Below are 70,704 nucleotides of genomic sequence, written 5' to 3'. Positions count from 1 at the left end.
ACTTCAAGGTGCAGAGAATCCTCCAGCAAGTGACCCGTGCCCCATGCTGCAGAGGAAGGCGAAAACCCCCCAGGGCCCCTTCCAATTTCCCCTGGAGGAAAATTCCTTCCCGACCCCAGATATATATATGGTGATCAGCTGAACCCTGAGCATGTGGGCAAGATTCACCAGCCAGATACCCAGGAAAGAATTCTCTGTAGTAACTCAGATCCCACCCCATCTAACATCCCATCACAGGCCATTGGGCCTATTTACCATGAATAGTTAAAGATCAATTAATTGCCAAAATCATGTTATCCCATCATACCATCTCCTCCATAAACTTATCAAGTTTAATCTTGAAGCCAGATATGTCTTTTGCCCCCACTGCTTCCCTTGGAAAGCTGTTCCAGAACTTCACTCCTCTGATGGTTAGAAACCTTCGCCTAATTTCAAGTCTAAACTTCCCGATGGCCAGTTTATATCCATTTGTTCTTGTGTCCACATTGGTACTGAGCCTTAAATAATTCCTCTCCCTCTCCGGTATTTATCCCTCTGATATATTTATAGAGAGCAATCATATCTTCCCTCAGCCTTCTTTTGGTTAGGCTAAGATCCCGCTTTCCTGAGTGCTAAAACGCTGTCCTTTTTGCTTCCTCGGTCCAGGATAAAGGGGGGGCTTTTTGCCTTTCCCTTATGTACTCCCAAATTCATTGCTTGACCAGGGTCAGGATGATTCCTGGGATTCATTCTTTGATGTGTTGACCCCATATTGATTTCCCAGCTTCATGTTGACTTCAGGGCATCCATTGTGTTGGCTTGCAATGCGTAATTTACATGTGAACCGAAGTGGACAGGTGAATACACAGCCTCTATTTGGCAGACATTTTTTTGGTCAGCCCTGCCTTGATTCAGACTTTAAAACACCTTTCCCAGCATATCTACACATGTCTTCTTGCAGTGTGTCAGTACGTATGTTTCAGAATGCTATTAATTACTATTGTGATCCTGGCTTTTGTTCCAGATCTCATATAGCATTCTTTATGGATAAATGCTATGAAGGGGGGTGCTAGGTGTAGTGAGTTTGTCAGGCCTGACAGAAGTTGCTGTTCTTGAACAATGACCCCTTTGCCAGTTGACATTGTGGGGTTCTTAGGGTCACAACCAGCCTTTGTGAACCTTTGTTAAGCCAAAGGAAACCTGGCTACCAGCTGGGACCTCTTGGCCACTAGACTAAACACCCTGGCCTGGATTCTCCAGTGTGTTAAGGCTAGTCTGGTGACACAAAGAAATCTTAAACCAATCAGTAGAGGAGTCCCCCAAAATAGTGGGGTATGGCCAGTCAAAAGGGGGCAAACCTGGACTCCTGTTGCCTGAACAGCCCTTGGGTTAAATTAGAACAGCCTTGGGGACTGGGCCTGCCCCTAATTTAAAGCCTCTGAAACCCACCCCACCCCAAGCCACCACATTGGCCTCTGGTTCTGGAACAGCTCAGCACATCCTGTCTCCTGCTCCTACCTGTGTTTGGGATGTGGGAGCTAGGTCTCCTGGGGAATGTGGGTGGCAGCTGCCACATGACGCTCAGGTCTGTGACCCCTGTATACACAGTGGAGACGAGGCGGGAAATGTGACTAGTGATCTTGATCACCAATCAGTTCTGCACCTGTGAGAACAATGATGCAAGGGCTGGGGGGATTTTGCAAAGGGGACGTTAACAGGGAAGAGATAGCAGAAGCTTACATTGAAAAACTTACGACACAGAAGAAGCCTGGAAGTGAGTGGGGGTGGGGACTGCTTCAGGTGGGGATTGAGGGGCATTGGCAGAGCAGGGATTTGGGTCCAGGGATAGAAGGTGATGCCGCTAGGTTGGGAGTGAGATGAACTGGCAGGGAGGTGTGGGAGGGGGGCAGTGGGGAAGGAGGAGAGCAGGACTGGAATACCAAGGGACACTGCAGCTTGGCAATTTCAACCTTCTCCTTGACCAGACCCAGGGAACAGGTAGAGTCTAAAAATGGCAGTGTCTGATCCCAGAGCAGAAGGAAATGGAAAACACAAGGAAAATAGCATCTCACATTATCAGAGAGCGATACTGAAGTTTTGCCATTAGGAGTGCAGAAACAAAAAAGCAATGAAATCTAATCAGGCAGAAATCCCTGAAATGTACCAAAGAGGAAGGATCCAGTGAGCTCTGATGGAGGGTTACCATCTGGTCCCATTGGCTGCAGTGGGGTCAAAACCTTCCCTGGCACAATGACAGGGCATTGATTGCTGCCCAGGAGGGAGGTGGCACATAAATCCCTTCCCAGTGAGCCCTCGTGCACTGTTTCTACCTTTGCCCCCTCTTTATTGAACAGTTTTGAACATGAGCGTAACCCCATCTGGGTCTCCCTGAGGAAGGGCTCTGACTATTCCAGGCACTAACCTGGACAGCACTTACTCCTTATTTAAAGAGACAAGGCAGCGGTGGCAAAGAGAGGAAGCAGAATAAAGACCGAGGGAGGGACTCTGCCGTCAGCAAGGACCAGTGGAATCCTCCGTCAGAGCTTTCTGGACACCACCTCTCCTTGCACCTTTAATCAATATAACCTGATAACATGCAGCAGTTTTAAGTGACTCCAGCACTTAAAGCTCCGACAGACACGAGGCTTAAGAGGTGATGGCTGGCAAAGCCGCTCTCCCAGACAAGTCATGCTTTCTGCTGCTTTTCCTTTCTTTCTCAGTCTGTGGGACACTGGGGAGGAGAAATCGGATGCCCCGCCAAGCTAGGAAACGCACGATGAGAAAGGACCAGCAGTCGCAGGGTTCGTTCATGGAGGGAAGGAGAGAGCAAGAGGGAGAGAGTGGGATGAGGGAGACGGCAGAGAGGGAATGTGTGGGAGGGATGGAGGCCTGAGGAAGGGGGATACTGTTGGAGGGAAAGGGGTTGGGTGAGAATGGAAGAGGTCTACACTAAAAAAATGGCTGACTACCATTCCTCCTCCCCCTTTGCCTCCATCCCTCCTTCGCCTTTCCCCTTCCCCTCCATCGCCTCTCCCCTTCCTTCCATCCCTCCCTCCATTCCTCATTCCCATCACTGACAAGGGTTGTTAGCAACGAGCCCCCTCGCACCCCTGCACCTGGTGTTGACAGCACTTTGGCTGCTAGTGTAGAAAGGACATAAACATTTGCAATCCCACCCCACACGCCCTGCAGAAAGCGTGTGATCAATAGCCAGCCAGATCCTCAGCTGGGCCGAGCTTTTGCCACCTTTCCGCTTCCCTGACCCTGGGGCTACTGGGAGCCAAAATGGCCCTTGGTGTAACTTAAAGTAACTTAAAGTTTTTAATTATGCTGGCTGCAACAGTCCCGCAAGGAGGGCTGCGCTGACCAGCAGTCAACTGGAGTGCTGTATGATCTGGGCCCATCCCATTCTTGTCCTTGATACCCTCTGTACACCCATTGAGAATCACCCCTTCTTGGGGTCTCCTCAGCAGACTCTGGCCCATAGACACTCAGGCTTTTCCTCCCCAGGGATACTTCCGCCCACCTTGAATAACACCAGAGCACAGGCAGAGCAGGGCAGGGTGTTGAAAATGGCAGAGACACCTGGCAGCCTGTTAATAGGGTTCCCACCGTGGCTAGTGGTGGGAGGAGCTGAACTGGATCTGGCAATAGTTGGAATTGTAGGGGGCAGTGATGGGGAAACCTATTGTAGACACAGACCCTGTCGAAGAGCAGTGAAGGGACAAGTCCCACTGATGCCACAAGCTCAGAGGTTGGCAGTGTCGGGGCTGGGTGGATAGAGGGGCTCTGGGAGAGGGAGCATTTCTGGGGTAGGAGGCAGAGAGTGGAAGAAGCGAGGGACAGAGAAATAAGTGAGGTAGCCAGTGACAGAGGGAGAGGTGGGATCAGTGGTGTTCTGAGTGGGGAGCGTTTGGCTCTCTAATGCTTTGGTTTTCCTGATGGTCTTCCGATTAATTCGCTCTGCACTTGTCTCCTCAGAGCTGCCTGAGTCGGCGACATCCCCGTTAGCCTGATGCTAGGTAACCAGTCTGTGGCAGAAACCAGACAAGCAGAAGCCCCCAACCACCCCTCACAGAGCCCTGTCATAACCAGTTGGCTTCCAGCCCCTGCCAGCTGCCCCCAGCGCCGGCTGTCTGTGTGAGTTAAGCGTCTCATCCTGAGCGGCAGAGAACTGCCAAAGCCGGCCTGTATCATTCACAGCATCTGTGAGTGCAGCGCTGCCATCCAAACATCATCCGCCCTGCAGCTCCACGGGCACTCAGCTGGTACAGGAGGGAGGCCAAACGCACACTGTCACCCATACATCTGCCAACATATAAACACACACGTACCAGCCCCGATATACATACACCCCCCACTACGTGCTCACATAGGTGCGCACATCCCCTTCCAAATAGGCACATGCCCATCTCACATGAGCACACCTGTAGCCCAGAACATACATACTCTCTAAAACATGCACACACAGATGTGTATACCCCCCAACGCATGGGTGAATACACCCCCAACACCCAGCCACACAGATGTGTCCACCCCCCCAACACATGGGTATATACACCCCCAACACATGGGCACACAGATGTGTGAACCCTCGCTCTGCATGGACACAGATAGTGTATACACCCCATAATGCATGGACACAGATGTGTGCACTCCCCCACCCCCACATGGACACAGCTATGTACACACCTCCTTGTGCATGGACACAGATGTGTCTGATTTACAGGATCTGTGCTATGCCCTGGCCTTTAAGCAGTCCCCTGGGAGGACCCCTGCAGTGTGCTGATCCCTGAGGCGGTCTCGCTTTTCTGTAAGGGTAAGCTACGCAGCTTCAATGCCTCATCGACTGAGCCTCCAGGGTACAACGCTCCTGGTTCACACTGTGAGCATCACCCAGTGAGTCCCACCGAAGTAGTATCTGCAGCAATTCCAGGCAGCCTTTTCCAAACAGAGTAGGGTTTATTAGTTAGCTGGAACCCAGCAGTGGGAAATCCTTAGGTTAGCACAGCGCTGCAAAGGTTAAGACACAGTCCATAATGGCTGATGCCAGGGCTCCAATGAGGAACCACCTTGGTTGCCTTTATCTGGGCTTGTCTACGCTCCGGGTGTGACAGTGGCCTAGCTACGGTGCTGTAGCTTTGTTGCCGTAGCGCCATAGTGCAGAAGTGTCCTACAGTGATCGAAGGGGCTTTTCTGTTGCTGTAGGTAAGTCACCTCCCCAACAGAAGTCTTCCACTGACCTAGCCGGGTCTGCCCCAGAGGTGAGGTCGGCATAGCTCTGGCACTCATGGAGTGTGAATTTTTCACACCCCTTAGCGACATAATTATGTTGAGCTAAATGTTAAATATAGAGCAGGCCTCTCTATCCCTTTGTCTGATGCGATGGCTACACTAGAGAGTTTACAGACATGAAGATAAGCCGGGCGGGTGGAGTGGGTCAGGGTGCGGGGGCGCCCATTTTTCTGGGGCTCCCCACTTGGCTGGAGTCCCTGGGCACAGGCCCTGTTGGCCCAGTGGCTAATCCGTCATGGCCGACATAGCTACCACCACTCACTGGAGGTGGTTTTACTATGCTGACGGGAACTCCCTCCCGGCCTAGAATGTCTTCACCAGGCACACTGCAGTGGCTCAGCTTCACCGCTGTAGCACGTCTAGTGTAGACTATCCCATAGCCTTAGTCCCAGGTAGTCACTAGGTAGTCACTGTGTCTCCATGAGCCCAGTTCTTATCACCGCCTCCTGTCACCCCCGCCCCATGTTCTGCTGGAAAGCCATGCCCAGTTCACGTGTTCATCCTGCTGGGAGCCTCCTGCTGATAAGTGCCAATTGGTCAGTCACTGGGCTTTCCATTGTCTCCATAAGGGCCCAGCCAGTCCTTAGTGACCCTGGTCCATTCATATCACCCCGGACAGCTTACATGACAAAAAAAACCCTCAGGTGGTCTCCTGCTTTCCCTAATGGGCAGCTTTTCAACCCTTCAGCACGTTCTGGGTAGCAATACCAAGGTGATAGGTACAGGGTCCTACAGCTAGGTCCTAAAACTATTACAGACACTTCCCACTTCCGTCACGTCTGTACACGTCAATGCACGGGCACAGCAGTGTGTGTATACGCGTCAACACGTGTGCACACACTCCAGCGCATGGGCACGTGGATGTCTGTACTCACCCCAATGCGTGGGCACACAGACATGCACACACCTCAATGCATGGACACACACACAGAGATGTGTGTACACACAACCCAGTGTATGGATGCACAGATGGGCACATGCCCGGGTAACAGTGCGAACTGTCACATGGGAGGAGGAAAAAAATTACCTGCGGAGCAGCTGATTCCAATGAACCAGTCCTCTCAGGGGCTGCTGGGAGTGGGCGTGGTCTGGAGTGTACATAAACCAGGGAACATGTGTGAGAGAGAGGTGGTGAGGCAGCACCCAAAACGACTGGGAGGCCGAAGGGAAAACCAGGCAATCACCTTGTGGGAAAAGGTGCTGAGTTTGGAGAGAGCTGGGCATAGGCTGGGGCCTGCCTCCTTAAGAAAATTTGGACTTGTCTGAGAAGTGAGAGGTTTTATGGGGGAAGTGGAACTAGTGTATTGGGTGTAGGTGATACTGAATTAAATACTGATCTACCCCTTTTCTAAGTACACCTACATGCTCTCTGACTTCTCTCCTTCTCCCCCACCCCCCGGGGCCAGAATCTGCCACCCCCACACCCCCCGTGGTCAGCTTATCATAGAATCATAGAAGATTAGGGTTGGAAGAGATCTCAGGAGGTCATCTAGTCCAACCCCCTGCTCAAAGCAGGACCAACGCCAACTAAATCATCCCAGCCAGGGCCTTATCAAGCCGGGGCTTAAAAACCTCTAGGGATGGAGATTCCATCACCTCCCTAGGTAACCCATTCCAGTGCTTCACCACCCTCCTAGTGAAATAGTGTTTCTTAATATCCAACCTAGACCTCCCCGACTGCAACTTGAGACCATTACTCCTCTTTCTGTCATCTGCCACCACTAAGAACAGCCAAGCTCCATCCTCTTTGGAACCCCACTTGAGGTAGTTGAAGGCTGCTATCAAATCCCCCCTCACTCTTCTCTTCTGCAGAATAAATAACCCCAGTTCCCTCAGCCTCTCCTCATAAGTCTTATTCTGGCCCTCGCTGTGGAATTTGAAGTTTAGCTGGATGGCCAAGTCACCTTTGTGATTGTCTGCCAAATTCCCTGGGGCTGGTGAGAATCCAGCAGTTCACAACTCCACACTGAGGCGCACAGATGTCCACACTCTTCCTTTACCTTCTGCCATGGATCCAATGATCTGTGCTATGCCCTGGCTTTTTAACAATCCCTTGGGAGGGTCTCTCAGAGTGCCAGACCCCCAAGGGGGTCACACTTTTTCTTACAGGCAGGTCATGTAGCCTCAGCACCTCCGAGACTGAGCCTCTTGGATCCAGCACTCCAGTTACACCCCCTGAGCTCTGCCCAGCAAGTCTGACTGAGAAGATAGACTCTTGGTCAGAAACTTTCCCCCTCTTCAGGGATCAGTGCACCTCAGCATCACAGCAGACAGCCTTTCAGAACAGAGTAGGGTTTATTGGTCAACCAGAATGAGTACTGAATTGTTCTTAGGTTAGCACAGAGAAGCAAAGGTTAAGACAAAGTTCCCATTGGCCAAAGCCAGGGCTCCCTTGTGCCAGGCTCCTAGAAACCATCTTAGTTTCCTTTCTCCGTGTCTGTGCCCTTGTCTTAGTCCTAGGAGAGATCTCTCTCTCTGGGTGAGCCCAGTTCTTACCAACGCCTCCTGTCATCATCTCCTCCCATTGTCCTGCTAGGATCACCTAGCCAAGTCAATTGTTCAGTCATTGGGGTTTCCATTGTCTCATGGTCTTCCACTGAGATGGAGGTCTCCTGCTGTTTACACTCAGTCCATAGCAGTACAGACCACAGAGGGAAACTGAGACACACATTGCTACCATACAAATGTGACCAAAATTCCCACATGTTTTGTACCTTCCTCCAGCCACCCAAGAAGCAGGTGTGCCCAGTGACACACACACGCACGGACCAGAGACCCAGCACATACTGGGAAAGCCGTTGCCTCCAAGCTGGGTAAAGAGCAGCTCCTGCATATGTTTGAAAGAGTCAAATTCCTTGCTGGCTTCCCCAGGGGCCCTGCCACCACTCCGCTTTGAAGGGCTTATTAACATCACCAAAAGGGCTGTCAGGTCACGCTAGCCCAGTGCAAAACAAAAGCTGCCAGAATTAGGAGTTTAGCAGGAACCTCAAAGATAGGCAGCACCCTGCAGACTAGGAGCTCAGGAGAGTGGCTGTATGAGCAGCAGCTCTCTGCCTTCCCCTCCTTTCCCCTGCTTTTCGTTCCCTCCATCCCTCCTTTCCCAGCCTACCTCCCTATTTCTTCTCACTCCTGCAGGTGCCACCAGGACTTGCCCTGGCCCAGCCTGCCATGGGCCCCATCTCTGCACATTGAGGAAGGCCCATACATCTCTCCTGATGAGCTTGCTGTCATTTGGAATGGGTGGCTCCTTCCCCACCTTGCTCTGGTAAATGGAGTCACAGTGAGAACAATTATCCATAATGACCCATTGCGGTAATAAATAGCCGGAAAAAACGGAGATGGTCACTTCTCAGTGTAAATGGCAAATCAATACCCCGCTGAGCCAGGTCCCCAGCTGCAGGGAGTCCCTCCGGAGAAGAGGAGATGGGGAGCTAACAGAAGGGGGGAGGGCACTGCTCCATGGGAAGAAGGATCTTCTGCATTCACCCCCAGCTTGCACCCACATGCTCTGCTGAGGCAGCGGGGAAAGCCTATCCCCATGTTAATTTACTCCTTGTGATCTCTCCCAGGATAACCTAGAGAGGAGAGGCAGAGAAACAGTGCCTTCCTTGAGCGAGGCTAAGGGGATGGGTAAGAATCCCTTGCCTAGCACAGGATAGTGAGATCTTGATTTATGAACGCAGCCTCCCAAAGGAAAGTGGTGTCTGGTGCAGCAGTTCTCAACCAGGGTTCTGGGGCTCCCTAGGGGATTCTGAGCATGACAGATAGGAGAGACAGCCCTTCCCCCAACTCCACTGTGGGCCACAGGGGGACTCCAGAGGTTGAGGGGTGGAGAGAGAGCCCTCTGTTAGTGTGGGGCAGACAGAACTTTGGGAGTCAGAGGCATGGAGAGGCTCATGCTTGTGCATGGGGTAGGGAGCAGTCCGTGAGGGAGAGGAATCGACAGTGCCCCCTCTTGCCATGGGGCAGAGGTGTAGCTTGACAGGGGGATTAAATGAAGCACAGAGCCACCCTGCAGCACGTGGGGGCTTCTGCCACAGGCCTTCATCATGGCCCAAACCCCTCAAAGTGTGGCCAAGTGTAAATGGGGCAGCCTCAGGGCTCCCCTGCGGTGCCTGGTGGAGGCTTGGGGCCATTCTTCCCCTCTTACCACCCTGTTGATGGGAGATGGGCAATTTCATTTCTAGCAGCCAAACCACAACTCCCCCTGTCCCTGGCATTTGAGGAGCAAAGCAGAATTTGAGGGGCAGGTCAGACTCTGCACCGGCAACAGAGACAAGGCTCATCTGGAATCATTTGTCTGAACCTCCCTAGACCAGCTAAAATATGGGCCCTGGATCCTAAGCGTGTGTGGCTGGGCCTGGCTCTTCCAGGCCTCCTGTTCACATGACAACAGGATTAAGTATGGGAGGTCTTAGACTCTCCTTTTCCTGTCCCTTCCCATTGTCTGCCCTGTTGTGACTCTCATACATCAAATTCCAACAAAGCTGTGGCCACCAAGGACTTCCCAGGTGTCACTATGCCGCAAACTGTGACGACCCACAGCTTCATGGTGGCAGCAGGGACAGATCTCTGATTCTCCTGCTCCAAAAGCACAGGCCCCTGCCACTTGATCTGAAGGAAAAGCACCATTAGCTGCTAGCAATGGAAGGCCTATGGCACATAGGTGAGCTGTTCTGAGCCCCTCCACTACGCAGCAGTAACACACATGTACTAGTCATTACACTGCCCACCATTGAGCCAGCAACCTTATGGGTCCCTTTCACATGCCTACTCTCAGATGTCCCCCCTGCCTCCACTGCTCCCCAGTCCCCTTTTAGCATCTTACAGCTCCAGATAGGGTTGCCCATTTTGGTTGGATGTATTCCTGGAGATTTCATCACATGACATAATCTTTAATTAAAGATTCATCTTTAATTCCTGGAGACTGCAGGCCGATCCTGGAGGGTTGGCAACCCTAGCTCCAGAGGATGCCTGTTTGCTGTCCTGATTTACTCATTGCTCTGCAGACCACCTGTGATGCCCCCTCCTCACCCACCGTGCTTCCTTAGCAACACGTGGTCCACAGGCGTGTAGGAAAGACATCTTTACTGAGGATGTATCGTCCTTGTATGTATCTCTATATATGGTGGAAATAGGTTTGGTATATTTGTTGCTCTGGCAACAGAGGCCTTTCTTTAGGGTTAACTTGCACTCCCCCCGATAGTGCACTGTGAACGCCCATTCCTCAGAATGTACCCACGCATCCTCTTTCCAACCCCTTTCGCTCACTCTCCTCCCTCTCCCGCACGCCTTCTCTCTGCAGGGCTTTGCTTTCCAGAGCAATCCAAATTTGTGTTCTCAGCTCCCCTGCCCTGACAGCTGTTAATTACCTGCCAAATATCCCAGGTTACAGAGCTCCGGCCTGCTTCCTCCTTATGAAATATTGACTCCAACCTTCGCCTCTTCCCCCACACCATATGTTGCCCGAACCCCCCCCACCCGCGCCTCGCCTCGCCCCAGCTGTATTATCAATTACCTCCTTATCCACCCTTCCTTTTAAAAATTCTTTTTCATCTCTCAGAAGGTTTTTCTTTTTATGGTTTCTTTCCTTCACGGGGAGGGGGAGGAGAGAGACAGCATGGGGGGAGAGCCCCCCCCCCCCCCGGCCCATCTAGAAATACAAAGACTGTTTATCTGTTGCACAGTTTTTAATTGGCTGCATTCTGGCACATCAGCCCTTTTCTCAGTGATGAAATGGAGCTTTGCCTCTCCTTTATATAAGGAAACATGGCAAAAGCAGAGCCTCATGTTCTAAGGGGGGAGGAGGGCGAGTCGAGATGATTCAGCCAGGAAGATATAGAGACAGTGACCCCAGCTGGCAGCTCCTGCCACATGGTTGCCAGCTCTTTGTCACTTCCTGGGCTCCCTGAGTTGAGTCCTCTCGTCAGGTGTCGACTCAGAAACAGCCACACAATTTGTTAATTGGCCTGCCGGGATCTGATGCTGCTCCCCGTGGGGTGTGAACCCTCAATCTTCTGTGCCAAAAGCAGGAGCCTTTACTTCTTGAGCTAAACAATGGAGCCCTAGAGGCCATGACAGTATTGGAACCATAACTCTCTTTTGTGGACCAGCCACTTAGAGGGTGACAAAGCCCTGCCCTCTCCCAGAAGAGTGGGGATTTCCTAGGCCCCCATGGGAATTCTGGGCCTGGCGGTGCTCTGCTCGATTCCTGGCTCAGAGATGGAGGGGAGGCGCCCCTCGCTGCTCACCTGCCACAGGCGTATGTCTGCGTGAGGCTGAGGCTCAGCTGCTGAAATGCGGAGGATCTAGGAGCCAACCCCCTGGGTGCAGGCCCACTGATGGGGTAAAGTGCCCCAGAAGGGAGTCTGGCTGCCCATTGCCCACCGATGGCCCCGCTTAGGGGGAGTGCCCCAGTGACAGAGACTGGACACTAACCCCTGCCTGACTACCACACCGGCTACAGCAATGCAAAGAAGGGAGGCACGGGAGGCCTGAGGCAATACCATCACAGCCAGCCTCGCAGCTGGAGGGAGCTTGGCGTCTCCTCTCTCACGTGGACCCATTGGCACAAAAAATGCCATCTCTTGTCAGCAGCAGAAAGTGTAAACCCCCTAGAAGGACTTATGAACATCGGGCCTGCACCTGGTCCCACTGCTGCTCAGGGAGAATCCCTCCAGAGGGACAGGGTCAGGGCCTCTCTTCATGTTGGGATTTGTCTGCTGTGAGAAGCAAATGGTCAGAAGGGTGGGGGACATGGGGTTGTGTGGTCGTATTCCACAGTGCGACAGCTGGGACAGAGGACAGGGCAGGAGAAGGAGCCTGTCTTTGAGTGGATGGGGTGCGTGTCTGTACCTGCTGGAGTGAGTTTCCATTTGGTCGGAGGTGGGCACCAGGATGTGACAGAGGGCCCAGGCCCTAACTGGTCTCTAGCAAGCAAAGGGTTAACCTGCAAGTCCGTGGCAAGCAAGGAAGCAGGGCTGAGGCCTGAAGATGCAGCCAGGATCTGAGAGGGGATGCTGAAAGAAGTTATTGGGAGCCAGAAGGAGAGAGTGCCGGCGGGGGGGGGCGTGGCGGGGGGGGGGGCGTGTGTGTGTTGGACTTCACACCTGGTGGGAACAGGGCTTGGGTGTTTGTATCAGACCATCTTGTCTGGTTTTTATTCTGGTGGCGGATTCGCTCCGAAAACAAACAGAACGTGGAGGAAGGAACTGGGGGAGTGAATGACTGTTTTTTTCATTGCTAAAGCCATCTGTTCTGCTCCACCAGCTCACTGAGGGCTACGGGGGAGTGGGGGAGTATATGTGTCTGCGTGGGCAGCTGTAGCTGGGTGGAGTGAGGGTGGATGTGGGGATGTAAGTCTGTTTGTGTTGGTGTTTGGGTGCCTAACATTGGCGGGGGGGTCTGTGTAAATGTGTGCATGTCTTTCTGTGGATGGACTGGGTGTACAAGCAAGTATATTTATGAGGGTGCATGTGTGTGAGATGCATGTGTAGGTGGGGCTGTGTGTCTGCAGGTGATGGAAGTGTGTGGGTATATGTGGAGGGGGGTGTGTATGTAGGTGATGGTGATGGAAGTGCATGGGTGTGCGTGGAGGGCTTTGCATATGTGGGTAATGTAGGGGTGCAGGGTTGTGTGTCTGCAGGTGATGGAAGTGTGCAGGGATGTGTGTGTAGGTGAGTGATGTAACTGCGTGGCTCTGGATGTGTGGGTGTGTGCAGATGGGTGTGTGTCTGTGCATGGAGCTGGTGCATGTGTTTCAGGGAGCGTATGTGTGTTTGTGTGGGGTGTGCATTGGGGGGATGTAGGTGAGTGTGCATTGGGGTGTGGGCCATGGGCACTATGGCACATTGGCACGTCGGTGGGTGAGAGCCTTGTGTCCCCTCCCAACGCATGTTGCTCCCAACAGCATTGCCTCACCCCTGCCTCTGACATTCAGCCACACGTCCCCTGTAGCCGGCTGGTGTGCTAAGGATGGAGGATGGTGACAGGGAACGACCTCTGCATATCAATTCCCCCAAAGCAGGCTGTGTCCCCCCCGCCCCCCACTGCCACCCCTACTCTCATTCTCTCTCATTCTCACCAGCCAAGGCTGGTTGCCATAGCAGCTGCCGACTCGCTGGGCCGAACCTCTGGGGAGAACAGCAGCAGCTGAGCAATGCTCCCTGGCAGGCCCAGAAGGAAGAGGCCTGCAGCAGGGACGTTCCTCCTGGAACACCCACCCAGCACCTCCGTCTGGACTCAGCCCTCCCCAGAGGAGAGGCCAAACACCTCCTGAGTCGTCCTGGGTGAGCTCTCGCTCCTGGGCTGGTGACGCAGGAGGCTGAGTCCTTCCCTCAAAGTCAGTATTGAACCAGTGCTGCAGCATGATGCTTGGGGGACACGGTGCTGCCATCTCTCAGAGGAAGCTTAAAACCAACGTCCTGACTATGTGTGATCACTAAAGAGCCCACTTCCTCACTGCTTAACCCTCCTGTCCTGGCCAGCGTGGGCGATTGCATCCTGCTGACCCATCTTGCCCCTGCAGTTGTGACAGGAGGAGACATTTTTCACTTTGTCGCCTGTGTCACACCGTTGTGGTGCAAATTGGCTGCCAAGTTCCACCCCAGAAGCAGCTTCATTTCAGGCTGGGATGAATGGTTTCTCTGTCTGTACGTATGTATTCTATAAAGCACAACGCATGAAGTGCGTCAATGGCAAGTACTCGTATCCTGCTGGCATGATAGCCAGGGTACCATGACACCGTGTTACATTGTTTTGCATCTTTTAGTTGCGATGATGCCTCACTGCAGGACACTATTGTGTGTCCTGGGGCACAGTCATTATGTGACACCAACACAGTGCACGACATTAACGTGTGGCTCTTTAATGGCCCATGCTCATGGGACATAGGACATTTACAACAATAGAATCATAGGACTGGAAGGGACCCCAGGAGGTCTTCTAGCCCAGTCCCCTGCACTCATGGCAGGACTAAGTATTAACTAGACCATCCCTGTCAGGTGTTTGTCCAACCTCTATGAAAAATCTCCAATGATGGAGATTCCACCACCTTCCTAGGCAATTTATTCCAGTGCTTAACCACCCTGACAGTTAGGAAGTTTTTCCTAATGTCCAACCTAAACTTCCCTTGCTGCAGTTTAAGCCCATTGCTTCTCGTCCTATCCTCAGAGGTTAAGAAGAACAATTTTTCTTCCTCCTCCTTGTAACAACCTTTTATATACTTGAAAACTGTTATCATGTCCCCTCTCAGTCTTCTCTTCTCCAGACTAAACAAACCCATTTTTTTCAATCTTCCCTCATAGGTCATGTTTTCTAGACCTTGAATCATTTTTGTTGCTCTTCTCTGGACTTTCTCCAATTTGTCCACATCTCTCCTGAAATGTGGCCCCCAGAACTGGACACAATACTCCAGCTGAGGCCTGATCAGCCTAATACTGTCCTGAGACCTCCAGGTGAGGCGGCAATCCAACTGTATGGAATCAGGAGACATGCGTTCAATTCCCAGCTCTGCCAGTGACTCCCTGGGTGACTTTGAACAAGTCACTTAGTCTGTCTGTGCCTCTGTTCTCCATCTGTAGGTACGTCTACATTGGAGCTGGAGGTGTCATGCCCAGCGGGAGGATACATACTGGTGCTAGCTCGGATCAAGCTAGAGTGCTAAAAATAGAAGCGTAGCGGCATGAGCACCAGGAGGGGCTAGTCACCTGAGTGCTTATCAAGGGTCTCAGGTGGGACCACACTCAGGATGGCTAGCCCCTTGCACCACTGTTTTTATTTTTAGCACACTATCTTGATCAGTGCTAGCACGGGTATGTCTACACAAGCTGGAAATTACACCTCCCTGCTCCAGTGTAAACATACCCCAAATCATGGGGATACTTCCTTTCTTCCACCCTCTGTAAGCTCTTTCTACCCTATACGTACAGTGAGACCCTGACTTCAGGTGAGGCTTCTAGGCCCTACTGGAATTGTTATTAATAATAATTAATATACCACCAAGAAATAAGGGAACCATTGGCTGGAAACCAAGCGGGCAGCACTACAGTAGGAACCTATCACTTGGAAGTTAACACGGCTTCCAAGCTTTCAGTTTTCTCACATCAGGACATCCAAGGGGACCTTGACAGAACAGCACAAAAACCACAGTCTGGTGGGCAGTGCTCCTGGGAACCCAGTCAGAATAATGGACAAGGGCAGCAATCAATGGAGTTAATGGGAACCTTATTGACTTGCTTATCTGAGACAGGGAGACACAATTTGATTCCAAAGAAGCCAATGGAAAAGAAGAAAGTGGGTTCTGTTAAGATGAGGTGGGGTGGGGGGTAGGGGAACCTGAGAGAGGAAGGAAGAGTTGAAGGAGAGACGGCATATGTGTGTGTGTGTGTGTGTGTGTGTGTGTGTGTGTGTGTGTGTAGGAATAATGAAAAACAGAGATGAAAAATGCAGGGCGGCCAGGAACAAGCATCTCATTGGCACCTTGTTTAACTGGAAGCTGTTGTATCCTCCCCATTTTTAGGTGGCTTTTAAGAGAATCTGATTGGGATTTATTAGAAAATAAAAACCCTCTAATTGAAAGCGAGTGGAGGCAATTTGTATTAATAAAAGCAGAAATCGTCAAATAATGGAATTGTTTAAAATCTATTACTTTGCTCCATGCAGCAAGAGGAAGGGGATGATTATCTCACCATACAGCACGTTAGAAGGAGAGCCCAGCCCGCTAGTCCCCTGTGCAGATTAAAGATGTAATTTATTGAAGCAATTTATTTTCTGGTGCGAAATGGGGGCGGGGGAGGAATGGAAAAATATGATAAGAGCTACAATCAAGTCTCAGATTCTTAATTTGAAGACCTGCCTCTTATCAGCGTTGTTTCAATCATAAAAGATTGTATTCATTCCTCAAATGGGGTGAAAGCTGCAGGAAGAGACAGAGGCTGGGTAAAGAAGAGATCCCATGAGGAGGCCCATTACTCACCTCTCGGGGTTGTGTTATCGAGCCAGTCACTGCAAATCCAGGGGCCAAAATGAGCATATTGCTAAGCTTGATGTGAATTCAGGGCTGTTTAGTGTCTGTCTATCTATCTCGTTTTATAACTCCTACCTCCTTACTTTTAATAGCTAAGCACTCACTTGCCCTGTGACTTGGCCTTGTAGGAGAAGGAACCAACCTGCCATCGTCACCGTGGGTGGTAACTCCAGCTGGTCTCATTCTATGTGCATGTAGAATCACAGGGTTAGAAGGGACCGCAAGGGTCATCTAGTCTAACCCCCTGCCAAGATGCAGGATTTGTTGTGTCTAAACCATCCAAGACAGATGGGTATGCAGCCTCCTTTTGAAAACCTCCAGTGAAGGAGCTTCCACAGCCTCCCTAGGTGTCTGTTCCAGTTAGGAAGTTTTTACAGTTAGGAAGTTTTCCCTGAGATTTATGTAAATCTGCTATGCTGTAGTGTGAACCCATGGCCTCTTGTCCTGCCCTCTGTGACAAGAGAGAACAACTTTTCTCCATCTTTTCTATGGCAGCCTTTCAAGTATTTGAAGACCACTATCATGTCTCCCCTTAATCTCCTCTTTTCCAATCTGAACATACCCAGTTCCTCCAGCCTTTGCTCATATGGCTTGAATTCCATCCCTTTGATCATCTTTGTTGCTTGCCTCTGGGTCCTTTCCAGTTTCTCTCCATCCTTTCTATACATTGGTGACCAAAATTGGACACAGTACTCCAGCTGAGGCCTAATCAGTGCCAAGCAGAGAAGTACTATCATCTCCCATGCTATGCCTCTGTTAATGCAACCTAAAATTGCATTAGCTTTTTCTGCAACAGCATCATATTGCTGACTCATGTTGAGGTTGACATAATGTTAATGAAATGGCTAGAACTAAATGCCCTCAGCTCCCTTATTGCCCGCCCAAAGTCGCCACTCCTGCACTCATGTCACCACCATAACCTGACACCCCTCACTCCCATATCTCCCACAGTGGGAGTTGATATTCTACTTACACCATCAGGAGCCAATGTCCCCCCAGCGCTCACACTGCCTCCAGACGCTGTCTCCCTGCATTCTGGGATGTCCCGCAGCTCCCATAACACCTTGAGCCGGCCAGCACCCTGTCCTCATAATAACATCATGGTACAAAGTCCTGCCCATTGCCACCAGAGGTCATCACCCTACAAACCTGGCACAATCGTACCCTGGTGTCCTTAAGTCATCACTCAGAGTGTGCCATGCCTTTTGAGCCCACTGAGTGGGTGGAGAGATCATTCAAAGGGAAAGGGGGTGGATGGGTAAATTGGGCTCACTTAAAAATATCCTCGCTACCAGCATGAGACACAAAGGGCCAGCTGGAGCAGTGGCATGAATGCTTACAGGTATCGGGTGAGGACTGGGGTTGCTCAAACCAGTCCCCTCCATCTCTCTCCACAGTGTTCAGCCCATCAATGGATGTAACCTACGCAAGTGCTCTCTGGCATGTCATAGAGTCACTGATTCATTGTGGCCTTTCCTGGGGGAGCGGAGTCTCTCCTAGGCCAGGATGGCAGGATGCTAGAGTGGGAATGGCTGCAGCAAACCCCGATGCAGTCACTTTTGGGGAGCGGCGGAAGCACTGCTGCTTGGTGCCCGGATACCATGGTGATGGGAGACACTCAGATGGGTGGCAGATCACATTATAGACTCCTGTAGGTTAGATCACCTAGATAGACACAATGGACAGACACACAGTAGATCAGCCACATTAAGAGGTCACTGAGGCATGGATTTATGGCTCCATGGCTTTTTGTGAGCAAGGGAGAAATCTCGCTGAACCATCCACGTCTCCTTCGTCTGTCCCCAAAATCTGCTGGCGCGCCTCCATTGTCACAGCTGTCTCCCACATCTTAGGACAGCTGAACAGGCCTGTGTCATGACTCAGCAGCACGGTGGGGAGACACACACCTGGCACAATGGGTCCGGCTTGCAGCACCAGTCCACAACGGCAACAGCCTGACTGGTGCTCTGGGCTCTCTATGTTTCCAGGAGTCCATTTGCATCTCGCAAGAGGCGGGCTGAGAAAAGCAAGAGAGGAAGGGGCTGTTCGCAGCTAAAAGGGCCCCTCTGGGGGACAAATGAACAGGGAATTAATCTCATCCCATGCTGAGCCCGAGAAGCAGAGCCCAGCAACCGCTGTCCCTCAAGGACAGAGTCACTTATCCACCTCTTCTCTGCCTTTGACAGGTGCTTAAATCAAACGCTGTTTTGTGTGTGTGTTTGCAGGTATTGGCCTTCCCCCACTTTCTTAGGAAACCCCCGGTGGTAAATGAGCATGTTTGTCTATATGTGTGGGGGAGAGATCAGGGACCTTTTCCCCTGCCCACGGTAGTGTGTTGAAATAAAGGCAGGGTTGATCACGCAGGTAATTTCCTTCTCCCTCAACGCGCTGCCTTTGCTTCAAAAGGTTTTGTCCTTGATTTTGCCTCCCTCTTGGTTATTGTTACATTTGGAATGAATTCCGAGGATATTTGAAAAACCAGAGACCGAGAGTGAGGATGGGGGGCTGTTATTGTTATTCTTACTATTCTAGTGGTATTAACTGGGGTGTGGTACAGCCTACAGGCCTCAGGAGGGAATCAGGGCCAGTTTGCTGGCTGAGACTGGAAACTCTCCAAGGCAGGGACTGTGTATTCTTTTATCACTGTACCGCACCACACCCACCTATACCGCTAGGTGAACAAAAAAACTACCGTCAAGCTAGAGCTTGGCAAAGAGTTTCAGAAGCTTCCATCAACACCCCCACCCCTTGCTCATGCCCCTCAGTCCTGCTCTGCAGCATCCCCTGCTGTTCCAGACCAGAGACACAGCCCAACCCCTGTCTCTCAGTGCCCCTTACCTCTGCCCTGCAGCTCCCTGCCATTTCATATCCAGGCCATCCCACAGTTCTGCTAATGCACCTCCATGCCAGCCTTCAGCTCCCCCTGCAATTCTCATCCTTGGCTCCCAGTACAACCCTGCCAGTGACCCTTAATCTTGACCTGCAGCATCCCCTGCTATTGGCTCTGCCATGGTACTTCAGCCTTGATCCGGATGCATGGGCTATGAGAATCAGCTGGCGGGAAGAAAATGACATTTCCCCCCCAGACTGAAATTTAGATTAGTTTGAGGGTGGCCCCCAGAGTGGGGGTGTAATTTCCTTCCTTATAGACAATCTGGAGCTGTTGACTTCTCCATAGCAGTGAAGCTGACTCTCTGACAAGCTATTAAGTTCCTCTCAGAAGGGCACTGACTCAAGAACATGCACAATTCTACATCTAGCGCCAGCAATGGGGTGACTGACAGCTTCCCTGATTGAAACTGCGTCAAAGGCTCCTCAGCAGCTGAGAACAGGGAGCTGGTGGTTTGGGGGTAGGGGAGCAACCCGCCTGGGGCTGAGGCTGAGGCTTCACAAGAGACTTTAAACCGGTTATCAGATCCCAGGCAGCCAAGCCCTTGAAAGGGTTTTCCCAAGAGAGGTATGAAGAATGCTGTGCAGATGGGTTGCAGCCTGTGATTCTCTCTGCCTGTCTCCCAGACACACGGGGCCCTTATCTCCCAGTGATCATCTCATCAGGTCTGGGAGCGATAACAAGGTGAAAATAACTCATTGGTGCTTTGGAGACAGGGCCAATATGGGAAATTATATACTTTAAGGGCCTTACCCTGGGGTTCAATCAGCGCCTGACACGATCATGCATCTGGTCTCATGAGCCAAATTGTGAGCCCATGCTAGTGTCTCTCCCCCATCCACATAGGCACATGTTCCTGTATCAAACACATGCACACACATGCACTGGGCTTCTGGATCACACAACCACACGTTGGTATACCCATGCATGCACCTCTGTTGCAAACACACCTGCCTGTGCCTTTATAGCCCAGCACACTGAATACACAGATGCACTCCTGTGCCATTTTTTGACTCTGATATCACACACAGATCCATGCATGCACTTCTGTAATACACACATTGGCATGCACGTATTATATCACACACAGGCATGCCCGTGCATGCTCTCCTAATAACGCCTCGCAAACTGACATGCACATGCGTGTTCTGCTACATCACATGCATATAGTAACATGCAGCGGCATATACCCTCAAATTACAAATGCACAGCACTGACAAATACAGGCACCACTGCGTCTCACACACAATGACACCGACATGCACGTATGTTCCTCTATATGACAGACAAGCACATGCATATTTTCCGGCACCCTCAGTCACTTATTTCTATATTTCACAGAGAGAAAGGCTTCTGCACATGGGTGCAACACACAGGTATTTAGACGCACACTAACACAAACACACACGTTGTCCTTTATCTTCCCCAATGATACACACACACACACACACATTCTCCTACGTCATGCACACTGCCATAGGCATTCTCCTGGGGCACGCACACCGGTGCACACGCACAAACTCTAACACACATGGGCTCCTGTGCTGCACACACATACAGGAGGGCTTGTATTCAGACGTCCTGGCTTCCTGCTACTCCATCTGAAGTCAATGGGAACCGTGGGTGCCCACCACTGTTGAAAATTAGGCTTGTATTCCTGTGTCATATCGACACTGACAATCCAGTGCTCCCACCCTTATACTGCACTTGTGTGCTGACAGCTGCATGTTCTCCTAAATCTCTTTCTGCCACACCCACACCCTCTCCCGTTTCATAGGCCTGCATTGCCACAGGCCCACATGCAGTCCCATATCACATACACTCTGACACATTCATGCTGGATCGTATTCGGTAACTGACCTATGCAGGTCCTCCTCCATGTCTGCCCCACTGCCACTCAAATACACAGCGGCCTGCCCACAGTCCTACATATCACACACACACACACAAACACACGCACACACACACGTCCTTGTGTCTCACATACTGACACAGACCAATCTCTCCCGTGCCTGCATGCTCTTGTGTGTCACATGCACAAACATACCGGTCCCACCGCCAAGGAAGGCAGCAGAGGTCAGAGAGAAGCCGAGTGTGGAAAGGGCCCCCCCCCTTAGCTGGGTAAGTGCTGCAAAGGAAAAGAAACACTGAGCAAGGAGGCAGCTGCTGCTGGGCTCCCAGGTGTTGTGGGAGGACAGTGCCAAGAAAAAATGACACCAGGCAGGCCATTAAAATTACCAGTGCCCAGATGGCATTATGTCTGTGACAGGGCACAGGTAACGCCAGCCCGGCAGTATGATCTCTGCCACCAGCTGGGGGGTGAGGGGGGGAGTAGGGAAGCAGCAGTGCTAATACCAGGCAGCTAAAGATTCTCGGAGCAAACTGGTGGGCTGGGAATGTGGTGGACGGTGTCAGTGTGTCAGGGGCTGTCAGGGAGCCAAGAACTGAAGGAGAAAGACAGTACTTTCTCCCCCACCCCCAGCAGCTGCTGCCAAGCGAAGTGCTCAGATACTCTGATGATGGGATTGGGTCCGTCAGGCCCGCACACACCTGGGATTTTATGCCTACTTAGGGTGGTTACAGCCGGACCCCTGGGCTCTAGTCCCAGCTCTGCCACAGATTCCCTGTGTAATCCTGGGCAAGTCATGCCAGTACTCTGTGCCTCAGTTTCCCCAGAATGGGACTATTCCCTACCTTACAGGGGTGTCTCACTACAGCCGAGTGCTAGTGACAGAAGGTTATTGCCTCATTTGCACCGGCTCTAGCATCTGCAGGTCCCCCAGTGCCTTCATAAAACCCTCCACTTGGGAGGGACTCATCGATGAGCCTAGGAAGAAGAAGGGAATGACATCTGGGGAAGCGTATCTGACTCAGACTCCTCCTTGGCCTTGCATGAGCATGTGTGTTGATGCTTGGAGTCAACCAGACAGCTGAAAATCCAGCTGGAGAGTTCTCCTTCTAGTCCCCTTGTTTGAACAAATGGAGCCTCTCAAACTCCTTCCCTTTCCTTGCTACCTTTAATCACTTGTCCTAGCACCTTGCTTCATGCTTCTGGCCCTTTGCACCTAGTGGTACCTCCCTGAATGCATCTGGGACTCTCTCCTGTCACCAAGAGAGCACTTGGCCTTTTGAGAGTGACTGACAGCTTTCACCAGAGAGCCCAAATTCAACCTCATGTTACACCCCTGTGAGACCAACCCTGTTTTACAGAGGGGGAAACTGAGGTGTAGAGCTGTTAAGTGATGTGCCCAAGGCCAGGCAGTAGGTCAGTGGCAGAACGAAAGGATGACTGAGCTGTGATTAGTGCACTGGACTGGCTCTTAGGAGAGCTAGGTTCAATTCCCAGTTTTGCCACTGACTCTGTGTGCCACCTGGGGTAAGTCACGTCCTCCTTTGTTCCCCATTTGTAGAAGAAGACACTAATCTTGAGGCTTTCTTTAGTTTGTGAGCTCTTCAGGGCCGGGACCGTCTCTGATTATATGTGTGTCCAGCACTGAGGTGGGGGAAGGGGGTGTCTCTGTTGTGGGCACTCCTGCAATGCAAATAATGAATAAGGACTGAACGGAGGAATGCTGAGTCTCTAGGGCGCAACCTCTCTGCTCATCCTCTAGCTTCCGAACACGCTCAGGAGCGGCAGCGTGTGATCTCGGGTGACCTTATCGGTCCCTTCCATCCCTTTGAACCCTCTGTTCCCCTGCTCCCAGGGCGCCTTGCAGCCCAGCTCCTTTCACGCTCCCTCAGCCCTGTGCCTCCTTAGCTCTGCGGCCATCTTTGAAAGCCAATAACAGCCGCCCCGGGGGGATGGAGCACCACACACAGTGCCACCCACCTGCTACCCTCTCCTGCTCACGTTCAGGCTGTGAGGAGGCGGGCACCAGCCTTTCTCCAAGAGACGAAACAAGACTGGGGGGGCTGGGGACAGGTGTCAAAAATAACCAAGGCCTCTTAAGCCATCAGTAGGGGATGCTGCAGCCCTGTTGGGTTGGAGGGGAGGGGAGTGGGGAAAGAGGCATCCGTATCTCTCGGCTAATGCTCTCCGGCAGCGTGGCGGCACTAATGGATATTAAAAGTGTCGGCATCAAGATTTAGCAAAATGGTACCTCTCCGGATCCATCTCATCCTGGCACGTGGAGCCCGAAGGGGGAGAGAGAAGGGCCAGTAGCTTGTGCATGCAAGTTGCAGAGGCCACTTCCCACCCCATCAAGGAGCTCACTCGCATGAGTCCCCCCCTTGCCATGGCAAATCCAGTGTGTGTGTGTGTGTTTGTGTGTGTGGTCGGGGGAGATGGCTGGGTGGGGTGGGGAGTAAGGGGAAAGGAAGAGGCAGCAGCCAATTGGGTGCATCAGTTGGTTTGTTGAATGAGGGTGCTGCTCTCCTTGCTGGAGGTCTGTGGTCTCTGCTCCCATCCCAACCCCCTGGGCCTAGGCAGTGGGTTGGGCTGGTAGACGCAGGGCGAGCAGGTCTCCCTCTAAAGCTGGGGAAGAAGGAGGTAGGTTCTGATTCTCAATGGCAGCCTGTAGCCCGCCCTGTCTTCCCTGCGCCCCATCAAGGTGTTAGGCAGTGAAGTGTTGGGGGAGTGGCTGGCCTACGCCTCCTGGGCATGTTGGCCGCCAGGGAGCCCGGCGAAGCCTTCTTCCTTACCTGGGTGTGCTCCAGCCCTGGAGGATGGAGGTATTACCCGCCCTGCTCCCCAGCACAGCACTAGGTGACAATGTGCTGCTGTTCTTCAGCATCCGGCCCTTGCTCGGGACCCTGTCCGGAGGGGCAACAAGGGGTTCTAGAGAGGACCTGGTCCAGAGCTCTTCATATGGAGGCGGGGGCGGGGGGGAAGGCTGTAATACCTTTGAGCTGGTGAGGGAGGTGGAGAAACTAATTGGGATCCCAAAGAACCCTCTTGGAGGGATGAGCAGCCCCCATTTCCCTCCTCCAACTACCCCTTCCAGCCTGCCCAGCCATGACACTGCACCTGCCGCTGGGGCTAACAGTGGAGCAAGGGCGACACCCAGTGGCTAGTTTGGGTACTGTATGAAAAGGCTGAAGGAGGACAGAGTCCCACCCAGCTTGCCCACTCCCACCTTTCAATGTCAGAGAGAAGGGTGCGGCGGGGTAGCTTGAATGGGTTCCATCAGGATGAGTGGATCCCGAACTGAACCTCCTAGGAGTCAGAGTAAAGCCCCTGCAGGAAAGTTCCTCCTTCACTAAGCAGCCTTGGTCTCCACCCAGCCTCCCTTGGCTTTCCTATCTCTGGACCCCATGTCTCCTCACCATGGCTGGCTGCCATGGTCACCGCAGTTAGGGAGAGCAGGTCAGGCAGTCCATCCCCAGTTAGCCAAAGAGCCTTCCCTCCTGGGCTCTGGTCAGTGACCCAAGTGATGGCAGCTGACCTCGGCTGAAGATCTCCATTCTCAGTTCTTGGAGGGACTTGTGCATGGAAGAGCTTCTCCATCGCTCAACACCCCATCCATGCTACAACCTAAAGTGCCACAACATAAGTATTCCCCTGCCTATGGTCCATGCAAGGCTACTTCCTGCCTTTGCACAAGAAGGCCTACCACTCCCCCACCACTTTAACCTGCATCCGTCTCTCCACCTTGTGCTGGAGGTAACACAGGGTTTTCTGGCGGGGGGAGGTTCATCAGGAGAAGCTGGGTCAGGTTCTGCTTGGGTGGTGCTGTTTCAGGATGGCTTGGGCTTGGCTAATGGGCTGAGAGGAGTCTTCAGCTCCAGCATCTTGGGGCAGGATGCCCTGAATCAGATTGGTGGGGTAGTTTTGATAAGAATGACTCAGTTGCCAGGACCCCTCCAAAGGCTAATGAACTCATTTCAGCTTAAATGGACAGTGCTTATTAGGAAGCAGCCGAGGAACCACGGCCTCCCAGTTCAAACCTCAGGAGGTGGTGGGTAGGAGAAGCCAGAAAGGAAAGAAGGGGGGAAGTCAAAGCGCAAGTGAGGAAAGCCCCAAGCGAGCAGAAAGCTGGAGGGGGGTGAGAAAAGCATAGCAGAAGAGAAAAGGGAAAGAGGGTAGATGAAAAGGAGAGAAGAGTGGGGAGGTCTGAACTCCCCCGGGCCTCTGGTTTACCTCACTATTGTTTGAGCTTTTGTAGTGCAAAGAACTAGTGTAGTGGGTGGGTCACCCCGCTCCGGCCCTGAAAGGGTTAAAAGCCAGCCCTGGGAGAGCGCTGGGGCTGAGAGAAAAGCCTAGGCTGATTGGGGAAACAGTCACAGCTGGGGCCACGCCCCAATCAGGCCACAGCTGGCCTTATAAAAGAGCTGTGAGCCAGGGCTTCAGAAGGACTCTCCCTCTAGCTGTAGAGAGAGAAGGACTTCTCTGGGTGTTGAGGAGTGGAGCAGGGTTGCTCCAGCCTGGAGAACCCCCAAGCTACAGGCATTGCTGAAGGCCTGAAGCAGGTACTGGGGTTGCAGAGGGGCAGCCCAGGGTTAGGCAAAGGTAGCAGGTCCAAACCCTCCTTGCCAGTGATGAGTGGTTTACAGACTGCAGTCTGCCCCAGTGAGCAGGGGCTAGATAGTGACTGACAGTAGTCACTGAGGCAGGGTGGGGGTTCCTGGGGTGGGAGACCCAGAGACTGTGGGGGTACTGCAGAGGGCAGCACCCAAGCAAAGGGACACTGGGGTCTGGGAGGGACGTGGTGGGCCAGCAGCAGGCAAGACACTGGCCTGCAGAGGGCGCTCCAGAGGCTGGAGAGCTAATTCCCAGGATGACCAGCAGGCGGCACTGTGCCAGTGAGTTGTCACGTCGCTACAGCTAGCCATGCATGAAACTGCAGCCCCCTTGTTAGTCTGTGTATTGCAGCAGCGCCACCTAGAGGCCCCAGCTGCAATTGGGGCCCCGCTGTGCCAGGTGTTGTACGCACACAGCGTGAGAGAAGGTCCCTGCCCCGAGACGCTTACAGTCTAAGCAGGCCGGAGTGCGCCCCTTGGCATGGAGTGGTGTCTTGAGTCACCCAGCCCCTCTGGGGCCAGGCCTCTGCCTCACTAACCTGCTTGGGGCTTCCCCTTCCCTGTCTCTTCCCATCCTGGCCCCTTGCGCTCTCTGGCTCTGGAGCAGGCACCAGCACACACCGCTTGGCCCGGGCGGAGTCACCGGTGCAGGACGCGTGACTGGAAAGTCACCCACTTCTCTCCGCCCCCTCACCCCGAGCCAGAGGGAAGGGCAGTGGGTGCAGCACCCCCCCTTCATTCCAGGGTGCTAGTGCAAAGCCTGTGATCGCAGTGGGGCGCTGGCACCAGGACCCCTCGCCCTCTGCCCAGCTCCGAGAGCAGCGAGACCCCCCCTGCCTAATGTGCTTTGTTTTCCTCCCTCCTGGTGGCCCTGCAAGAAGCTGGGAGGGAAAGAGCTCCGCATTCCTCTCTGCTAAAGCACTCTCCTGTAGCGCATCTCCCCCCCCCGCCCCCCAGAGCAGCCCTCTCTGCAGAGAATCTCCCCCTTTTGGCCCACCCACCAGGTAACCTTTCTCCCCCCCCCCCAAACACCCCTCCCTACATTCCTTCAGGTGTATCTCACAAATCCCCCCCCAAAGAATCACTCCCCACCTTTGAACAATTTTCTCCTTCCATCTTCCCCGAGTCTCCCCCCCCGCCACTTCCTACAATGATGCCCGGGCCATTATTACCCTCCCCAAGAAAGGAAGCAGACTCCCCTTTGTGTTCTCTGGGGGAAGCAGGCCCCAGGGTGTCCCGTCTCCTTGCCCCCAGTCCTACAGCAGTGGTGGCTGAGGAACACTCTGCAGAGGGGGCTGCGGCTGTCGCAGCACGAGCCTGGCGAGCCGCTGAGCTGGCTTGGGCATTCTGGTCGTGGCAGCGTGCAAAATCCCATTATGGTTTTAATGGTGAGTTTAATACACTGAACCCTTCGCTGCTCCAGCTGCCCCTGCTAGGCGCCTCTGTAATTCACACCAACAGGTTTTCAATCTCTCAGCGATTCCAAGCTGGCAGGCTACAGCACGGCTGGGAAGGAATGGGAGCATTAGCTCCCGGGCTAGCAAAGAGAACCGCAGGGCATATCGCCCACGGCAAAGACACATGCAGGCCTGCCGAGCGCTGGCAGCTCCCCTTCGGCTACAGTCCTACTCAACGGCTGGGAAATCAAGTCAGTGAGGGACAGGGCCATGGGGTGCAGATGTCTCCCTTGGGAGCCCCTGGCAGCAGGGGGGAGCATCTGCCCGGTCATGCACTGCCCAGTCTTGCACTGCAAAACTTGTGATGGGCCCACACCCAGGCTGGATTTCACACCCTCCGCCTCCTGGGTCAGAGAGCTGCCTGCTGGGTCCCACACCTCCAGCTGCCTAATCCTACTGGGAGAGGAAGGAATGACTTTGTGCTTACAGCAGTGGCTTTGGACATTCCTGTCTGCAACATGAGGCCAGTTGTCCTGTTTTGTTTGACTAGCCTGCAAGGTCTTTGGGGTGGGGACCGTGTCTTGCTGTTTGTACAGTACCCAGCACAGCGAGGTCCTGCTCTTGATTGCCCCTAGAATGAAATGTGTGTTTAGAGGCATAGGAGTGCATGCATTTAGTGTATAGGAGTGTCAATGCATCCATTTAGGGGCATAGGTATCATCGGGACTGGGTGTCTTTAGGGGTGTCAGCAGAAGGGGTGGCTATGCTTGGAGGGCACAAGAGTAGGTGTGGGTAGTGTTGCCAACACTTGCAATATTATCATGACTGCCATGATATGTGATGTTTTTCTTAAAGCTCCAGCTCCTGGAGTCATGGGGTCAGTGGAGACTCTCCGCTTGCATTTAAAGAAAAAAGCAAGCGCCTAGCCCTGATGGTTGCCGAGAAACGCTTGGAAACATGAAGCAAGCGCACCCTATAGATTCAGAAACCAGAAGGCAAAGATAAAGACCTGACAAGCTATGAATCTCAGGATTTGGGAGTGGGGGGCATGATTGCTGAATACTCAGGGTAGGAGTGTAAGCAGCCAGTGGTGACGGAGCATGGGGTGTAGTTTGCCCACTACAGTAAGGGGGGCAGCATGGTAAGGGGTGGGAGGTCTTGGGGGGGGGGCAGTCGGGGAGCAGAGGGCGATTGGATGGGATGGAGGTTTGGGGGGGGCAGGAAGGGGAGAGGGAATGGGGAGGGTTGGGAGTCCCGGGGGCCCTGTCAGGAGGTGGGGGTGTGGATAGGGGTTGGGGCAATCAAGGAGCAGGGGGGGTTGAATAAGGAGGTGGGATCTTGGGGGGCAGCTAGGGGTGGTGGGTCCCAGGAGAGGGTGGTCAGGGGACAAGGAGTGAGGGGTTGGATGGCTTGGGGATCTTGAGGGGGGCAGTCAGGGGGCGTGAAGTAGGAGGGGGCAGATAGGTGGCGGGGGCCAGGCTGTTTGGAGAGGCACAGCCTTCCCTACCTGGCCCTCCGTACAGTTTTGCAACCCCGATGTGGCCCTTGGGCCAAAAAATTTGCCCACCCCTGCTCTAGACCCTGACCCTACCCTCCAGTGTATCTACCTCTCCCCCCAGTTTAGTGTCATCCACAAACTTGTTGAGGGAGCAATCCATCCAATCATCCAGCTAATTAATGAAGATGTTGAACAAAACTGGCTCCAGGACCAACCCCTGAGCACTCCGCTTGATACCGGCTGCCAACTAGACATTGAGCTGTTGATCGCTACTCATTGAGCCCAATGATCTAGCCAGCTTTCTATCCACCTTATAGTCCATTCATCCAATCCATATTTCTTTAACCTGCTGGCAAGAGTACTGTGAGAACACGTCAAAAGCTTTGCTAAAGTCAAGGTGTATCATGTCCACCGCTTTCCCATATCCACAGAGCCAGCTATCTCAACATAGAAGGCAATCAGATTGGTCAGGCATGACTTGCCCTTCGTGAATCCATGTTGACTGTTCGTGATCACCTTCCTCTCCTCAAAGTGCTTCAAAATGGATTCCTTGAGGGCCCGCTCCATGATTTTTCCAGGGACTGAGGTGAGGCGGACCGGTCTGTAGTTCCCCAGATTCTCCTTCTTCCCTTTTTTAAAGATGGGCACTAGATTTGCTTTTCCAATCATCCGGGACCTCCCCCGATCACCATGAGTTTTTAAAGATAATGGCCAATGGCTCTGCAATCACATCAGCCGACTCCCTCACACCCTCGGATGCAGTACATCCAGCCCCATGGACTTGTGCATGTCCAGCTTTTCTAAATAGTCCTTAACCTGTTCTTTCACCACTGCTCATCTCCTCCCCATACTGTGCTGCACAGTGCAGCAGTCTGGGAGCTGACCTTCTCTGTGAAGAGAGAGGCAAAGAAAGCATTGAGTACTTCAGCTTTTTCCACATCTGTCACTAGGTTGCCTCTGCCATTCAGTAAGGGGCCTACACTTTCCCTGACCACCTTCTTGTTGCTAACATACTTGTAGAAACTCTTCATGTTCCTTGCTAGCTGTGCTTTGGCCTTCCTGATTACACCCCTGCATGCTCAAGCAATATTTTTATACTTCTCCCTAGTCATCTGTCCAAGTTTCCACTTCCTGTAAGCTTCCTTTCTGTGTTTAAGCTCACCAAAGATTTCTCTGATAAGCCAAGCTGGTTGCCTGCCATATTTGCTATTCTTTCTGCACATCGGGATGGCTTGTTCCTGTGCCCTCAATAAGGCTTCTTTAAAATACAGCCTGCTCTCCTGGATCCCTTTCCCCCTCATATGATCCTCCCAGGGGATCCTACCCATCAGTTCCCTGAGGGAGTCAAAGTCTGCTTTTCTGAAGTCCAGAGTCCATATTCAGCTGCTCTCCTTTCTTCCTTTTGTCAGGATCCTGAACTTGACCATTACGTGGTCACCGCTGCCCAGGTTGCCTCCCAATTCTTCCCTGTTTATGAGCAGCGGGTCAAGATGAGCATGGCCCCTAGTTGGTTCCTCCAGCACTTGCACCAGGAAGTTGTCCCCCAACATGCTCCAAAAACGTCCTGGATTGTCTGTGCCCTGCTGTATTGCTCTCTCAGCAGATGTCAGGGTGAGTGGAGATTTGCAGGGTTGTGTGTGTTTAGAGGGTCTAGGAGCTGCCTGAGTAGATGATGGGGCTGGGTACTTTTCTCCCACCTAGCTAAATGGGTCTGTGTATCCGAGCAGCCATAACCTCCCACTCCTGTCCTGCAGAGTCGCAGGGGCTTCCTCACACAGGGAAGCATGCTGGCTCCTGCAGAGAGCCCTCCAGAGAAAAAGTCAAGCAGCATATTAGCTCCTGGATACAGAAATGGAGACTCCAGAGCAAAGCGGTCGGGTTGGCAGGGAACACAATGGAAAACAAGGCCAAGAAATAGGCTGTGTAGTAAGGTGAGGCCCTGAAACATAAACTCTTGCATCAGAGGGCTGGTATGAAGCCTAAGGCCTGAACTAAAGTAATGGTCAAGACTTTGCCAATGTAACCCTTCTGCCCGTCAGAGTTGGCAGCAACAAGGGCCGGGTTCAGTATCTAGGGGTTCCATTCCAATAACACAATGCAAAACCGGCTTGAGCCCCCACCCAGTGACCTGGGACAAATATATACCACCCCTGTTGGGAGCCTCCAAGAGGCAATATTTCCCCTCTCACAAGCACAGAGTCTGAGTGTAGCGAAGCCTTTTAATAACAGAGAGAAACAATGTGGCATTATGTTGGGGAAACACCACCAACAGGATTCATAACAGAACCCATGAGCAAAAAACCCACCCCAAGCAAATTGGGGCATGTCCTTTCCCTTTGGTTCTTGAGTCCAGCAACCCAAAATCACCCAAAGTCCCAAAAGTCCAACACCCCAAAAGTCTCAGTCCCTGGTCAGTGCAGCCCCAGCATTCAAAAGTTTATCTGTGGAGTTTTACCTCGCAACCTGGGTGGAGATGGGGGGTGGGGGTTAAGGGGCACCTTATGTGGTCCAAAGCCGATTGCCCCACTTCTCCATGGGGCTCCACTCTGCTCCACCAGCTGTCCCTCAAATCACTCTGCTCTGCCAGCTGCCCCCATGAGCTGCTCCAAGCATCCCACAAACTGCTCCACTCCACCAGCTGCTCTGCCAGCCGTCCCGCAAACTGCTCTGCAATATATCTGCAGGCTCCTCCACTACTTAAACACCCAATGATTTCAGCTCTTAGTAAGTTTAGCTCTTTTGTGATTTCAGCTTGTAGTAGGGGAGCCTCAGTGCTGGTGCACCATTGGCTCAAAGTGAATTCAGCTCAGCAGCCTGTAACTAGATTCCTAATGGAATCAAAATTAGCTCTGATAGTCCACAGCAGAGAGAGGAGGAAGTGCAATTAGCATGTAAGGCCCTCACCATAGGGCCCATACCACCAGGTATTAATACCTATCCCCAGCCCCTCTCTAGTCACTGGGTTTTGGAACCCATGACCGTTGCATAGTGAGTGCTGCTTAGTTGATGGTGAGTCCCTCCATCATAACAAAAGGCCAAGTACAGTTCCACTGTCCTTGATTCACATAAGCAGGATAATAACAGTTTATTCCTGCCCCAATAACAGAGAAACTGGGGCTCCTACAGCAGCCAAAGTGACCATCTAGGTGGGGTGGGTGTGCCTATGCAAATGAGACCAGCCCCTGAAGTTCTTTTCCACAACCCACCATGACTCGCCACCAGATGTCAGGGTAAAGCTCATCCTGACTCTGCTTACACTAACCTAAAGCAAAGTTAAGCTGTGAGCCAGAGGCAGGCCCTGCTCACAGAATCTGGCAAGAAGAGGGCTGATGTTGCAAAAATACACATACCTAAAAGGTACTGGGCACTAGTTATGGAAACACGTGCCAGGATGGTACCAGAACACTCCGGTACTAGCAGATTCCCCACAGATAACAGGAAGAGGATGACCTATCCTCAAGACAGGGGCAGGAAGGTAATATGGGAGAGTTGTCTTGTGCGAGGCGGCACCCTAACATGTAGAGGGGTTGCACCTCTACGCTTCAGGAGTGATGTGTAACTTGTTTGTACCTGTGTATAAGAACGCATCCCTCAGTGGATGTCTTTGTCTGGCCTAGGGGACAGTGGTAAATCCTGCCACTGACTGAGCCGGTTCATTGTCTGGGAGCACGTATGTACAGTAGTAGCAGAACTGTAGATATCTGATCCGGGGAGCTAGAGACCGTGTTTCATTTGGCAATAAACCTGGCCGGGTGCCTTCGTACCTTATCGGAGTCTATGGTCACTGGGGGTTCTCCCGGGGTCTGCTGTGTTAGAGGTCTGCAGAGCTGGGGCAGCACACAGAGGGAACACACGCACGCAGCCAACTGTTGGGATAGCTCAGTGGTTTGAGCACTGGCCTGCTAAACCCAGGGTTGTGAGCTCAATCCTTGAGGGGGCCATTTAGGGATTTGGGGCAAAAATTGGGGATTGGTCCTGCTTTGAGCAGGGGGTTGGACTAGATGACCTCCTGAGGTCCCTTCCAATGCTGATATTCTATGATAGTTCTCAACATTGAATAGAGGAGAGCACCACACCCATGACTTCTGACAACAGGATGAACAAATCCCTTTTCCATGTCTTCAGAGACTTCATACCTGACAGGCCTGACCCCTCCCCCCTCGCTTCTTGCTCTAGTATTGGCCCAAACATTGCATTTCCCTGGGAGAGGGGCCTGGGCCGAGTATAGGATTGCCAACTTTCTAATTGCACAAAACCAAACACCCTGCACTGCTCCCCCCTTTCCCTGAGGCCCCACTCACTCCATCCCCCGTCCCTCTGTTGCTCGCTCTCCCCCACCCTCACTCACTTTCATGGCCCTCGGGCAAGGGGTTGGGGTGCGGGAGGGGGGTGATGGTTCCGGCTGGGAGTGCAGGCTCTGGGGTGGAGCCAGGGATGAGGGGTTTGGGGTGCAGAAGAGGGCTGTGAGCTGCAGCAGGGGGTTGGGGTGCAGGAGAGGGTTCGGGGTGCCAGGTCCCACGGTGCTTACTGTGGCGCCTGGGAAGTGGCCACCATGTCCCTACAGCCCCTAGATGCATGGGTGGCCAGGAAGGCTCTGCCCACTGCCCTCAAACCTGCAGGCACTGCCCCCACAGCTCCCATTGGGTGCGATTCCCAGCCAATGGGAGCTGCAGAGCCAGCCCTGGGGTAGGGGCCGCACGCAGAGCCTCCCTGTCCACCCATGAGTCTAGGGGCTGCAAGGACCTGGCGGCTGCTTCCGGGAGCCGCGCAAAGCTAGGGCAGGCAGGGAGCTGTAGCCCCAGGCCTCCGCTTTGCTGACAACCGGACTTTTAATGGCCCAGTTGGCGGTGCTGACTGGAGTCGCCAGGGTCCCTTTTCGACTGGGCGTTCTGGTTGAAAACAGGACATCTGGCAACCCTAGCTGAGTGTCCATGGTGTAAAGCCAGAGGGACCCTGCAGGAGTCAATGGGGTTATCTCAGTGGAGGAGATGAGACTCGGGGCCTTCTCGCTCTGACCCTCTGTTTCCCCTCTCTGCTTGCAGGCCTGGGCTTTCCAGGTGCTCAGCCCTGTGCAGTGCTGGCTTCTGGAAGAGTGTTTTCTCCAGTCAAAAGGCAACAGCTCAGGCAGAGGAACCCTGCTGGCTCCAGACAAATCACTATAATCTCTGCCTCCACTTCCTTCTGCTTGGAGAGAGCTGTGTATCTTTTCCATTGAGGTAATAACAGACTGCTGGCAAAGCCTCCAGCACAGAGCTGAGCTGCAGGTGATCAGCCGGGGCTGTGGAGTCTGGCTCCAGTTCAGTGACTTTCCTTCTGGTGATAATCGGGGGCTTTCCCGGGGCTCTGCCAAGGAAGGGCCTCCACTCCCCGAATGCAGACCGCTTGGGGAAACTTCTGTGACCTCAGAGAGCTCTAGGCAGCACCACCCCTGCTGGGGGGCCAGAGGGGGCTCTGTGGAGGGGTGAGGGCAGAGGGTACAAACTCTTGAGATAGCAGCTAGTGGAGAAACAATAAGGGTGTTTCATGAAAAAGCCACTTGTTCTCTTAAAGTGATCGTGACAAAAATACTCCCCATTTTGGTTCAAACTCCCCTTGAGCACGGAACCTGGTTTGATGATTGAAACCAAACATTTTCCCCAGATTTTTTTTCTTGTTTCCTTTTTTCTCTCTCTCCCTCCCCCATCCTTCCCTTTCTCATTTGCCCCTGAAAAAGGACAGGGAAAGGGAGAGAAGTGGGGGAAGGGGGAAAGAAAACAAACCAAAACCAGATTTTTGGGGGGAGGAATGGATGGGGCAGTTGATAAAAGAGCAGAAAAATTAGGAAAAAAAATAACCATTTTACACACACATGCAAATTTATGTAGAAAAAGGCCATTTTCACACACTCTCATTGTACCACAAACATCAACCAGCTCACAAAGCCCTGCCCCCTCCCCCCCAACACACACAGACACACTGGGCATGTGGGGAGATTGGACACTTGTTACAGCTCTCGGACCTCTCCCTCCAGAGGCCCCTGTGCTGCCCAAAGAGAAGTGTGTGTCGGGGGGAGGGGGCGTGCTGTGTGTGTGTGTGTGAGATGCCAACCTGTCAGGGCTGTGACTGCAGCTGACAAGTTTGCTTAATATAAATAAATATTCATATAATTGATTAGACATAATTACAACCCAAATCACCTCCTCTTCACCCAGCTCAATGAGCCTGTGACCCGCACGGAGAGAAAAGACAGCAGCAAGAAGTGTCTCTCCTGCTGGTATTATTAGGAGGTCTCTGTCTCTCATAGGAAAAGTCTGACTTGGACCTTCTCACCCCACAGCTCCTTGTCCCAGACTAGCCCCCAGGCCCCACACCAGGAATTGGCCTGTCTCAATAGCTGCCCCCTCCCAAGAATCCCCTGTGCCAGACTGGAATGGTGCTGTGTCTATAGATCTCTCTCGCCACCTAACTCAGCTGGGATGTGTCTACACTGTAGAATGCCCCACTCAGGAGTTAAGCCCATGCCTTTTTGCAGTGTAGACATATCCTCTGACTCCCCTCTGCCCCACGCTAGCTGCCCTCTCACTAACCTGGACTACCCATTCCTGCACTGGGGTGAGTCTCACCTCGGCTGCAGCCCCCTGGGAGGTGAGACGGGAGCTGCGTCTGGGCCCGCAGACAGAGCTGGGGTGAGGAGTGGAGCCAGGCAGGTTTCCAGCCCCATTCCTTCACCTTGCCAGGAGGGGGCCAGCTCTTGGCTCCCTGCTGCACTTTGACAGTGACGCCTTTGCTGGTTTTGTGGCTGCCCCCAGCTGGGCGGGGGGAGCGAGCGCTTGCAGAATGGCAATGCCCCTGGTGGCAGCAGGGAGTGTCCCAGCCAGGTGAGGGGTTGGGGGAGCCCCGAGAGCACAGAGAGGCTGGGAGGAGGAGGCTATGGCTGGTGCCCCAGTCTCATGGTCTGTACAGTGCCCCAAAGCCCTGGGGAGGCACAGCCTGCTGGAGCTAAGCAGAAGGACCCATAGCCAGGAAGGCCTTTTGCTGCTATTCCTGGCCATTCAGGCAACCCAGACACCCTGGGTAGCATGGCGGTGCTGGGTGGCTAATGAGGATCCAAGCACTCCCCCCGCCCCTTCCACTACATCACGGTTGATCTCCTGGGGCAGCACGTGGTGGGAGGACAAGGTCCAGGGGACACATTCTGGCCCGGCGAGAACGAAATGACGTGTGAGTCCCTGGGACAGGCCCCATTCATCTTCGTCAATGGGTGAGGGAAGAATTGGAAATGGCAGGGCAAGATTAGACTGCAGCCCATCCCTGTCACAGTCATTTAGATCCCCGCCACCTCGCCACTGTGTGAGAGCGTGGGCGCCTATGGTGCTGTCAATTCGGGAACCTCGGGCACGGCTCTCCCCCACCTCCAGGAGCCAGCTTCCCCTGTGGGGTGGGGAAAGCCGCTCAGGCCCTGTGACATTCAGGAATGGGAAGGGTGGGTGGCTCATAGTACAACTGAGCATCACCCTCAACCCCTGACCCAGTCAGAGCTTCCCCCTGTGCTACCCCTAAAACTCAGATTCTCCCACTCCAAAAGCACCCACCCCTCTGCCAAAGGAGAAGCCTTGTTTGTTTTCAGCAGTACAGGGCATATGACACGTAGTTGAGCAGTGCTGATTCCACCCAGTAGGGGGCTAACATGCGACAGGAGCACTGAGATACTGCAGTGAGGGGCATTATAGCAAGGCCTCAGCGAGCAATGCACCAATCAGCTCATTAGACTGGAGGACAAACGGCCCCTGGTGACAAACCTCAGAACTAAATTTGGTTCAGAATCCAACCCCCCTGAGCTCAGGCATGGCTGGGCTTGAGGAGCCACTGTGGCCTTTTTATAGCAATCGGTGCAAATGACATTTGGCTCCGGAGCTGAAGTTTAACCCAGAATACAGTTTTGAGCCCATCCATCTGTTCAGCACTCTCATAAGCTTCCCCACACCTTCCTTTGTGCTGTGCTTTTTATGTGACTTGCTATATACACACCTCTTTAAGCTGAAGTGTCTGAAACCCCGGCTTCCCTCCCAGCTTTCACCTCCCTTGCTTGCAAATGATTTCTAGAAAGCCGTTTAAAATGTATTCTCCTTCCAAGGAGGAGCCGATAACAGGCGTGGGAGGGGCAGGCGCAAGAGACACAATGCAGTGAGCTGCCATATTTCCTGACTTTGCGTTGTTCTCCTCCTGGCCTTTTACCAAGATCGATGGCCATTTATTATGAAAATAAATGACCAGCTCCTGTGTGCAGGACTCCTTGATGGCGGGGGGGGGGGGGGGGACAAGTGTCAGCCTTCCCTCTGTGTGTGCTTGGATGTGTGTATGTGCGTCACCCGCACCGCCGGTGACGAGCGAGCGGAGCGTTTTTCTAGCCATCAGTCTGTCAGATTTATTCTCTAATGGCGTGTGTGCACGTGCTGTGATTTCTAGCAGTGAGATGCAGGAGGATGGGTGTCTGTGGCCAGCGAGACACTGCAAAAGTCCAGGGTCTGGCTGTTGGAGCCACACAGCTCATTCATGTAGTGAGTTTGTGGGTGCTGTGAACGTGTGTGCCAACAGTGTGCTGATTTTGGGTTGGGGGAACTCGAGTTTTGGCTATCCAGCACCGGGCAGCCCAGACCAGGGGGCCAAGGTTGATACTTGTGCCCATTCTGTGTGCGCACAGGGCTGGAGTGGGCTCTCGGTAGGCATGTGTTCAGGCAGGGTGTGTGGGTAGCGAGTGTGCCTGTCTAGTGAACTTAGTGCGCCTTGTGTTGTCGGTGGGTGGCATGCACTATGTGAGTAGTGTATTGGCGTTGTGCTGGGTAGAGTGGGTGGTGCATGAACGACTTGAGAGATGAGATTTTTACACTGGAGCCTTGGAAGGATGACAAACTCTGCCCCCTGTCCTCCCCCCCCCCCCAATCCTGCTCTGGAGAGAACTAGCTCTGGAGCACAAGTGGAACTGCAGGAGCTAACCAAGCCAGGTCTGAGATAAGAGCCCTGCACTAGATTTCTGTGCCCCTAGAATGGAGTCGGGCCCGTGCCCCCGGGAGGAGGGGCAGAACCTGAACTGGAGCCCTGTGGCCCCTGGAGTGGAATATGGCAGGTACTGGGGCACAAGGACTGAAAATGATCCCCAGAATCTCTGCTTCTGCGAAGGCCGGGAAGCCGGTGGCATCTTTCAAAATTCACAGTGGATTTTTGGAGAAGTTGCCAGCTGAGGGCAAGATTCTAAGCCCCTCCCTCCAACCCCACCCCTGCCCCCCATGATCCAGCCTTCCCCATGCTGGAGCCCCTACAGATGAGCAACTCAGACTTTCAATCCTGGAGACATTAATAAAAGAGACCAGACAAAAACCTTCACATTCCTTCTCGTGGGTGAGCACGTGCTTCGACTCCGAGATACAGTCCCTGCCTCTTGAAATTAATTCCCCATCCCTGGTGCACTGGCAAAATAACTAATCTGGCTGTGCTGGGTTTGCTGCAGATTTCCTGGTGGACAGAGCCCCCTGCAGGAGGAAAGGGGGAGGAAGGAGGGCACAGAAAGGAGCCATGGAGAGATTATAGAAAACGGGGATGGTAGGAGAGAGGAAGAGACACAGGGACCCTGCAAACTACAAGGTGGGGAGCGTGTATGAGTCTAACCTGCAATTCCCCTCCTACCTACCACCCCTTGGCTTGTGGGGACTTCTCCCAGTGGGCATCATGGTCTTCCATGGCTCCCTGCCACTTCTCCCCTGGCCTGTTACGACGCTCACACACCCCCTCCTGCCTGCATCCAGCTGCTCAGTGCCTTTCTGTGTCCCGATACTGTGCTGAATCATCACCCTGGGTGTGCAGTTTACTAGAGAAGGCAACGTGACATCCTTTGGTATCGTCTGTGCAATTCTTACCTTTTAATGATCATTCCCACCCTGCGGCTTGTTTGGGTTTTTTACACAAGAGACTAGAGTTCAAAACACGAGGGCACTGTATGTGCTGGGCATTCCTGTTCTCCCTGCTTCTGGCTGGGGACAGCTGGGATGCAGAGATCTGCCCCCCTAAAACGGTGCAGCTGAGCGAACCCCGGGAGCACTGCAGGCTGGGAGAAGACCCTGAAGGCTTCTCTCCAGAGCCTCTGCCCCTCACAGAGACCTGTTTGCCAGGCTCTGAGTACGAGAGACTAGGGAGGTAGAAGAGCAAAGCAAAGTGCACCATTTCTCCTTGTCCCCACCAAACCCCCTTGGCTTCCTTCCTGCAACCCGTTATCAATGTACACATATATACACATTGGGGACTTCAAACTATTACTGCTGTCTTCAGGGGCACAGTGTGGAGGAACCTGGAATGGCAGCGTGCAGAGAGGGCTCCCCAGTGCACGGGGTCACGTCCCTTGGGCTCTGGTTTCACACAGGGGTTCTGAACCCCAGTGACGACCTCTCCATGGTCACAGGCCTCTCACTTCTCAGGTTTTTACTTGCGTAGAAGAGAGCAGCTGGCTCTTGAAGTCTGCTGCGGGCTTGGACAATCCTGGGGGGGAGGAAACATTCTTGGGATTCCCCCAGAAGAGCCCACAGGCCTGCTGCCCAGCTCAGTGGCTGGGGAGGGAGTCTGAGAAACCAGACTTCTGCAGGACTGTCCTGGCCAAGGCTGGGGGCTGGAGACCCCTGCAGCCTGTCCAACGTGAGGAGGCCAGCGTGAGGTGTACATAAGGCTATGTCTTGTCGTAGAGCCTCTGTCAGTTCAAGGGTGGGAGAGGCTGTGCCCATAGCCCCGGCCTCCAGATCCACATCTGCATCAACCTACTCCCCTTCAGATTTGAACTCCCGGATTGGAAAGGGAGAAGCCAAATGGGGCTTGCCAGCCATCAGTCATCTTCTGGCCCGTCAGGAGGTAGGAGAAGGTGCTGGTCCCCGAGCGTCCTTCGCTGGTAGAGCCCAGTAGGGGAGGAGATGGCCCAGTGATTAAAGATCATCTGGTCAGCAACGAGCAGGCTGGCAGCTGGCTCAGTTTTTGCTGGCGATCCTTTTCTTACGGGCTGAGACCAGGTCATAGAAGGGATCCTGGGTGATGCTGGTCCTGGATAGAGGAGGAACGAGAGAGAGATTCAGGGCTGGGAAATGACAAGGAAAACCACAAGGGTCTCTCTGAACCTGTAAACAATGGACCCTCTCCCTCCCCAGAACAGGGGATCTGCAGGCCCCTCAGCAGCACCCGGCACCTCCAACTAGTGTAGTCAGGCTTTGCAGGCCAGAGGAGGAGCCTGAAGGTTCACAGCAAGGGCCTCCAGGCCCTAGATGGCTAATCCATTGGAGCCATAGGTGTGGAGAGGCGAGGAGGTCAGGGACGCCCACAGGTGCTCAAGTGTGAACGTTTATCTCCCTGGGGGCCTATGCCCCTCTGCTCCCTTGCATGTAAAAGAGCTGCTGCCCAAGTGCCCCCCAGAGGCAAGGTGAGGCCTCCAGCTCTGCATGCTGGCACAGCGTAGCCATTCACCTCTCTGCCCACCGGCGCATCACAGGTAGCTCTGGCCTCTGCTAGTGCCATGTCTCCCCTGGCCTGAGCTCACTCCACCCCATTTCACCCTGCCTGGGGGAGCCCTCTTGTCTCCTGCAGGGCCCGTCCCCTTACCGTATCGCCTCAATCCACAGGTCGCGCTCCTCCATTGTGGCTGCCGAGATCTTGTAGGACTGGTGCTTGCCTTCTACCACCTTCCCATCCCCATCTGTCTTGCAGGCTTTGATCTTCTGCCCCTTGCAGTTGGGATTGAAGAGCTCGAAGCAGTTCTGCAGGGAGAGACATGGAGGGGGTCAGGCAGTAAGTCCATTGTTCCGGAGGGCATGCTAAGGGAGTTTGCAGAGGTGGCAGTGGGCTCGTCTGTTCCTGAACTGGGGCCAGGATTTTGTCTGTCATGCTCCAGGGATCTCAGCATCGTTGAGTTAGATTCCAGTAGCTCAGAGGCGTCACAAGTAAAAACCTCCCCACTCTGCACTCAGTGATGCCTGTGCCGCCGTGGCCACCGGCCATGTTTTACAGAGAGTGAGAGCGATGGCCGAGAGTCTGGAAAACAGCCGGTGGTTTGTGCTGCACCGCATACACCCTACCAGAGACGGTCATACGGGAACATTGCCTAACAGCTTTTGGGCACCTCTATCAGTACAGGATCACCTGCCATACTGCAGTTAACACTGGCCCTGCCCAAGGGACAGACAGAAAGGAGAGCAGGTTGAGGTAAGCTTTCCTGGGGAGCCTCTCTAACAGCTCAGCGCTATTTCTTACTCCTAGACTTTAAGGCCAGAAGGGACTATCAGGATCGTCTAGGCTGACCTCCTGCACATCGCAGGCCACAGAACCTCGCCCACCCACTCCTGTGGTAGACCCCCTAACCACTGGCTGAGTAACTGGAGTCCCCAAATCATGCTTTAGAGACTTCAAGTTACAGAGAATCCACCATTTACACTAGTGTAAACCTGCAAGTGACTTGTGCCCCATGCTGTAGGGCAGTGGTCCCCAACCTTTCTGTGGGAATAGCATACTCCTATTCCCAGAAGACTGTGGCGGGCGCCAGACACCCCACTGCCGAGAAGCAGCAGCAGCAAGAAGCATCGCAGCCGAAATGCGGCCAAGGAAAGGCAATGCTTCTCGGCGGCATTTCAGCAGGCGGTTCTCCCGCGGCCGCGCTCGTCAGCGGCATTTCAGCAGTGCGGTGTCCTGCAGGCGCACACAACTGCCCCGATGGGCGCCATTGCGCCCGTGGGCACCGCATTGGGGACCCCTGCTGTAGGGGAAGGCAAAAAAATCCCCAAGGTCTCTGCCAATCTGATCCAGGGAAAAATTCCTTCCTGACCCCAAATATGAAGATCAGTTGGGCACTGAGCATGTGGGCAAGGCCCACCAGGCAGACACCCTAGAAAGAATCTATTGTAGTAGCTCAGAGCCCTCCCCATCTAGTGTCCCATCACCAGCCGTTGGAGATATTTGCTGCTAGCAGTCGCAGATCTGCCATTTTAGGCAGTCCTGTCACACCATTCCCCCGTCCCCCTAAATTTATCAAGCTCAGTCTTGAAGCCAGTTAGGTTTTTTGCCCCCACTGCTCCCCTTGGAAGGCTGTTCCAGAACATCACTCTTCTGATGGTACGAAACCTTCATCAAATTTCAAGCCTAAACTTGTTGCTGGCCAGTTTATACACTTTCTCCAAAGTAGCTCACTGTGGTGTGGCACAAACTCCTGATGAAGGCACCAAACCCAGAGCCGGGCAGAGAAAGGTGGTTTCGTTTTGGGGAGGATTGCAATATTTCAAAATCTGGTTCCATTCAAACTCAGAACAAAACCCAAACATTTCAGCAGTGTCCCAGAAAGGGAAAGCCCAGGGTCCCCAACTTATAGACAGTGAGCTGGAGAGATGCTGGGTGGGTGAGCGGGCAGGATGGCCAGGCGGGTTTCGAAAGCTGCCTGGTTTCTGGAGGAACTCTGTCCAAATTGAACCATCGCCACAGAATGGTTCAATTTCAACTAGTTGGCAAATTGCCATGAAAAACGTCACAGGAATTTTTCCACCCAGCTCTAACAGAACCATGACGTCCCTGGCCTGAAGTCAAGACCCCTTATTTGCCTTGAGCAATCAGGTCTTGTTCCAGCCCCTGCTCCAGTGTACCAGGAGCTGCTGTAGAGAGGGACAGGACTGCCAATAGGCATCTCAAACGTACTGAGCTTGAGACTGATTTTCCACCAGCGTAACCCGAGTAAAGGGCCATTGACTTCCATGCGTTACTGCTGGTCTATAGTGGCGAAACAAAGACTAGAACTGCAGCCTCGCTGACAACCTCAGCAGAGAGGCCAAGCACTGAGCAGGCTATGGGGACTGAACTCCCCCTGTCACCAGTAGTGGCAGCTCGTCCTAGACAGACCTGAAGCACATCAGCAGGGCTATGGTGTGTGGGAAGTTTATCCTGCCGCTGCCCATGCTGGGCCTGCCCCTGTCTTGGCGGTAAAGGCGGGGCTTGGTCTCTGCGGCTGTTGAGCCCGTGTTTCTCACCTGCACTCACATGGAGCTTTAAAGAGAATCTGCCTTGGGTTGGCTCCCGGGGCGGGATTTCCCTACACCCCCCCCATGGGGGTGTTTACCCCCCCTGAATTTCCCCAACGCCCCCCCCCCCAGTTTTGTGAATTAGTTACATGCAGGGTTGCCACTTTAGTGATTGTTTGGACATTTGAATGGAAATTGAAACATTAATACACACTTTAAAAGCATATACCGTGTATGATAAAATATGTGTATCTGAAAATGTCTAATAGATTTGAAACATAAACTAGCTTCCTTGTACAGCTGTTTATGACCATGTCAGTGCATTCATTTAGGTGATGTTGGCCAACCTAATAATTTCAAAATATGCTTTGTAAGCAAAGTCTAAATGAGCTCTCCCTGACAGTCAGTGATGAGCTGGGGGCTGGGGGGGGGGGGAAAGGCTTCAGGACCAGATTGTATTTACATTCACACCTAATCTACCTAGGTATCCAGCTAACAGAGCTGTGTTGCCCAAGTAATAGATTTTGGCTGGGGTTGGGTTACAAATCACTTGAATGCAGGGAGGGGCGGGAGGTGTAATGAAATGTTATTATTCTTACTGTAGGAGTAAAGGGCAGTAGAGCTGCACTTAGCCTGTGCTGATTGAGGGACATCGAGAGAGAGAGAGAGAGGGTGGGGACAAGTGTTTTGCTTGATGGTTTGCCTGAGTCACAAGTACCTGCCCCTCTCCACTGTTTAAAGACAGAGCTGATTAGGCTCCAGAGATAGTCTTTGTTTTGTTAAGTGATCACTATAGCTGAAATCACTTATAATCAAGTCTAAGTGCTTAGACCTGCTGTGGGACAGTGTTTCTGTGGAAGAGACGGCCCAGTCTGCACTAGCAGTGAGGTTCCCCCACTGCGAGCTCAGCTGAAATCACTGAGAGCTGGGTGGAACCTCAAGAGACCAACTCGCAGAGGTCACAGTGGCAGGTGGCAGAGGAAGGTGACTGTGCAGGGCCATTGGCAACAGAGCGATGGCGTGAACGGTGGCACAAAGAACAACAGTGGCCAGAGCAGACAGTGAGCAGCTGGAGGAACGAGCAAGATGCCTTCTTGCCCCCCACCTGGGAGATGAACTCATGGGAAAGCACCTCTGAACTCTGAGTCTCCACTGACCAAGGACAACACTAGTGGTGTTAATGAGGCTGTTAAGAATGCTGGAGACACAAGACAGTTCATGCGAACAAACATGGCCGTGGCATCATACTTTCTATTTAAGTAAGAGATACCACACACCACAAACTGGAGGCCAATGTTAAGTGCATTGTCACTTCTTCATCCTGAAGTTGAACACCGGTTCCAAACAAGACCAGCAAATGCTCACTATCTGTCTGCAAGAAACTCAACTGACTGGCTAGACGCACGTGGTGCAACAGTGAAAGACTCAACAGTTGAAAAAGTGAAGAACTCTCTCACCGCATTCAAAAAATGTGCATACATGGCTGATGAATGCACCAATGCAAATGGTCATCAAGTACTAAGTCATTGTGTACGTTATCTTGATGTCAAGGGTAGGCCAGTAGATGCATTTCTAGATATTCAAGTTATAGAAGACACATTGGCTGCATCTGTGACAACCCACATCTTAGAAGAGTTAAATGCTTGTCCATTGGACCCCAAACAGATGGCTGCTTGTGCATTTGATGGAGCTGCAAATTTCTCTGGAAGACATGGTGGAGCACAAGCTTTGCTCAGAGAAAAGTGTAACCCTAGTCTCTCCTATACACACTGCAGAGGCCAGCTAGTCCAACTAGCGCTAGTATGAGCTGCAGACTCTTCAAAAGACATTTAAAAAGCTAAAAATTTAATGTCTGCATTATATTCTTTTTTCAGCAAGAGTCCAAAAAGACTGAATATCTTGGAAAATACAGAAGATACACTGAGACTGAAGTTCAAATTACTCCAACCTGGGAAAACGCTCTGGCTTTCTCATGAGCGATCCTTGGCTGTTGTCTTAAAATTACTCCAGCCATTATTACTAACTTTGGAAAGTATCTACCAAGATGGGATGGATCTAAGTAGTGAGGCTGGTGGATTACTTTTGCTACTATGTTCAGAGTAGACTATTGCCATTCTCTCATTTGTAAGTCTACTGTTGAAACCACTTGGGTCATTAAACAATGCCATCCAGGCATCTGCTACAAGAATAGTAGATCTTTGTCCAGCACTAGAAGCTACATTTGTATCAATCAGAGAGCTATCCATTGAAAAAGTACTGGAAGAAGCAAAGACTTCAGTCCAGAAGTTGACTAATGAAGGCATTTATATTGAATCCTTAAGTGAAGAGGACAAGAAGTGTTTGTTAAGACAACTGAAAAAGTACACAGACTTGATTCTTAAAAATCTACAACAGCGACTTCTAGATTCTACTCAACCTCTACGTAGCTTTAACAGATCCCTGTCTTATAAAACACCGACAGCTGAGTGGAGTGAGGCACTACCAGCAATGGGGCTGCCATGGGCTCAGGACAGAATAGAGAATTTGAACACAGAGTGGAATATCATACGACGAGTGAATGAAGATTTGACTTCAACTTCTTTTTTATCATCACTAGTGTCTCAACCCGATCTTTGTGCTATGTTTCCTGGGCTGAAAGAAGTAGGAATTCATCTCTTGCTACTCCCAGTCACAACAGCTACAGCTGAGCGTTCTTTTTCATCATTGAATAGAATTTTGTGTTTTGAAAGAAGTCGCCTTCTGCCTGATCATGTGAATGAACTAATGAGCATATCAATTGAAGGAATGGAAGTACCGGACACATGAGAAGCCACCAAAGATGAATGCTTTGCATTCAAGAAGTTCATTAACAGAGTTGTGCAAAATTATAACAAGAAACCAAGAAGGATGTAGATGTAGTGCTTCATAAAGTTGAGTAGCCAACTTTTAATTTGTGTGATGATTTTAAAGTCTAATAAAATGCTCATGAAACATTTTTCAGTTTTTACTATGGTGCCATACAGCCCACCTTCACCCTCATGGTCTCACCCCTCATTGGCCCTGACTGCCCCCCGCTGTAAATTTGACCCTCCCCCCCCCCCAATTTCAATTCCTGGGGAAAACGTTCAGACACTCTGCCTTCCAAGACAGCAGAGCGCTGCCTGGGACAATGCCACTGAACAGGGCAGGAGGAGATAAACCGGCTAGCGTCTCTGATGACACATGCTTGTTGCGGTACCAAATGGTGGAGACTTACTGGCTTTTTGGGGTCGTCCACCTTCCGAACCGATAGATTCTCCAGGGGGATGATCCCCAGAGGTTCTTTATCCTGGAAGCCAATGAGAAGCAGGTATGAGGGTCTGACATGCTCCCAGCACCCAGCCCAATGACGTGTTTCTCCCCGTTGCCCTGGCATGCACCCCAGAGCATTATGGCAAAGCAGGCCTCCAACAGAAACACACTGGCAAATCAAAGGGGCGCTTGGTGCCCATGGCTATAGCTGGCCAGAGTTCTGCCTGACAGAAGGTACCATGTAGTTGATTCTAATCAGTCTGGAATGGCAGCTGTGGGTCATAGCCTGGGCTGGGGGGTGGGAATGGGGGGACTCAGTCTGACCGCAGTCCAGGGGTGACAGAGTGGGGTGTATCCCCATCCCTCATTACCCCTGGAAAATACAGCCCCCCTTGGAGAGATCTGCTTGACTGGAGTGCAGCCTTACCGTGGTATATTCAAAGTAGTACAGGCAGTTGTCAGTCAGAATGAACCAACGGCGCTTCCAGGTCTTCACCCGGCCTCCTAGGGGCAGCAAGATTCAAAGCGTGTCAGTCCCTGACAGCCCCCGCTCACTGCAATCACCCCCTGGAGATTAGTGCCCCGGGATAGACCCTCCGCCCCAGGCTGAACGCACCCCGGGAACTGGCACAGCTCAGAACTGGGGAGGGGCGGCACCCTTCTGAGCAGACTGGCTTTGGGAGGCGCAGGCGTGGGCTGGCTAGAGAACAGCCAGGAGGTTTGAAGCCTAGGGGTCAGGCTCAGCCCGCGGCAGCAGAAGGAAGGGCGGCTGCTGCAGACCTCCACATGGATGCGTAGGAAACCCTTGGGGTGACGCTCATGGGGGAGAGCTGCACAAGGAGGTGATTTGTACCCAGTTTAAGGAGCCAGCCCTCGCGGCTGGGGTTGAAGAAAGTGTGTGTGAGGTCATTCCCATCGTCCTCCGGGATGGAAAATGGCTCGTTCTTGATGCTCTCGAACAGATTCTGCCCCACAGAAAGAGGGAGAGAAATAAAAAAGCTGGCATAGGGTGACCTGACTTAGCTCACTGACATTCCCTACGTATGGATGGACAGGGGTTGCTGGCTACTTGGTACCCCTTAATGCTCATCTCACAGGGACAAAATGGGAGTGGTATGTGTTCGTTCAACATTCCTGTGCCACACACACACACACACTCAATGTGTGTACCCACACCTGTCAGTGAGCAATCAGGTGTGGGTACACACACACACGTATGCTTATGCGGCCAGCATGCTATTTTGCACAGACACACAAGCGCAGAGGGTAGCAATTAGAAGCAGACACAAACACACATGTGACCTACCAGGCACGCCCCAGTGCATTGCCCAGCTGTGGGAGGGGGATTCCAGTTTCTCATCCTGTGCGGGGATGACACTGTGCTACTGGGGTTTGACATCATTTATTATGCAAAGTTCTGAGTAAAAAGTTCCTGCAATTTCCTCCAAACAACTGTCAACAAGTGACATGACGCCAGAAAGCTGAGCCCTTCATACTGAGGGAGGAGTGGGGTGGAGGGGTGCTAAACAAAGCCAGGGCTGCTGCTGGGGTGGGTGGGTGTCGTGAGCAGTATACAGGGTTCTGGATGCCAAATCATCACTGTGGCCTGTACAAGGCCCCTGATGCCAACCAGCAAAGAGCGCATGGTTATGTAACAATAAATTCCAGCAGGCCTGACAAACTCACTACACCCAACACATGACTGTGAGACTATTTAGCCAAACACTGTCTTGTAAGGTATCATATGAAAACTGATGCCATGCTGGTCATGAAGATCACTCTGTGATGTATGTACGAGTTGTGTATAAAGAGTTGTGTATGCATGCTGGCAATACGTTCTTACAATATTTTGTGGAGGCAGTTGATAAGCAAGCATGCTTTGGAGAAAGGAATGTGGCTTTACCTGTCAGCATGGATCAAGCTCTGAGACAACAGCATGGCTTGATCACAAGCAAAGGCCAAGGAAAGTACATTTGCCTCCAAAGTGAGTGAGCCAACTGAGAAAGCAAATTGACCAGAGGATGCGGAGCGGGCTTGTGGCCTGCACCCCAAAGAACGAGCAGCTGAGGAGAGGAGCCTTGGGGTTACTTTTCAGAGAATACGTTTCAAAGGTTTTCTGGACTATAAAAAGAAGCAAGGAGCCTCTTTCATTATCCATTCCTTAGGGAACAAAGGGGGAAGCGCGCTCTGACCCTGTGAACGGTGGGTCCTCCTGCCCGAGGGGCTGGGGATGCTGATAGCTTGATGGGAGATGTGACAGCTGTTTAGGCGAAGATCGCTGCTTGCTAAGGTTAAGTTTGAGTCACTAGAAAAACGTGAGCTTTTTGTTTTGTTTGTAACCATCTTTCCCTCTTGCTTAGGATCTCTTCAATCTCTGTTCTCTGTTCAGACACTTAGAATTGGTTTTCCTACAGACCAGCTCAGTGCTGCGTATTAAGGTGAAGAGTGTCCTCAGCTGGCTGGTGTGGATTCTATCTCTTTGCAGGCAGCAGCAAACTTGGCATTTCAGTGGGCATCCAGGGCCGGGGCTAGTTGCTCCAGAGGAACACTTTTCCTGGGGGCTTGGGAACGGGTTCACTGAATGTTACCAGCAAGGCCAGGCTAAGACTGGCAGAGTCTGGAGGAGTTTGTTGGTGAGGTGGACAGACAGGGGGGTAACACAGTGGTTTAGAAGTCTGGGCACCCCAAGAAAGAGTCACAATCGCGGCACTGTGCAGGGCCCCTCTCCGCAGGCTAAACCTGAGCAGGAGTCGCTAAACCTTCCACCCCCCCCTCCCACCCCCGGGGTATCGTGTGAGAAGGGAGGAGCTGTCATGCTGCCTTCCCTGAGACTCAGCCATGCGGTGGCTGGTCTCCACAGCTCTGGGAATTGCATAGGAAAAGCAGGGTACGCACACAGCATTTGGTCTCCTAGGGCCAGACTTTCTGCCCCCATTTAGGCCCCTGAACAAGGGCCACGGGGTGCTGCTCTGCTCTTTTAGAAACCTGGCCATTAAGGCTCTTCCTTGCCCAAGCCTAACGATGCTCTCTTGTAAGTATGGATCCCCGTCTGGGTACTGATGCTGCCAGGGAGCCAGAGGGTGAACCTGCAGGGGGTGCCACCAAGGTCCTCAGAAGAGGGAGGCCTAGCGAGAGGGAGAATGGCCCTCGGGCAATGCAGGAATTCACCATGTAAAAGAAATCCCTTGGGGCTTTCTGAGGCTGGGCCAGGGGCACAAGGCCGTTCGGGATCAGAGAAACCTGAGCTACAAATGGCACGAGGTGTGCAGAAAGAGACGCCAGAGTCCTTCCTTGAGCAAATGCCCCTCAGCAAAGACACATGGCATCGCAGAGCCAGGGTCTGAGACCCCTATTCCTGTCAGCACCTTACTCCGTGAGTCGTCCCCTGGGAGTCAATGGGGATGTTCCTGGGTGCTACTCAGTGTGAGTAAGGGGTTCATAATTTGGCCCACAATGACATCATCATCATCATCATCATCATCATCATCCCACAGATGCACCGGGCTGTGTACACACACCATGCCCTGAACAGCTTACAGACAAAGGCTGGGGCTAAGGGAGTCAGGTGCCCAGCTCTTTTGGCAAGTTACTGTGCGTTGGGTGCCTCGCTCCATTAGGCAAATTGAAAGTCCCAGCCCTACAAAGGCAGGCATGGCCACACACGGATACACACTCGCAGACACGCACCACGACACATCCCCGACAGACACACCCACCGCTAACCACACTCACACATGCGCACGCGATGCTCTCTCTCTCTGTCACATACACACACAAGCCCCACACTCTCCTGCCCTGCAGCACACCCTGGCCAGCAAGGCCACGTTGGCAGGCTCTCTCCAATGCACCTTCCCTGTCCACCAGCCACAGCACATTCTCTCATCTTCCAGACACCCATACCCCCCTCCTGGAGCACACCTGGTCCCCCAGCATGGGAGAGTCCACTTATTCCTCCTTCCTCAGCAGCTGGGTGACTAGGGTTGCCAACTTTCTACTCGCACAAAACTCAACACCCTTGCCCCGCCACTGCCCCACCCCTCCTCTGAGACCCTGCCCCCGCTCACTCCATTCCCGCCCCCCCGTTGCTCGCTCTCCCCACCCTCACTCACTTGCTCATTTTCACGGGCTGGCTCAGGGGGTTGGGGAGTGGGAGGGGGTGAGGGCACTGGCTGTGGGTGCGGGCTCTGGGGTGGGGCCGGGGATGAGGGGTTTGGAGTGCAGGAGAGGGCTCCGTGCTGGGGAGTGGAACCGAGGGGTTTGGACTCAGAGTATGGGAGGGGGCTCCGGGCTGAGGCAAGGGGTTGGGGTATGGGAGAGGGTACTGGCTCTGGGCTGGGGATGTGAGTTCCGGGGTGGGGCCAGAAATGAGGGGTTCAGGGTGCGGTAGGGGGCTCTGGACTGGGGCAGGGCGTTGGGGTGGAGGGGTGAGGGCTCTGGCTGGGGGTACAGGCTCTGGTGTGGGGCAGGGGATGAGGGATTTGGGGTGCAGGAGGGTGCTTCAGGCTGGGATCGAGGGGTTCGGAGGGTGGGAGGGGGATCAAGACTGGGGTGGGGAGCAGGGCGTGGGGTGGATGAGGGGAGTAGGCTCCAGGTGGAACTTACCTCAGGCAGCTCCTGGAAGCAGTGGCATGTCCCCGCTATGGTTCCCAAGTGAAGGCATGGCCAGGCAGCTTTGTGCGTTGCCATGTCCGCTGGTGCTGCCCCCGCAGATCCCACGGGCTGCGTAATTCCCGGCCAATGGGAGCTGTGGAGCTGGTGCTTGGGGCAGGGGCAGTGTGCAGAGCCCCTTGGTTGCCCCTGCGCCAAGGAGCCGGGGTTGGGGGACATACCGCTGCTTCCGGGAGCCGCGGGGAGCCACAGTAGGCAGGGAGTCTGCCTTAGTCTCGCTGTGCCACCAACCGGACTTTTAACGACCTGGTCAGCACTGCTGACCAGAGCCACTTGGGTCCCTTTTCTACCAGGAGTTCCGGTAAAAAAACAGACACCTGGCAACCCTGTGGGGTGACGCACCTTAGGCCTAGCAGGCCCTTGTCTCCTTGCACTTCCAGAACCACTGAGGAAGGAGGAATATATGGACTCTCCCACCCATGGAGACCATGGATGCTCCAGGAAGGGGCCACCCAGAAATCAGCACGATGCCCCAGGGAGAGGTATTGATGATGTCTTTGGCTGGGTTGGGTATTTCTCCCAGCTCAGTACCCGGCAGCAGGCCAGGTGAGCAGGCAGGAGCACTTACCCGCAGGAGCTCTTCAGGCAGGTCCCCTCCATTGTTGATGCCTCGGTTCATGGCCACAAACCTCTCGAAGGGGGGCTTGTCCTTCACGTTGGGGTTGTGCAGGCTGGTGTTCAGCATGATGACGGAGAAGGAGAGCACATAGCACGTATCTGCCGGCGAGCGAGAGAGCGTCCAGGGCTGTGTGGGTGCCTGGCAGCATCACCACTCCAGACACCCCTGCAGGGGGAACCGTGCCCCTGGGGTTCTGAGGGGAGGCTTCACCGTTCCCACTGGGGCTCTAGCAAGGTTCCTCCTGCAGCGGGAGGAGGCTGTCTCCCTTTGCCTGGGATCTGCTAATGGCCCTTGGATTGCCTGTTCCTTTGGTCTCCAGTACTGAGCACTTGGATCCCATGGAGCCCTCGGAAAGCAGGGAGAGGCTGCTCACCCCACTGGGGTCTGATGGCCGGCACACGGGGCCTGTCAAGGGCCTGCATCGTGCGTGTGGAGGGGACACAAATCCCAGGTGGAGGGTGTGACATTTATTTGCCTCCTTAACCTTGCGCCATTATGTGAAGACACTGATTTAGCACAGGTGGCTGTCGATGCTCATAGGCTTTAAGGTCAGAAGGGACCATCATGATCACCAGTGGTTCTCAACCTGTGGCCCATGGGCCGCTTGCGGCCCAATCAGCACACAGCTGTGGGCCATATGACATCCTCGGGGCCACACAGATAGTATTGGATGCAGCCCACAATGGTAAATCGGTTGAGAACCACTGTCTGACCTGCAGCACAGATGCTGATTTAGGACAGTGTCGCGGTGGGAGGACACAGTCGCTGGGACACAGTATGAAATGCTGGAACGTGCAGCATGACAGGTGGGTGCTAGGAATACACTGAAAGAGGGGTGGCCTGGGCCGATCATTCCAGGATGTGGAGCTGTGGGCCAAAGACACAAGCCTGATGGTGGTGACAGGCTTTTTCGCTGCTGGGACAGGATGGATTGGGCTGGCTTTATAATGGCTCAGCTACCTGAGTGCAGATCACCAACAGCACTGCTGCTGTCAGATGGCGAGGAGCCACTATCCTAAGCTGTCGGGTGCTGGCAAGGCTTCTGGAGCCAACTGCCTGAAGAGGGACAGTGATGATGGAGTGTGGCATGAGGGGAAAGGAAGGAGAGTGGCAAGAAGGAGGAGGAGAGGCGATTGGCCAGGGGAAAGAAGGAAGAAGAGATCAGACATAACAGGGGAGGAAACGGGAAATCAAGGCAACAAGAGGCAACTCCTTTTGTAGGTAAGAGACTACAAACTAGAGCTAGATCACAGAATGATAGAAGATTAGGGTTGGAAGAGACCTCAGGAGATCATCTAGTCCAACCCCCTGCTCAAAGCAGGACCAATCCCCAACTAAATCATCCCAGCCAGGGCTTTGTCAAACGAGGCCTTAAAAACCTATCAGGATGGAGATTCCACCCCCCCACCCCCCAGGTAACCCATTCCAGTGCTTCACCACCATCCAAGTGAAACAGTGTTTTCTAATATCCAACCTAAACCTCCCCGACTGCAACTTGAGACCATTGCTCCTTGTTCTGGCATCTGCCACCACTGAGAACAGCCGAGCTCCATCCTCTTTGGAACCCCCTTTCAGGTAGTTGAAAGCAGCTATCAAATCCCCCCTCGCTCTTCTCTTCTGCAGACTAAACAAGCCCAGTTCGCTCAGCCCTCCTCATAAGTCATGTGCTCCAGCCCCCTAAATATTTTTGTTGCCCTCCGCTGGACTCTCCAATTTGTCCACATCCTTTCTGTAGTGGGGGGGCCCAAAACTGGACGCATTACTCCAGATGTGGCCTCACCAGTGCCGAATAGAGGGGAATAATCACGTCCCTCAGTCTGCTGGCAATGCTCCTACTAATGCAGCCCAATATGCCTTTAGCCTTCTTGGTAACAAGGGGACGCTGTTGACTCATATCCAGCTTCTCACCCACTGTCACCCCTAGGTCCTTTTCTGCAGAACTGCCGCTTAGTCAGTTGGTCCCCAGCCTGTAGCAGTGCATGGGATTCTTCCGTCCTAAGTGCAGGACTCTGCATTTGTCCTTGTTGAACCTCATCAGATTTCTTTTGGCCCAATCCTCCAATTTGTCTAGGTCACTCTGGACCCTATCCCTACCCTCCAGCGTATCTACCTCTCCCCGCCAGCTTGGTGTCATCCACGAACTTGCTGAGGGTGAAATCCATCTCATCATCCAAATCATTAATGATCCCCAGCTGGGGTCAATCCACGTAGACTCGACTGACTTCCACGCATGGCCCAGTGGGTTTCTGTCAGTGAAGCGGAGAGCAGGATTGTCCCCTGTTTCTAGAAAAGCCACCTAAGGGTAGGAACTGGCAGAAGTGACAGGGGACCGGGGCCAAATCACCCGATCGAAGGGAAGCTAAAGCTGGAGGTGCTGCCTCTACTGCTCAAACACTATATTTTGTGAGTGGTGGATCATGGCCCCTCTTTAGCAAACAACTGAGCCAATGCTGGCAGCTCATCCCCACTCCCCACCTCTACAACTACCTGTCGACTGGAAGACTCCCGGGTTACACTGGCAATACCAGTTGGCGAAGGCCTCCATCATCCGATCAATCTTCTGGGCTTCCCCGGGCAGCCGGAAGCTCCACAGGAACTGCCTACAAGGACACCAGGCCCGTGGGCTAGTCACGGAATGGCCAGGCGGGCTCCACGCCCCTAATACACAGGGGCGCCCTCCTTCCTCCCATGGATGTGCGGGGGTCCTCCCTCCACACAGGGAAGGCAACAGGACATCCTTATGTGCAACAGGGGCCCCTTTCTTCCCAAGCCTAGGGACACCCAGCCTAGGACCCAGGCAGCTTTTCCCTCAGCACCCAATGAGACACCCAGCCTGGGAAACAGGGAACCCTTCCCTCAGCTCCTAGAGCAACAACTAGACACTGTCCTTCAGAAACGGAAACCCTCCCCCAAAACAAGGGAGCAGGACAAGACGCCTGCTCCAGAGCCCAGGGCCTCTCTCCCCACCACGTGGGCATCCAGCAGGACGCTCTCTTAGCAAACGGGGACCTCGCTCCCCAGTGCACAGCCTCAAATGAGACGCCTGCCTCAGGACACAGGCTCCCTCTGCTGGTAGTGCACAAGAGCCCGAGGAGAAGCCCGCATGGGCAATGTGAGAGCTCAATGAGACGCCCGGGTGGTGGTGGGGGGATCCCTCTCCCACAGCACACAGACACTGCCCACGTGGCCACCCCTGAAAACAGCAGGCCCTCTCCCCCCATGCTGGGACACCCCAAGAGGAAGGAGGGGGGCCAACCTATGAAAGAGTAGGATGCTCTTCCCTAACACAGGGAACTGCAGCAAGATCCCCCCAGGGAAATGGGGGTCACACTCCTCAACACACTGCACAGCAATGGGACACTGCCCCAGGAAGTGGCTTCCCCTGCATTGGTGCAGTCGGACACCCACGTATGAAAATGGGGGCAGGGGTCCCCTCCCAGACGAATGCTTGGGAAGCTCCGTCCCTGCTCTGAGCTGTCGCCCTAGCCCCGGGCCCTCTGGCGTGTGTTCGCTTGCCTTTGCAGCCACGCCTGAGCACCCACTCCGGGCCCCTGCTGCTCTCTGCCTGTGTGCTCACTCACCGTAAAGCCTGCACCAGGTTGAGGTTGGCAAACGGGTGGCATTCCACAAAGGCCTGAAGGATCTGCAGGTTCGCCGGGTCCCTGGTTGAGGGAACAGGGCCAAGTGGGAGGGTATGGGGAGAGAAGGAGACTGTGACTTTATGATGCAGCCTTACTATGTGACCTAGAGCAGAGCTGGGCTCAGACCCCTCAGAGCTCCGATTCCCCCAGGAACAGCTCTGCACACCCCCTCTCCCCGCTTTCAAAATTCAGCTCCCCTTCCCCCACAAAAAGACACCAGGACCCTTGGCAACGTTGTTACACTGATGCCTTTTCTGCACCGGGGGGTTTGCCCCAAGTACAGCCATCAGCAACTAGTGCAGCTGCCCCAGTGCTAACCCCTTGGATCTACAGGATAAACAGCCGGAAGCTGAGCTATACAGGGCTTATCTCCCTTTCAAGCAGGGCTGAGCTCCCTCAGTGCAAGTCGCAGCTCTGCCTGTCTGCGCTAGGGGTTGCTACAGTTCAGCTACACTGGCGGCAGAAATTGGGCCTAAGGCCTAAGAGAGCTGGATCAGCTGGGGAGACTCACCTCTCTCCCAGGTAATCCCCAATGGCTGTCTTGTTCAGGCCTTCTCCCTTGTAGAGGAACCTGGCGATCTCTCGCAAGTCTGACGACAGCACCTTGTGCTCGGTCAAGTACTGGATCCCCTGAGGGAAAAGCACACCCAGGCTGTGAGTGAGGGGGGGCTGGGGAAGGACAATTTAATGGGGGGTCCAACCCAGTCATCTCTGGACATCATGTTTCCCCAGCTCTACAGGCCTCCTCCCAAATCCAGCTACTCCCCCTCCCCCTTGGAACGCAGCTGGGGAGCACACAGCTAGACTTGCTATCTTAATCCCTCCCCTCATGTTCCACATGGGTGCTAATGCTGTACCCATCCCCCTCCCGATCCTGGCCCGGCCCGAGAAACCTACTGTCGAGGTGCTGCCAGGTTCCTGAGCAGAGCTGTGCGGAGAACGGAAAGTCCGTTTCAAGCAGGATTCTGAGATTTCAAAGTTTGTCTTTGTTTCATTCCAACGGAACCCCAAAATTTCAAAATTCTCCGCAGAAGAAAATTACACCCCCCTCCCCTGCAAAAAATTCATTTTGGGTCGATCAAAATTTTTCATGCCCACAAAATTGGTTTGGTTCCATTCTGACTGTTTTAAAAAAGGCATATTCTATTATAATGTACAGCACCATGCACAGTTTAAAACATTCCGAAACGAAACATCTTTTCAAAAGGAAAAATGGAAACATTCCATTCTGAATGGGTCCAAATGGGGTGTTTCAACACCATTGGAACTCCCCTCCCTTCCCCCCCCCACCTTTTTTTCTCTGAAACAGAATTTTGATGAAATCGACATGATTTTGTGAAGCATTTTGATTTCGACAGAGCTGCGTTTTCCAATGGAAAATAGCTCCCTCTACAGGTTTCAGAGTAACAGCCGTGTTAGTCTGTATTCGCAAAAAGAAAAGGAGGACTTGTGGCACCTTAGAGACTAACCAATTTATTTGAGCATGAGCTTTCGTGAGCTACAGCTCACTCTATGTTTTCCCAAATATCTCTGTCCCAGAGTAACACCCACTGCCCCTCTCCCGCCCTGGCACCCCTGGGCGGAGTCTGCACTATCTATGGGTGCAATCCTCCTCTGCGCACAGGGACCAGGACAAAGACCAGGCATCACTAAAGTCCCACGTAGGGCCTCAAAACAGGGCTTGATTTAACTCTACATAAGAGACCGCAAGGGGCTGGATTGCCAGGCGGGAGGTCAATAGAGAGGAGTCCTAATGCTGGTTTGCCGGTACTCTGGAGTGAATGTCACCCAGACTGTGCTCACCCTTTGGTGGGTTGGTGGGTAGTGCCTGCAGTTGCTGTGATGGTACAGAAGTGCAGAGGCAGTGTTAGCCCACTGGGGGCTGAAGCAGGAATATCCCCCCCCCAATACAACACATAATAAAAAGGGAATATGGGGGCCCCTGGAGCTGCTCGGGACCCTAAGCAATTGCTTAGTCTGCCTAGCACTGGCTCTGCTGGAGGGTCCTCTTATGTGTCCTAGTTGGAGGGGGCGGAGGCGTGATGGAAAGTTGGTCAGAGCAGCAGCGGTTGAGCCGGAGCCAGTGAGACGGTTGCTGTGGTTAAAATGATGGGGGCTGATATTACTGTTGCAGCTTGTGGTTTTCTTTGCAGACTGAGTGGTCCAGGAGAGCAGGGGAGGGGAGAGAAAGCGGCCGCTTCTTGTTATTCACATTCACCTCTGCCTTTACACCCTGCTCTGAGTCCCCTGATGGTGGGGTGGGGAGTGCGGGTCGCGCCGGGGGTGGGGGTGGGGGGAGTTATCCAGTGGGTGGGAGACCCAGACTTGCTTTGCAGTCCAAGTCTTAGACTCTCATTCCCAGGCCAGCAGCAGGGGCTGCTTGGCCTGGCCGGGCCTGCTCTGGGTGCGAGAAAGCCTCACATCCTGTTGGGTGACCTCCCTCCCAACCCAGGAATGGGTTTTAGAGGAATCAGCTGACGGGGGTGAGAGAGCCTGGGCTGGGGGCTCTCTGGACTTGGGCTCCCTTGACAGACAGAAGAGTTAGTGGCTGGATTAAGTCTGGCCCTAGATTCATAAATTCAGAGATATTAAGGTCAGAAGGGACCATTATGATCATCTAGTCTGACCTCCTGCACAACGCAGGCCACAGAATTTCACCCACCCACTCCTGCGAAAAACCTCTCACCTATGTCTGAGCTATTGAAGTCCTCAAATCGTGGTTTAAAGACTTCAAGGAGCAGAGAATCCTCCAGCAAGTGACCCATGCCCCATGCTACAGAGGGAGGCGAAAAACCTCCAGGGCCTCTTCCAATCTGCCCTGGAGGAAAATTCCTTCCCCACCCCAAATATGGCGATCAGCTAAACCCTGAGCATATGGGCAAGACTCACCAGCCAGATACTACAGAAAATTCTTTCCTGGGTAATTCAGATCCCACCCCATCTAATATCCCATGGCCCTGTCTCTCCTCCTCCCATTTCTCTTCTGCTTTGGGGTGCTTTGATTGACACGTGTCAGCACAATGTGTTATGGGGAGGCAGCATTGCTCAGAGCTCTCAGAAGATATCCTGGTGCAAGGCATGGCCTGGCAGTGCTATGTCAGGCTGAGAAACCAGCCTACCTCCACCTCATTGCCCGTTCCTGGGACCCACCCCATGTGTGTCTGCTCTGATGGCAGAATGAATGTCTTTGGAGTGGGTAACTCGCATCTGATCTATAGTAAAGAGGGGTCCATATGGGATGCCAACAAGCAGCAGTCGGAACAGTACACCTTACCTTTGTGGGGTCCATGTTGAATTTCTTCCGGCCCATGCACAGATCTTTGTCCCTCTGGACCATTTTGCTGCAGATGCAAAGGTGGAGAATCAAGCCTGGCACAAAGAGAAGCAGCCAGCTGTATTCCCCTCCAGGGTGGGGCAGGAGTGGGGCTAAGTTCCCAACAGGAGTTCCCACATCTCAGCTCTGGCTTGCTCTAGGGCCAAGAAGAGAAGCCACCCCCTGCCTTAGAATGTGTCCATCCTAAGGCAGGGGGTGTTAACCCCCATGGAGCCTGGAATCTCTCAAGGGGCTGGTGTTTTACTGACCTCACTGCTCTCTAGTAAAGAGAAATCTCATGAGAGAGAGACTGCGCACGCAAGCGAGCTGTCTCCATAATTTCTCCTGTGTCCAGAAAGATTCCCCTCTCCTGGGACATGCGCCAAAGCCCACTGATGTCAATGGAAAGGCTCCAGCTAGGGGTGGTTCCTTCTCCACACTGAAGAAGAGCCATGCCACCTATGCACCAGAGGAACACCCATGCAATCGCCACCTCCCTGCAGGCATGTGGCTGGATCCTCACCTCTCTTCTGTGCTTTGGAAGCAATCTATCTCTGCAAACACCTGCGCAATCTCCTCCTTCAGCTTCTGTGGGAGGAAGAGACGGGGGTGAGAGCGAGCCAGGGGATGGGAGAGAGACCAGATGTCTCACCTCATCCCTGGGCAGCTGCCAAGCCTGGCTGGTGTGGGCAGGGCCAGCCCAGGTCACTGGCCATTGTCACGGGACCAGCCAGGGTGTCTTATCAAAAAGGGCGCTGATCTTAGGTGGCCTTCTCCACCCATGCTGGACACTGGCTGAAGGCAGGGGCGGGGAGTAAATGTTCTGACACCTATTGTCAAAAGTGGCTGAAAAGTCGAGTGTAGAGAGAGCCAGGGAGCAAGAGAACAGGGACCCATGTCTGTGCCCACTCTGGAATGGATCCTGGGTGTTGTTCCATGCCCCTTTCCCTGCTGTAGCCGAGCCATGCAGCCAGGAAAGCTGTGCAGAGAGGCAGTGGAACCAGCTACCAAGCAGGGGGAGTCACCTTGGGCTTAGGTGTGCTGATCCTGTATCAAAGGGAGCTGCCTGAGCCCCTGGCATTCAGCAGTTGCCGCACAGACTGGTGAGCTGGTGGGGCTGCTCCTCACTACATTCTACCAGTTAAACATGGAATTCTGCTCCTTTGGACACTTGGACACATCCCGGCCCCTGGTTGGCTGCCTCCGGGTTACAAAGGGAGCCAAGTTTTTTGGGTTTTCTCCATGCCTCTGTTTCCCCTCCCACCCTTTGCCTGGTGAGTTGATTTAGATTTTAAGGCCTTCAGGGCAGGGACTGTCCCTGAGAACATGTTTGTACAGCACCTAGCAGAACGGAGCCCTGAGCTTGGTTACTGTAATACAGATTATTTACTGTTATTATTACTATTTCCTGGCACTATCTTTCAGCTGCTCAATAGGCAATTTGAGATCTACCAGCTGTTTATCTGCAGTGATAATGCACTAAGATTGCTGCAGAAATTCTCCAGGGGACGAAACTCCATCCTGGGACCCGGTTACCTAAGCACCTCCTGCTCCACTGGGCAGTGACTGGTTACCAACCAGCTTTGGGGAGATGACAGATTCAGACTATTGGCCCATCGAGTCCAGTATCTTGTCTCCTGCCACACTGGGTCGGCCCTTTGGTCCATCTACTCAGGTTTCCTGCCTCCTATGTTGACAGTGGCAAGGCAAACAAACAATGCAAACGGACAATTATGTAAGCTGTACCTGGAATGGGGGTGGGGGGTTTGCATTCCTGACTCTGTGGCAATCACTTCACACCGAGAAGCATGAAATGGGATTATTTATCTGGTAGATAATTGGCTTAACCTTCTGTCCTAGTTAAGGCCTTGCACTGCACTCGTCACCTGGGCATTTGGACACCTGCAGATTGTAGGCCAGCTCCTCAACTGATGCAAGTCAACATAGCGCCACCAATCTGGCTCAATAAGCTCTTCAGCATGTGATGCTGGCAGGCCAGGTGCCAGCTCCTGGGGAGGCCCCTAGGCGTCACTGAACACTGACACATGCATAGCTGGAAACCAGTCTGACTCACTCGGGTATTAGTATTGTTAATATGGGTATTAGATTTAGAGAGATGTGTTTGGACTTTAAGGAATGCTTGTGAGTTGCCGCATGCATTAATCTCACTGGCACTATCTGTACCCCATGCTATAAGGTAATATTTAAGTGTTTGCTAAGAAACTGGAAACCCCCACAGTCAGGAAAGAAGCATTACCAAGCATGAAAATACTAGTTTACCACAAAGGATGTCATCTCCTGCTCAACAGAAGAAGGCCTATAGACAGCAGATGAACCACCGTGGAACATCAGTGGACAAAAGACTTTGCTGATTGTTCCCCCCACACCCATGAAGAGGGGAACTGCACAAACCCTCATCCCATCACAGTTTGAACTCTGAGGGAAGGGAATAAAAATCCCTGACCAGAAGAATCTGTATCACTGTGCTGCTTGGAATTTGGAGAGGGCAGTATTTCTAAGCATAAGCAAGGGATCCCCAAACTGCTTAGCTGGATTAACCCTAAAGGACAGATAGCACCTTTGACCTGTGGTAAGTGACTGGCCCTTTGGGACTGGGAGTAACCTGAACATTACAGCAGCTTCTATTTTTGAAATCTACGATTGTAACTTGTGTGTGTGTGTGTGTGTGTGTTTACCTGCTTTAACCTTGTCATACCTCCCTTATTTCTTTTTCCTAGTTAATAAACCTTTAGTTAGTTTAAGATAGGTAGGGCCCTACCAAATTCACCATCTATTCTGGTCAATTTCACGGCCAGAGGGTTTTAAAATTGGTCAGTTTCATGATTTCAGATGTTTACAACTGAAATTTCAAGGTTTGTAACCATGGGGGGGTCCCCACCCAAAATGGGATCATGAAGGGTGGGGGGAGGGGTGTTGCAAAGTTGTAGGTGGGTCCCAAGATTGCTACCTTCACTTCTATGCTATCTCCAGAGCTGAGCTCTGAAGGCATCTCCCTCCCAGCTTCCTGCAGTTAGAGGAGGTTCCTGAGCTAGAGGTGGGTAGGATCTCCCCCATGCTGCTGGGAGCACCCTAGCTGGGGGCTCCTGGCTGCTAGTCCACGCCAGGGACAGATTAACGCAGGGGCCCTGACCAATTTAGGCCCCTCCCCAGGAAAAATGGGTGCCCCAGCCCTGGAAGAAGCCCCAGGGCAGAAGCCCCTACCAGGTCACCCCGAGACCTGGCAGAGCCACAGGGGAAGAAGCCACAAGCCTGGGTGCCCCAAGCCATGGCTGCAGCTGCAGAGCTGAAGCCTCGAGCCCGGACTGCCCCGAGCCCCAGCTGGAGTGGCAGGGGGGCGGAAGTCCCAAGCCCAAGCTGCCCCAAGCTCCAGCTGGAGCGGGAGGGCGGGGCAGAAGCCCAGAGCCCAGGTTGCCCCAGCTGCAGCTGCTGTGAGCGAAAGCTCCCAGCCTGGCAGGAGCCACTGTGGAAGGAAGCCCCAAGCTTGGCATCTGATGCTGCGGCAGGAGCTGGGCGGGAGGGAAGGGCGGGGGATGGAAGCCTGGAGCCTAGCTCCTGGGCTGCTGCAGTGCAGAAGTGAGGGTGTACCACCCTCATTTCTGTGCTGCCTCTGGAGGTGGGTCTGATTTCCCCACCAAGAGCAGTTGTGGAGGGGAAGGACAACTCCTGTCCCTCCCCAGCGTGGCTGGACTAGCAGTTAAGAGCCCTAGGCTCCTAGCAGCAGGGGAGATCAGTTTTCGTGGCGGAGGGCTGATTTCATGGTCCATGACACGTTTTTCATGGCCGTGAAACTGGTAGGGCCCTAAATATAGGATTGGCTAAAAGCATTGTCTTTGGTTTAGGATATAAGGTACAGATGACCTGGGGTAAGTGACTGGCCCTTTGGGACTGGGAGTAACCTGAATATTGTGATTTTTGGTGTTAGGGACCATCTGTCACAAAGGCAGGCTTGCCTGGGTGGCAAGATAGACTGGAGTGCCCAAGAGGAATGCCTGTGACTCCCTGTTAAGGCTATTATAGTGCCTGTGGAGTTCACACTTGATGGGTGGTTAAATCTAATGATAGAAACACACAACCAGTTTGGGGTTTGGGCCCTGGTTTGTAGCTGTCCTGAGGTTGGCACCTGCGTTTGTGAGCCACTTCAGACAGCCTGACACAGGGCAGGGGCTCAGATGCCATGACAATGGGCATGGAATAGAACAGAAACGATCTGTTTTGGTTTTGTGCGCTGCCATGCACAGCTATGGTACTAGACAAGTAATACGTGCTAATTAATAGTAACTCCACATATTGGGACAGCTGCTGTAAATTGGCATAGATCCATTCATGTCAACAAAGCTACCTCGATTTATCCCAGCTGAGGATCTGGGCTGTTAATAATATTGCTCATAAAGTTCGCCAGCCTTTTCAAAATGTCCCGTTATAGTGTTTGCCTGGATGATCTCTTGCAACAGGGAGTTCCCCAGGCTGGATGCTGCTTATTGGTGGGACTGGTGCCATTGGAACCTCAGAATTCCAGATCTGATGGTGCTTGGGAAAGTGTCTCCTGCCAGGCCAGGGAACTGTTCTAGATGGGATGGGCTGTTTGTAAAAAGTTCCCCCAGAGAGCAGGTTCTGGAAAGACCTGTCTGTCCAGTGACGGGAAGGGGCGGGATGGCCCATACCTGAATGTCCTCCAGGAGTGCCACCCTGTGCTTCTTGATAGTGTCTATTTCAGCCTCTTCAGCCTCGCTCAGATCAGATGACCCTGGAAATACAAAAGGAAAATGAATGCCAGTGAGAACGGGAGCTGTCTCAGGCCAAGTGGAGCCCACAATATTGTGGGCAGGACAAAGCAACCCCTGCCATTCCAGTCCTGAGCTGCTCCTTCCCATAACATTCTGCCATGGCACCTCCCTCCTGCCCGGCACCCTACCCTCCTATTCCAGTCCTGGGACCCAATCCCAGCTCTGCCAATGCTTCTCCTGGCCCTGCAGCACCCCCAGACACACCAGTCCTGGGCACTACACCGCAATGCCAATGTCCCTCAGCCCTGATCTTGCAACAACCCCCCTGTTTCGCTCCCTGGACTCTCCCAAGTAGCGGTGTTCAATCTTGCCAAATTTTGTTTCGTGGTTTCTCATACAAACGAGCATGAGCAAGATCAGGACAAATGAACTTGATAAAGCAGGTTTCAGAGTAGCAGCCGTGTTAGTCTGAAGTGAGCTGTAGCTCACGAAAGCTTATGCTCAAATAAATTTGTTAGTCGCTAAGGTGCCACAAGTACTCCTTTTCTTTTTGATAAAGCAGTGACCTAAATATAAAATCTAACCCAATCACAAGCCATTGGCTTGATCTCTCTCAATCTCTCAGAAATTCAAGACCTTCCATTAAATGCAGAAACAGATGCAAGAAACTAATGCAAATGGGACACAGAAATGGTTTAAGAGAGAGTCTAAGCTGATGCCATTTTGAGGGGAGGGAATTTGGAGGGGGGGTCGTCTGAGGAAGAGGAGTGATGGGGCTGGGAAGATCTTCCAATGACCACGGGCTAAACACAGATATAACTAGGGCTGCTCTTGCTTCCCCTCTTCTTCACAGGAAGACAAGTGATGACAGAGATGAGAAGACCACAGAATGATTAATAAAAGACCTAGAAGAAGAAATGGAACGGTAGCAGAGCGGCTAAACACACTGTGGCCAGAGCGTAGCATTCAGCAAGAATCAGAGGAGAAATAGGAAGCTGCAGCAGCAGAAATTGAGAGCCCACGTCAGCAGCAAGGGAGTTCAGGGAGCCACAGATCAACCCATGCACATGGGCGGCGTGTCGAGAGCTCTCACTCAGCCCCAGGCCAGGAGCGTCTCTCTAGGCAAACACCTTCCCCCACCCCTGCCTCAGGTCAGTCCAGCAGGTATCCTGCCCTGTCGGTGCACACACCAAAATCCCCTGGGCCTCTCCTGTCTGGGGGGGAAAGGGGAAGTCTGACCAGCTGTCTTGGAAACTCTCTGAGTGTGCCTCACACACACGGAACAATGTCTAAAAATAGGGTGGAAAAGGGGAAGGAATCAGCTGTGGCAGGGGAGAGAAAAGAGAAGGGGGAGAAAGAACAGTAATTTCAGAGCACAGGGGCTTGTTTCCTGCAGCGTCCCAGATAAGTGAGGGACGGGGCAGCCCCACTGGAGTCTGACCACATGTTCTTACACTCCCCCAGTGCTACTCACCGAACTCTACTGGCTTCCCTCCAGGCTTCACATGCCCTGGGGATGCCCGACACAGACTAAGGGGGCAGAGTCACCCCAAGCAGTAGCCCTGAGCCAGCTTCCTGCAGACAGTTGTACACATGCACACAAATTGCCTTGACTGAGTTGAGGCCACTGAGACTGGGGAGAGCTGTGTGGACGGGAACTTGGACTGGGAAGGAGCATATCCCCCAACTCTGGAGGCAGCCTTGGTGGGGACCTGGAGGAAGCTGCATTGTCCAAGCCCCCATGCAACGCAGATAGGATGGGAAAATGCCTGCTCTCATAGACTCATAGATTCTAAGGCCAGAAGGCTAACCATCATGACCATCTAATCTGATTTCCTGCCCACCGCTATGCCACAGACCCTCACCCACCACTCCTGTAGTGGACCCATGACCCCTGGCTGAGTTGCTGAAGCCCTCAAATCTTGATTTAAAGACTTCAAATTACAGAGAATCCACCATTTACTCTAGTTCAAACCTGCAGGTGACCCGGGCCACACACTGCCGAGGAAGGTGAAAACCCCCCAGTCTCTGCCAATCTGACCCAGGGGGAGAATTCCACCCCAAATATAGTGATCAGTTAGACCCTGAGTACGTGGGCAAGACCCACCAGCTAGACACCTGGGAGAGAATTCTCTGTAGAACTCAGAGCCTCCCTCATCTAGTGTCCCATCACTAGCCATTGGAGATATTTGCTAATTAGTGGTCACGGATGGGCCATATGACATTGTAGGCAACCTCCAACTGCTGCCCGTGGAAGGCTGTTCCAGAACTTCACTCCTTGGATGGTTAGAAACCTTCGTCTAATTTCTAGCCTAAATTTATTAATAGCCAGTTTATATCCATTTGTTCTTGTGCCAGCATGGGCCCTTAACTTAAATAACTCCTCTCCCTCCCTGGTGTTTATCCCTGTGATGTATTTATAGGAAGCACTTTGTTAAGTTAAGCACGTCAAGTTCCTTAAGTCTCTACTCGTGAGGCAGGTTCTCCATTCCTCTGATCATTCTAGTAGCCCTTCTCTGCCCCAGTTTGAATCCATCTTTCTTAAACACAAGAGACCAGAATTGCACACACTATTCCAGATGAGGTCTCACCAGTGGCTTGTATAATGGTTCTAACACTTGCCTATCTCTACTGGAAACACCTCCTGTCATACATCCTAGGGCAGCATTAGCAATCTGTGCCAACCAGACCTGCAGGCTTGACAAGTGAATTATGATGGCTTACTGCCTGGCAAACGGGCTGCCAAACTCCAATTCAAAATCCCAGCCCCAATTCTGTGCCGAGTGCAGCTCAAAAGGGGAAAGGGGCAAAGGTGGCTTGATGTCACTTTTATGCCCCCTTATCCCAGGGTCAAGAAGAGACCAGGACAGCCCCTGGTGCGAGCAAGAGCAACCTCAGGGCTGCTACAATCTTTGCCTGGGGCTGTTTGGGCAGCCGAGGAGAGCAGTGGGGGCACATATTCCTTAGCCTCGCCCTCAGCTCTGCTCCATACCCTGATGGCTGTGGTGCTGTTACAGCTGATGTGCTGCTACGGATGGTCTGCATCACCTGGGGGTATCTTCCACTGACCAGTGAAGCCGGCACTGTGGCTGCTTTGCTTTGGTGAAACAGCTTAAAGCATGTAGCGAGCCCAAGGATCTGGCCCCCAGAGGACATCCACTGACCCACCAGCTGAGGCTGCAAATAACAGGGCTCCCTCTCCTTGCGAATGCTGCCAAACAGCCGAAGAAACAAATGAATTGCCTTGACTGGAAGAGAAAAGGGTAGACAAGGATGAGGGCAGGGAGAAAGTGATGGGCAGACTGACTCAGACATGGAAGGGGAGACAAGAGGAATCAAGGTGAGAGTGAGCAAGAAACGGGGCAGGTGGGTCACATTTACGAAGGGATTTAGGCACCTAAAGATGCAGAGAGGTGCCTAGCGGGATTTTCAGAAGCACCTAAGCAGGTGAGGTGCCTAACTCCGATTGGAAGCAACTTAATAAGTAAGTGAATTTAATGTATGCGCCTCTCTTTCATTGTGCTTCCCTAGCAGGCATTCCAAACCTCTGCATTTTGGTAGCAGAGACACGAGACGGCTAGTTTGAGTCCTTTGTTGCCTGCTTTGGATTCCATAGTTAAATCGGTGGGGAAAGGAGAGAATATAACCTAAAAGTCACCCTTTTGCCCACAAAATCCTGCAATGAGCCAGAATCGAGTGGTTCATTTGAAGAACTATCCGTTGAATCAATTGAATGGTTAAATGAGGGGAATTATGCTACTTAGATTATAAGCTCACTGGGGCAAGGGCCGTCTTTTTGTTCGGTGTTTGTATAGCACCTAGCACAATGGGGTCCTGGTCCATGCTTAGTGCTCCTAGGCACTGTGGTAATAAATAATAATAACGTGCAGGCAGCTGGCCTCTATTTTCCCAACAGCAGAGGAGGTTGACAGCAGCATAATGATTCCCCTTTCTTTCAATTCCTGCTTTTCTAGAAAACGGAACCTGGGAACTTGGGAAGGGAGAGGCCCAGTGGATCTTCTCACTGGCCCACTCCACTCCAAGATGAGCCTGGGCGTAGCAATGCAATCAGAGGGTGAAGAAGTTCACATCTGGCACAGAGGAGCCACACAGAGTCTAGGTACCATCTAAGTTCCACGTAAGCCCTGTGTTGAGGACTTAACTTAAATGATGCATAGACCATGTACAGGCCCTCTGCCCAGGGATAAATTTCACCCACACTGAACAGGAATTAGTTCAGTCAAGTCCAATGCCCCAGGGAGTCAGTGCCCTCAAAGGTTTCATGAGCTCCTATCGTCTCCCCAAGACATGCTCAGACCTGTATTTTCAAAACTCACCTCTGGCGTGGATGGTGCAAATTTGGTAACCACACAGTACACATGCCAAATAATTAACACAATGGTTTAGCCAGCCACACCGAAAACCACATACTGTAGCTAGGCATCTAAATGCATACCGCTGCAGACACGAACAACTGCATCTGCAATTTCCTCCCTCCATTAGTAATGGGTACAAAACTGTGCTGGCAATACTAGAAGCCAGGCTAAATGCAGGATCCACAGTACACAAGCCTTTGGTCTACCTTGGTATGAGGCTGAGTTTACAGCCAGTGAGAGGCGGCAGCAGACCCTGGAGCTCCTCACCCTCCTCCTCGCATGGATCCCTCTCCCAGCCTCACCACTGTTCTGATTCTGACATGATCATCTCCCCATGCTCCATCGCACAGCCCAGCCCATGGCCCTGCCGGAGTAGCTCTCTCCCACATAGGAACACACAAGATGAAGTCGCTCACCTTGCCCCCCCAAGGGAAAGGGGTGGGAGTTTCCACCTTTCAGGCTCGCCCTGTCAGTCATCCATGGACTGTGAGGGAGGAGAGGAAGTCGAACATTTTCTCCACAGAAACAGACAATGGGCTTAATTCCCCGGAGTTGGCCCAGAGAGGTGCAAATGGCATCCCCTAGCACCAGCAGGGGTCACTGCGCCGCAGTGGGATTCACTCCAGACAGAAGACAAGGGAGTATTCACACCCTCACCCCTCACTGGGGTCGTGCTGGGCAACCTTAAACTGCAGAAGCTTCCTCACTGAAAGCTGCCTGAGGGACACACTCAACGGGGCAAACTCTTGGCCCCCTGACCACGCCTCCTCCCCAGGCAGCACAGCTGACTTTTGAACCAGTGCCAGCCAGCCGTGGGTCCCCAGGCAGGGTGGGTTTGGGGGTGGGTACCTTACACTGCTCCAAAGGCCTCAAGGCAGATTTCCTGCCAGTGAAGACCCTTCCCCAAATGTCTGCCAGTGTCAAACCAAGCCCAAAGACCAATAGCTCAGCTCAGCAATAAAATCATAGGCCTGGATACATCCATGCGAATCACAGAAGTACAATGACTCCACTTAAGCTGCTTGGGACAAGGACTTTGTGTTGTGTGTTTGTACAGCACCCGGCACTGGGGCCCCGGTTCACAAATGGGGCCCCAGGCACTACTACGAAGCACAACAGTACAAAGCACAACAATATTCATAACGTCAAGTAACTCACTGTGGCTATTAACAACATGAGAGCAACCCTATTTTCGTGCTGGACAACCAGTTTTGAGATCCCCTTTTCCTTGGACAAATGACCTTGCTAGCGTGAGGCCAGCCAGGATCCCTTTGTCTGTCAGCTCCCTCCGCTTGTTGCCCACCACTTACCAAACCAGGAAATACGTTTTTATCTTGCTCATCGCCTCTCGGCTACTTCTGTCTTTCTAACTTCTTTTGGAATCCGTCGTGTTTCTGTGGTTCACAGGGATATGACCAGGCCTCTGATTTTATTGCTGAGCTGAGCTACTGGTCGTTGGGCTCCCTCTCCCCCACTCCCCATTTCCAAGTGGGCCATTCCCTCTCTCCTCTGCTCAGGGGGCTGATTTACTGTTACCGTGCCCCATGGGGAGACATTTACACCCCTGCCACGCACTGCCCAATCAGAACTCTGGGGGTTTACACACACTCACTTTGCACTAGCCCCAGCTGGGGCAGGGAAGCAAAGGCTTTCACAATTTCGCTGTTGAACTTGCAAGTCATGCTTTTGCACCTCTGTTCCTGTCACACCGAGGCTGCATCAAAGGAATCTGTTGTTTACAGTCATATGCTGACCCTCAGTCCAAACACCATGCACCTCTGATGCCTCAGGATGGGCCTGGCTTACTCCATGCCTCCTTGTTATCTAGCTACTCTGAGGGTCACTGACATGAGGGATTTAACCTTCCTCCTCAGAGATGTCCTGTCTGTACAAAGCTCAGTAATGGCTTGACCCTGGTCCCATTAATGTCAGTGGGTCGGCCCCCAGTGACATCTGCAGGGAGCCGGAACAGATCCTGAATAACTGGGAGGGATGGAGGGAGGTGAAAACAGCACAACACCTGCAAGCTATAAATCCCACCCAAAGCATCTGGGGAACTCCTCATCTCCCCTTTCCTCCCCAGCACCCCACTCCAGCTGGTGACACTGCCCTGACAGAGCCTAGTGGGTTAGCACCACTTTCAGCAACAAGACAGGAGAAAGAGGCGGCCAAAGGAAAGACTTACCGGTGGGACAAACGTCCATCGTGATACCTGCTGAAAGGAGAATTCTTTCAACAGCCGTCAGTTTCTCTTTCCCCACTGCTCTTGTGGGTGCCTGTCACAATTAGCACTACTTCAACCCAGTAGCTAAAAGTGTGTCGGCTGGATGGACCGCTTTGTCTAGAGGCTCCACCCCCATCTCCTCCCCACATTGCTCATAATGGTGAAGGCAGCGAGGAACTCATGTTTCTCAGAGCGTACAAACCCTTATTGGTTACTTCCTAAAAATAAAATGAACCAAGCCACGAGCAAAAGCCATGCTGTTTTAACATGGGCAGCCATTCAGGTCTTTGCTGGGGGGTTGGTCTCGAGATTCACTGTCATCTGGTTTGATCCAGCATACTCTGGGGAGTGAGGAAGAGGGAAGTTGGCAACTCAAAGATCCAACCTGCTTCGTGGATGGTTTTGTGAAGGGGAAACAGGTTTACACACACACACACACACACACCCCGCCCCTGCTCTAAGCGCCCAAAAGAAATTAGCAAAAGGTGGTGGGTGGGTGAGAATTCCAAAATTGGTGTGTGCTGGATCCTGCACTGCCCCCTGCTGACAGCTGATGGTCTTTTATCCAGACCAGGTTCCTTTCTCCCCAACCCAAATTGGTCCCTTTTGGGCAGGCTCCTCAGCAAGGATTGACTGGGCCATGGAGAGTGAGCTCCCCTCTCAACCCTAAGGTCACTCTCTCCCTTGTGGAAGCCTTGCCCCTGGCAGGGCAGTGGCGGGAGCTTGCCCTGGACCTGCCTGTGCTGTGTCTGTTCTGGAGAGTATAGGACTTTAACCACCAGGGCTGTCAGTGTCAAGCTTTCTCTTCCCCTCCCCCCAGCCCCGGAAGGCTGCACACTTCCCCTTGAGCTAATTGCACTTGGTTGCCACGTCTATGCTATGTGATGGCCCTGACATGCTGTGAGGGGGAAGGAGGGGAGGGCATTGTCCCCACAGGGGGAGCTCGACAGCTGGCATCAATGTTCGGAGCTCATCTTGCAGGGCAAGGGATTCACAGGGACAGTTCATTGTAGAAGTGATCTGGTGGTCTGGCCACAGGATTCCTCTCACTTCTGTGTCAGGCTTACGGCTGAGGATGGTGAGACAATGCCAGATGTCCTGAAGCCGAGCACAACCTGAGCAGGTGTCTGGCAGGCTTCTCCTCCACACAACCTACAGCTCTGGCAGAGCACCTCACTCCTGCCCGGCCGTACTCTACGCTTCTTCGGTTCTGCCTCCCAGCTCTGCCTGGGTCCCTCACTCCAGCCCTGCAGCACCCCCTGCTATTCCAGCCCTGAGCCCACCCCAGCTCTGCCTGTGCA

At 52.9% G+C, this 70,704-nt stretch overlaps 1 protein-coding gene across 2 annotated transcripts; it reads right to left on the bottom strand.

Moving 5' to 3' along the window:
• Nucleotides 1-38,452: 38,452 nt before the first annotated feature.
• Nucleotides 38,453-69,498, bottom strand: CYTH4 (cytohesin 4). Of its 2 annotated transcripts, XM_077807569.1 has the most exons (13): nt 69,365-69,498; nt 62,741-62,823; nt 58,582-58,646; nt 58,020-58,086; nt 55,257-55,375; nt 54,686-54,766; nt 53,592-53,704; nt 51,054-51,202; nt 46,671-46,782; nt 46,245-46,321; nt 45,783-45,854; nt 40,152-40,306; nt 38,453-39,599 (listed from the first exon to the last, which is right to left on the bottom strand). In XM_077807569.1, exons 1-13 carry the CDS (start codon nt 69,381-69,383, stop codon nt 39,527-39,529), a joined length of 1,185 nt encoding a protein of 394 aa, XP_077663695.1. In that variant the 5' UTR covers nt 69,384-69,498; the 3' UTR covers nt 38,453-39,526. The 2 variants fall into 2 exon arrangements, with proteins under 2 accessions (XP_077663695.1, XP_077663696.1); XM_077807570.1 differs by lacking the exons at nt 58,020-58,086; nt 58,582-58,646; nt 62,741-62,823; nt 69,365-69,498 and having other exon boundaries at nt 53,592-53,700; nt 55,257-55,364.
• Nucleotides 69,499-70,704: the final 1,206 nt, after the last annotated feature.

This window comes from Eretmochelys imbricata, chromosome 1 (genome assembly GCF_965152235.1).
Source record: "Eretmochelys imbricata isolate rEreImb1 chromosome 1, rEreImb1.hap1, whole genome shotgun sequence".
NCBI lineage: Eukaryota > Metazoa > Chordata > Testudines > Cheloniidae > Eretmochelys > Eretmochelys imbricata.
This window is presented reverse-complemented; position numbering and strand designations above follow the sequence as displayed.

What these genes read in the sequence shown, in the direction of transcription:
- CYTH4 (XM_077807569.1), bottom strand. An exon ending in GGGGATTACCTGGGAGAGAG is followed by an intron (nt 54,767 to 55,256) that starts GTGAGTCTCCCC and finishes TCCCTCAACCAG; the next exon opens with GGACCCGGCGAACCTGCAGA. An exon ending in ACTACTTTGAATATACCACG is followed by an intron (nt 45,855 to 46,244) that starts GTAAGGCTGCAC and finishes ATTGGCTTCCAG; the next exon opens with GATAAAGAACCTCTGGGGAT.